This window comes from Lactuca virosa, chromosome 1 (genome assembly GCF_052849685.1).
Source record: "Lactuca virosa cultivar CGN04683 chromosome 1, Lactuca_virosa_CGN04683_v6, whole genome shotgun sequence".
Classification (NCBI taxonomy): Eukaryota; Viridiplantae; Streptophyta; class Magnoliopsida; order Asterales; family Asteraceae; genus Lactuca; species Lactuca virosa.
The window spans coordinates 116,111,119-116,183,207 of record NC_136426.1 but is presented as its reverse complement, the minus strand read 5'-3'; the positions used below and the strand labels follow the sequence as shown (position 1 = coordinate 116,183,207).

General features: G+C 37.1%; 2 protein-coding genes and 1 pseudogene across 2 annotated transcripts; 1 reads left to right on the top strand and 2 right to left on the bottom strand.

Annotated features, from left to right (window-relative positions):
• Positions 1-7,498: 7,498 nt before the first annotated feature.
• On the top strand, positions 7,499-8,011 carry LOC145119479 (uncharacterized). The gene has a single exon (XM_079055143.1). It carries the CDS (start codon positions 7,499-7,501, stop codon positions 8,009-8,011), a length of 513 nt encoding a protein of 170 aa, XP_078911269.1.
• Positions 8,012-48,222: 40,211 nt separating this feature from the next.
• Positions 48,223-50,293, bottom strand: LOC145119470 (transcription factor bHLH27-like; annotated as a pseudogene).
• Positions 50,294-50,425: 132 nt separating this feature from the next.
• LOC145119465 (epoxide hydrolase 2-like) lies at positions 50,426-53,686 on the bottom strand. Its single transcript, XM_079055127.1, has 5 exons — positions 53,643-53,686; positions 51,277-51,700; positions 50,854-51,095; positions 50,648-50,763; positions 50,426-50,472 (listed from the first exon to the last, which is right to left on the bottom strand). Exons 1-5 carry the CDS (start codon positions 53,684-53,686, stop codon positions 50,426-50,428), a joined length of 873 nt encoding a protein of 290 aa, XP_078911253.1.
• Between the last annotated feature and the right edge of the window lie 18,403 nt (positions 53,687-72,089).

Genomic DNA, 72,089 nt, shown 5'->3' with positions numbered 1-72,089 from the left:
GGGAAGGATCGATGTATTCCTTCAGACGGTAGAGCTTATTCATCAGACCAAACAGAGATTACAGACAACTCATTGTCAACAGAAGAGTTATGCTGACAGACGTCGATCCTAGTTGGAGTTCCAGGTCGACGATATGGTTTTACTAAAGGTATTACCCTGGAAGCGTGAATACGCTTCGGGAAAAGGGGCAAGTTGGGGACGCGATTAATCAGGTCGTTTCGAGTAATTGTCAGAGTAGGAAGGGTGGGTTATCGAGTGGATTTGCCTGAGGAGCTCAATCAAATTCACAACACCTTCCATGTTTCTCAGCTTCGGAAGTGTCTGGAGGATGATTCAGTAGTGGTTCCCTTGGATGATGTTCAAGTTGATGATCACCTGAATTATGTTGAGAGGCCAGTGGCGATTTTCGATAGGAATACAAATGCCTTGCGCAACAAGGTGGTCCCATTGGTCAAGGTTTAGTGGAAACATAGGAAGGGTTTCGAATGGACTTGGGAATCCGAGGCATAGATGCGAGAGCACTACCCAAAGTTATTCGCAGCAACAGATTTCGAGGACGAAGTCTAATTCAAGTGGGTGAGAATTGTAACACCTGGATTTCGAGGTAATTAAAATTCCAATTTTTGGAAAATCAAGAAGCATCGCAGGTCTATTTTAAGTCGCCACGACGTCGCAGTTGGCAATGACAAAACCCTATTTCTATTTTTTGCTCCCTATTTAAAACAATGATGAGGCTAGGGTTTGCTCACCCTCAGCCTCCATAAGCCTCTTTAAGATTTTGTAATCCCTAATCCCCTCCTCCGTTGTTTAAACCTTGTTTTGGTGCTCTTTGAAGCCATTAAAAAAAGGAAGAAGAATAAGTGAGCTTTGAATCTACAAGCAAGCCATCATCCTTTGTTATAGCAATCTTCTAGACCCTTGTAAGTGTCCAGGACTCGATTTTTATCATGATAGGTGGTTAGATCTTGAGTTTTGTCCCTAAATCTTCATGTACTTGATCATTGAGTAGTGAGATCTCATAAAGTTTGCAACTTTATGAATCTTTGGGTCATTTAGGGCCTTTGATACTTTAGATATGGATTTATATTAAGTTTTAGTATCTTGCATGGACGTTTTGGTCAAAAACCCTCATTTTGACCTAATAAGAGTCTAAGACATGCATTGGACATGCATTTCTAGAAAGTAAGGGGTCTTTATGTTGTTGTATGATGCTAGAAACATTTATGGAACTAGGGAACTAGTAGTCTTTAAGAGAAAGTGCTTAATGAGTTAAGCCAATTTATGTTTTGCCCTATTTAGACCAAGAAGTGAGATCTCTATCTCTTGGAGGGTCTAAAGGGATAAAGTTGGAACCTTTATCCACTTGGACCTTAGAATGGACCAGATCTGAGCTTTGGAGTCCTTATGATCAAAGAAAAAAACTTAATCTATTAAGCTGTTCGGAGCCTAGTGCCCCCGGTGTGGCCTAAGCTGACACGGCGTGGAAGTTGGGCTAAGACTCGTCTACTTTGTCATTTAGTGGCCACGGCGTGGCCAAGGATGGCTACGGCGTAGCGATTAGTTGGAGTTGACTTTAACGTTGACTGTTGACTGTTGACTTTAACCAAGTTTGAGCTTAGGTCATTTTGGATATATTGAGTAGTATATTGAGTCTTGGTCCCTTGGTGTTGTACATGTAACCCATATAGCCGGTAGTTGGAGCAACATTCAGTTCTGCTATCTTTCTATCATTTAGGTGAGCTTTCCTTACTGTACTTGTGGGTCGAAGGCATCAATGTCGGCCTACTGGATTATGTATCCTGGTATATTGGATTAATATTATGCTGGTTATGTATTAGACTGGTAGATCTGTATGATTATCTGTACTTTCCGGTTATTGAGTGATATTGTATATGTCGACATGTAATGGATTGTTTGATTGAGGCAGTCCTACTTTATGCTGAAGGAGAAGATACTCGGGGTGGTCCAGATAGGCTGAAGGCCTAAGAGGCAGTCCAGTAATGTCGAAGGCCTGGAGAGTGGTCTAGATAGGCTTTAGGCCTTGCGAGGCGGTATAGTCATGATGAAGTCTCATATATGCATGTTATTCTATGTATGGTTGTGTGTGGTACTTTGGGGGAACTCACTAAGCTTTGGACTACAGTTTGATTGTTATGGTTTCAGGTACTTCAGAGGATAGGGGCAAAACGAAGGCTTGATCGTGCACATCCTTCGAGATTTGATGATATTTGATTTTGGAAAAACTCTTATTTATGATTTTGACATTTGGTAACTATGTTTTGTAAACATTTATGGTTTTTGGATTGGTTTTGAAATTAAAAATTTTACCTTGATTTTTGGGGTGTTACAGAAGTATTGATGATTTTAGTGTCACCTAATCATTCTAGTGTAATGGAATTTACATATTATAAATGGAGTTTAAATCTTGAGTTTAGGCAAGTTATGAGGTGCAAAATTCACACTTATATAAAACAAGTTTGAACTCGGTTCGACTAAAATGGTGGGGTGAAGGGGAGTGCACCTTCTTGCTTGGTCTTAAGGGTTGCGCCCCTGTTGGGGTCGATGAGATCCATCCTTTTGGGATGCAGGCAGCACCCCGACCCGAAAATTAATTTTATTAAGGAAATTGTTGTGGAAAATATTATTTTGGAAAGTGTTTAACATGATATTTAAAGAGGATCCAAGATAAATCTCGATTTCAGAAACAACCATGATCCTCCAAAACCCTAACATGAAGACATCTTTTTTTCTTTTGATTTGCAAAGCACTATGTTATCCCTTTCTGACTACCCCTGAGGGAGCCACCATGTGATGGTTGTACGAGTTAATTTGAGAATCTATAAATAAAATATAACAAGAAATATATCCTATCTTCATCAACAACGATAGGAACCAAAAAACTTTTAGATTGTTATGAATTATATGTAAAAGGTTGAGGATTCAAGTTCCCTTTAGGAAGAAAGATGTAGATTTATGAGTGAGTAATGGGTACGTGTGTAAGCCGTTCTAAAAAAACAATGTCACAAACTACAAAATGATTTATGTATAAACCAAATCTTTCAAGTTAAATGCGATCTTCAACTCGGTTTGGTTTGCATTGACGCTTGAATCTCCATCGTTGACACTTTCATTTATTTTATAGTCTTTTCTGTCAGTAAAAGTTTGATCAAACTGTATTGGTTTTACAACACTTATTTTGATATGCTTTGTGTATTTATCTTATAGGAATACCTCCAAAAACCCCAATATATTATCTCCCAATGTTCAAAAATCCATTGTCTTATATTTTTTTTCATTAAACCACTTTATGATCCCATTTTGTCTAATATAATGCATCGTGGCCATTTTATATTCTGATTTTTATAGAGAGTTTTGAGATCAGCTTCCTATAAAGTTATTGTATTAGTTTAATTAACATTCGAATGAGAACATATTACTATATTATGGTTTTAATGAATCAATATTACTATAAAATGGTCATGAAATATTATTAATTTATACAAATCCACAACAGGTTTTAATAAATACAAATATAATATAATGATATTTTTTAGTATTATAAAGTAATAAGTGAGGGGTTTTTTAGGGTTCTCCTATTTCATATCCAATTTAAGGAATTGATGAAGGAAGAACAACTTCAAGATATGATATGAACAAGCGAATAATAAATATAATTCAAAATTATATTAAATTAAAAGTTGTAATTGTCTACATAGACTTATTTAAGACAAACTAATCGTTGCATCCTAAATATTTACAATAAAATTTTTGAATAACAAATTGTATTGAGTATTTAATGTTGGTGTCACGTGATATTTTCATATAATTGGAAGTTATACAACTGCCAAAGAGATGATGAAACTGTGATAATATAAGTTGATGACGCGGAATACATATTTGTATAATACGAGTTTGATCCAAACATGATGAAAGACGGGTGTTAAGGAGGTTGTGTGCCCATGAGTAGAGCCATTGGGATAAGAAGCTGATCATACTTGTTTCTGGACGATTGCTTCCAGTAAAAAAAATATCTAGAGGCGGTTGTAACTAATGCGTGACTACATATAACTTTAGTCATTTTCGTTATCCTTATCTACTTTATAGATGTCATGAGTATATTGATATGTGCATAATTAATTATATATTTCATGCATTTTCTTAATACTTTTTGCTACATTCATGCTCATTATGGAACAAAAGGTACTTAATATTTTTAAATTATGTTTTGTAGCAGCAAAGACATAATCGTGATTAAAAAGCAGCAAAATATGGAGCTGGAAGCGGGAAAAAGTATACTTGGTCAACTGAAGACAAATTTGCTTAAGGTGTCTGAAGCCCACGATGTGGAGGCTTTGGCCACGCCATGGGGAGAAGAAAATTTGCGATCAATCTGTCAGATTTGAGGAATACGCGTGAACAATGCCAGCCATGCCGTGGAGGCTTTGGCCACGGCCTGGGGATCAAATTTAAGGAAACTATAAATATAGGTCCAATCCTTCAACCCTACCTTATGCTTCAAGTTATTTTTGACTTTTGGGGGCCATAAACGTGCTGGAAGACAGAAGGAGATCAGATTTTGATTGAATTTCGATTTTTGAAGAGATTTAAGGCAATAAAACTTCTAAACCTTGTTTACTTTGTTTTTCACTATGATTTCCATTGTGAACTTCGATTTTAAGTGTTTGTTTCCAATAATCATGGGCTAAAAACCCTAACTTTTATTTAGAGTGGAGAATCATTATGACTATCTGTTAATTTATTGGATCTTGGATTGTTGCTAGTTGCTTATTTGTTATGATAGCTTGTTAAAGACCTTTTTGTGTTAATGATAACTACTTTTTCTGTTTATTGTTGAGTTTTTCTGAATCTGATGATCATTCTTATTTGGTAAACTTGAATCTTATGAATTTATGACCATAAAAGTTGTAAGACTAGTATGTTGATCATAAACCTAAGGTTAAATAGAAAAGTGGGTAAATTAATGTGGAAGCTAATATGTGATGATCATTCATGTGTTGAGTTGATGTTATTATCCATTAATGACAATCATTAGTTCAATTCTAGCATAACTTGAAATTAATACCAATATTCTTATTTATTTGTCCACCTGATCAATGTATGAATGAATTTTTTTTACTAAAGGATTATTCTTTTGATCATAAATTCTAATTAACTTAGCAATCGATAAGAAACAAACAACTTCATCCATTGCACTTTACAAGAAATCAACCATAGGAGTCATGCGAATCATATCTAAACGGAAGTCTCTTTAATCTTTTTTGGTGATAATTATTTTAAAGTAACCTAGACTTATAAACCAGAGAAAAACCCTTATTTAATTTCTTTTAAGATTAGGTAACTTTAGTAGATAAATTAGCTTTTAGTCATCTCCGTTCTCCTTGTGTTTGACACCCTACTTTCTTGCTATATTACTAATTGATTAGGCACACTGCCTAAAGCATTAGCTAGTTTAGATAGTTGGTTTATAAATTAAAAACTGGTATATAAATTGCGTATCAAGTTTTTGGCGCCGTTGCCGGGAACGGTTTCATTAATTAGTTGATTTTATTCTACTTATAGTTATCGATCCTTTTTGTGGAATTTATAGCATACAAAGTTAATTAATTCTTTTGTTTTTGATTTGATATTTTTTTATTTTTACAGCTCTCCATGCTGTGGTCACGCTTGGTCACGTCGTGGACATTATTGCATAGAAAGTTAATTTATTATTTCAGTTTAGTGATATATGACCTGAGGCTCTATGTTTCTAATTGTGCCAACGCTTGAAGACCCCGAATCTGCATTCCACAAAAAGAAAAACAAAAAGGTGGGAGAATCAAGTAATATGTTTCCAACCGAAAAGTTCGAAACCACTGAAAAGACTCTCGACAAAAAGAGGATTGGGTACGAGCCAGAAAACAGAAACCGAAGGCGATTTAGAAGATGATATCAAAAGCAAGAAAGAAGAGATGGTGGATATCACGTGAATGACTATGGAGGTATACAAGAAACAAGTGCGCAACGACCAAGGGCCAGGCCTTGCTCCACCATAAATCCCAGCTGAAACCAACTTTGAGCTCAAGGGACACATTCTAGAAATGCTCAAGGACATACCGTTTTTCGAAAAAGATCAAGAAGACTCGTTTAGGCACATCAATAAAGTCAAGGACATTGCAAATTACTTCAATGTTTCCAATGTCTCACGAGAAGCAGTGCTACTCAGAATGCTTCCAGTAACCTTCATAGGAGATGCAAAAAATCAGGCTAAAGTCTCTTGCACCTGGAGAAATTACAACTTGGACGAGTCTACGAGAAGTTTTCATTGAGCAGTTTAGCCCACCATCAAAAATAGCCAAGATAAAAAAGAAGATAGCAAACCTCCAACAAAATGATGGTGAGTCTTCGTTTGAAGCATGGTAGAGGTACAAAGGCATGCTATGGAATCGTCCCCAACACAATCTGAATGTGCAATAAGAAGTGTCTATCTTTTATGACGGGGTGAATGTTATAACAAGACAACTCCTTGATTCTCAAGGAACAATGACAAAGAAAGAACTGGCTAGTATTAAGGAGTTGACTGAAGAATTTGTAAAACATTCACGCGAGTATCATAACCCATGAGAAGATGTTACAATAGGAAGGGGAAGCTTGGATGGAGGCAAAGAGAACATAGTAGCGGTTATGGAAAAACTAGAGTCAATGGATCGAAGGATGACGAAGATGAATTAATTTATCCATAAAATTCGTGTAGGGTGTGATAATTGTAGCGAGCCTCACTTGACAAAGGAATGTGACCTTGACGAAAATGGCAACCGGAAGGTTCGTGCTTGTTACTCTAGTGGTGATAGGTATGATGAAGATTAGAGGAAACCGAAGAAGGAGTGGCTTCCATATGGTAAATCTAGAAAAGTAAAAGAAGAGAAGTACAAGCAGTAAAGTGTCGGGTTTTATCAAAAGTTGCAATCGGCTCCCGAAAAGAAGAATGATTTTAAAGCAATGCTTAATCAATTTGCATGCGCATCCGTGAACAGGCACGATGAAACTGATGTTGTTATCCGAAATCAGCAAACCTAGATTTGAAACATCGAGCAACAAATAGGACAACTATCGAGGCAATTCAATGAGCGCTTACCGGATACACTTCCAAGCAACATGGAAACCAATCCAAAACCTTACGTCAAGGCCGTAATGACAAGGAGTGGTAAAATTATCAATCCTTTAATTCATTTAACAAAAACTGATTCATCAAATGTGCAATAGCACGAAGAAGAGAACGTTCCAGAAAAAGCACCTGCCCAGCAGCCACGACATGGGGACGGGCCCACGCCGTGGCCATCAGAAGAAGAGAAAAAGTCGAATCTAGTAAAAAATCTATCAGCCACCTCTACAATATCCGAGCCGGCCAAAGCAAGACAAACAAACTGAGGACTACAAAAAGTTTCTTGAACACATCAAGACTTTACAAATCAATATTCCATTCATTGAAGTTGTTGCCCAAATGCCAAAATATGCCAAGTTTCTAAAACACATTCTCACCAACCGTAAGAAGATGAAGGAAGCTTCTAGTGTGATAATACACGAAAATTGCTTAGCAGTTATGCTCAATAAGCTGCCAAAGAATATGGGAGATCCAAGAAGCATGACATTACCTTGTCAATTCAAAAATCTTGCAACTACTCATGGTCTTGCCGATTCGGGAGTTGGTATGAATTTGATGTCGTACTCATTTTACAAGAAGTTGCATCTCCTGGAGCCAAGGCCAATACGCATGGCAATTCATCTACCCAACAAGACGGTGACACTCCCGAGAGGTATTTGTGAGGATCTTTTGGTTAAGATTGATAAGTTTGTGTTTCCTGCATATTTCGTAGTGCTTGACATGGAGGAGGACAATCAGGTTCCTATTATTCTTGGAAGACAGTTTCATAGCACCGTGCGGGCTCTTGTGGACATTAGAGAATCAAAGCTGACACTTCAAGTTGGAGAAGATGCAAGAATGGAAGGAGAATGAGCTAGAAGGTTAGTGTTGATAGAGTAATGAAGCACTCGACGATAAGTGATGACATCGTATTTTCGGTTAACACTTTTAACTCATTCATGGAAAAAGAGATGCAAGAATGGAAAGAGAATGAGCTAGAAGGTTACATGAATTTGAAGGAAGATGATTTTGATGCCGAACATGACCTTCAAGAATTGGAAAGGCTACCAGAGGAAATCGATTTTGAAGAAAAGAAGAAGCTCTCTGAAGAGGCCCCGCGACGTAGCATCAACAAAATTTTCGATCAGACGAGGAAAACAACAGCCACACGACGTGGCAATTTGCCCACGTCGTGGCCACTGAACATGGAAAAATATCGGTTCTAAAACCTTTACCCGATCATTTGGAGTATGACTTCCTAGAAGAATATGAATAAAAGCTTGTGATCGTAGCCTCAGATTTGAAGGCCAAAGTGAAGGAGAGCTTGGTGAGAGTGTTGAGAAAGCGTAAGAATACCATAGCGTTGATGATTTCCGATATCAAAGGAATAAGCCCTTCGTATTGCTCCACATAAGATAATTTTGGAAGAAAGGTCCAAGCCTGTAGTTCAGCCACAACATAGACTCAATCCGAACATGCAAGAAGTAGTGGAAAAGGAAGTAATGAAGTTATTGGATTCCGGAATTATTTAATTTATTTGGGATGGCCAACGGGTGAGTCTGGCTCATGTGGTTCCAAAGAAAGGAGGGATGAAGGTGGTAACAAATGAGAAGAAATAGCTCATTCCTACTAGAACGGTAACCGGTTGGCGAGTGTGCATCGATTATCGCAAGTTAAACGATGCCACTTTAATGGACCTTTTTTCTTTACCATTCATTGATCAAATGCTCGAACGATTATCCGACCACTTCTTCTATTTCTTTTTAGATGGCTTTTTAGGTTACTTCCAAATTTCGATTGATCCAAGAAACCAAAAGAAGACCACTTTTCAGATGTCCGAGTGAGACTTTTGCTTATCGACGAATGCCCTTTGGATTATGCAATGCGTCGACCACCTTTCAAAGATGCATGACCGCTTTCTTTCACAACATGGTGGAGAAGTTTTCATGGACGATTTTTTGGTTTTTGGTTATTCTTTCGATAATTGTCTTTCTAACCTTGATTTAATGGTTGCTAGGTGTGAAGAGACCAACATGGTCTTGAATTGGGAAAAATGTCATTTCATGGTCAAAGAAGGAATAGTTCTAGGACATAAGGTTTCCAAAGCGGGGATAGAGGTGGATCGAGCTACGATTGACACAATTTCAACCTTGCCACCTCCAACTAATGTTAAATGGGTGCACAGTTTTTTGGGTCATGCAGGATTTTACCGCCGATTTATAAAAGATTTTTCAAAAATTACCAGACCCTTAACTCAATTACTTTCAAAAATGACAAGACCCTTAAGGAAACATTAACTACCACCCCCATTAAGATAGCCCTAAATCGGAACCTTCCATTTGAGTTGATGTGTGATGCTAGTGACTTTGCATTAGGAAAGGTTTTAGGACAAAGGATTGAAAACCGCTTTCAACCAATTTATTATGCAATCAAAACACTCAACCCGACTCAAGAGAATTACACCACCACAGAAAAGGAATTACTAGCCGTAGTTTATGACTTTGATAAATTCCTTCATTACTTAATCTTGTCAAAAACAATTGTGTTTATTGACCACCCTGCCTTGAAATTTTTGTTTAGCAAACAGGATGCAAAGCCAATGTTGATACAATTGGTGTTACTTCCTCAAGAGTTTGACATTAAAATAAAAGACAAAAGGGATTGGAAAACATGGCGGCCGATCACCTATCAAGATTGGAGAACCCGAAACTCGAAGAGTTAAAAGGAGAGATTGATGACAACATTCTGGATGAGTACTTAATGATGATCGAGGGAGAATAGCCTTGGTTTGCGGACATCGTGAACTAACTTGCAAGAAATTACCTTCCAAAAGGTCTCTCTTACCAACAAAAGAAGAAATTCTTTTCCGAAATCAAGTATTATTTTTAGGACGATCCATATCTCCTTAGAACTTCTGCTGATGGGATCATTAGAAGATGGTTTTGGGGAATGAAGCTAGAGATATCTTATACCATTGTTATAGTGGACCAATTTGTGGACATCATAGAGCTCACTAAATGGGAAAGAAAGTGTTCGATGCGGGATTCTTGTCAAAGAATGCATATACCATATGCATTCTTATAATGGGATATTTTATACCATATGGAAGGATGCAACAACTTTTGTCAAAGAATGTGATTCGTATCAAAGATTGGGGAACATCTCTTCACACAATGAAATACCTCAAAACATCATTCAAGTTTGTGAGGTGTTTGATATTTGGGGAATTGACTTTATTGGACCATTTCCGGCTTCAAGAGGTAACACATACATACTAGCAGTGGTTGATTACATGTCGAAGTGGGCGGAAGCGCAAGCTTTACCCACTAATGGCATACATGTTGTCGTTAAATTAGTTAAAAAGTTATTACCTCATTTTGGCATGCCTAAAGCATTAATTAGTGATCGCGGAATCCATTTTTGCAATGAACAACTTGCAAAAGGTGTTACAAAAATATGGTGTTCACCATAGGTTTGCAACACCTTATCATCCTCAAACAAGTGGGCAAACTGAAATAAAAAATTAGGCACTTAAAAGAATTTTAGAAAGGTCATTAGGAAGTAATAAAAAGATATGGTCTGATAAGCTTGATGATGCATTTTGGGCGTTTCGAACAACTATTAAAACTCCAATTGGTACTATGCCTTATCGGCTAGTTTTTGGTAAATATTGTCATTTACTGGTCGAAATCAACACAAGGCATTTTGGGATTTGAAGAATTGTAACTTTGAATTATCTGAATTGCGTACTAACTGTTTGATGCAGATGAATGCCTTAGAGGAGTTGAGAAATGAAGTATATACTAACTCTTTGATTTATAAGGACAAAACAAAGAAATGGCATGATGCTAGGTTAAGAGCCAATATGAATTTTGTGAAACATCCCAAAAATCAGAGTAAAATTTTCATTTTTCAAAAACAACCCAATGACCATAGTTGTTTACAAATCATTGTTTCAAAAGTAATAATCAATAATCGGACTATCCCAAAATCCAAATAACACAAAATCCTAAGGATGTGCACGATCACGTCTTCACCTTGCCACGATCATCAGAAGTACCTGAAACATAAACTGAAACTATAAGCCAAATCTTAGTGAGTTCCCCCAAAGTACCACAACACAATAGAGAACATATACAATCATGCATGTTGGGTCCACTCAGTCATCAGATTGTGATACCCTCGGGTCCACAACCATCAGGCTGGATTATCCCCAGCCCAATCAGTCATCGGACTGGAATGCCAACATGTAATGGGTCCATTCAGTCATCAAACCAGAATACCCTTGGGTCCACAGCCATCGGGCTGGAATACCCCCGATCTGTTGGCTCACACACACAATAGTAAAGCCTCAACCCAAAACATACTATCTCGACATATGCAACAGATAAACATATAACCACCAAATAGATAATCATACAGATCTAACAAATCACTATAGCATAGCAACATCCAACCAGGATACATAATCTACCGGGCTGGCAGTGCTGCCTTCGACCCCCAAGTATAATGAGGAAACTTACCTCACAGACTGAATGAAAGCAGAAAAGAACACTGCTCAAATCACCACTCCAAATGTTGGTTATAACGGTCACCTATACAATAAAAGTGACCCAAGCTCAACCCACAACTCAAAATACCCAAAATACCCCTAAGTCAACCCTGGTCAAACTTCTGGTCAAAGGGTCAAAGTCAACAAGTCAAGAAAAGTCATGGAAGCCTCCTAACTGAGTACGCTCGGCGTACTCAGTACCTACGCCCAACGTAGTTCGCCATTGAACAGGTTACGGGGTGATGACCGAGTATGTGCAACGTACCATCCGGTACGCCCAACGTACTCCGTTAAACCACCAACTTTCTTTTAAGCTCTTAATTCACTAAGCTATCATGTCAAATGATCAGATCTAGTCCCAAAAGTTGCCCTAAGTCATAATGTTTCCAACTTTATGACTTAACATGTCCAGAAGGTGTCTAACAACAAAAAACCCAACTTATAAACCCATTAAGACATTCTAGCATGTGCATGGAAAGAAACTAAGAACCAAGATCACATTTTTATGGTTCTAACTACTCTAGAATGTCTGAAAGTACAACTGAAATTAATTAGAGTAACTTATACTCATAATACCAAGTTTATGGGACCAAAATGAACACGCATCCATGGTTAAACAAGATCTATGCATAGCTTCATCAAGATTAAAGCTTTTTACCTTCAGATGATGTCAAATGATGATGTGATTCTGGATCCAAAGTGCTCCACTCTTCTAAGATGGTTTCCTCTTCCTTCTTCCTCCTTCAATAACACCAAAATGCAAACTCAAGGTCAAGATTTCTCTAAAATGGATTAGGGTTTGCAAAGGGATCGAAATGGGGTTGGAGTGTAGTGACCCAATTATGATGACATGTATGGAATAGTAAAGATCAAAGTGAATCGAACAATCATGAGGAACACAAAGAGTAATTAAATTTGTTTAAGCTCCATTAGAACTAGTAAGTTATTACAAGTGGGTAAGTAATAATTCTCTCACTAGTCTAATCTCACATCAAATGGGTTCCATAATGGTTCTTACATAATTTGGAGTTCCAGGTTGGAGACCGTGTTCTGTTGAAGGTCTCGCCCTGGAAAGGCATGATACGCTTCGGAAAACGTAGAAAGCTAAATCCAAGATACATAGGACCCTTCGAGATCCTCGCTAGGATCGGTCCCATAGCCTACAAACTTCGTTTACCTTAAGAGCTTAGTAACATACATCCCGTCTTCCACGTCTCGAATCTTAAAAAGTGTTTATCCGAAAAAACCCTTATGATCCCTCTCGATGAGATTAAAATCAACGAAAAACTCAATTTTGTGGAAGAACCAATCGAAATCACGGATCGGGAGGTCAAACAAACAAAGCAAAGTCGCATCCCGATAGTGAAGGTTCGCTGGAATGCCAAGCGGGGACCTGAATTCACTTGGGAGCGCGAAGATCAACTGAAACAGAAATATCCACATCTCTTTCCGAGTCCATAAATTGTATTTTTAGGTTTGAATTTCGGGACGAAATTCCCTCTAACGGGGGGATGATGTGACAACCCGGAACTTTTATCCTGTACAATTGATATGTATATCAATATTAAACTCGATTTTATCACCTTTTAACGCCGTTTAAGGGTTTGATCAAGCGTTCTAAGCCTCGTACAATCAAAGTTTGGGTCCTAGGTCGTGTAATACCAAGTCATAGTTCAACATTCGGGCCATACACCCTCTCGGGAGGAGTGTACGGCCGTACACATGGGTGTGCGGCCGCACACCCACCCCTCAACCGTACACCCACCTCTATATATAGGAGGAGACCCCCTTCATTCACTCTTTTTCCCTTTTGGCTGCACACTACTTTCTCTCTCTAGAATCTTCACATAAGGACCCTCCAAAGGCTTCAAAAACGTAAGTATTCTATCATCTAGTTTGTTATACTTGAAATACTCTTAATCTAAGCCCTAAATCATCGAGTTTTCATCTTGTTCATCACCCTTTGAAGGTGTACGGCCGCACACCTTCATAAGGTGGCCGTACACACCTTAAAGACTCTCCAAGGTGAGAGTTTGGCCTCCATCTGCTAGTTGGACTTGGTATTAGCTTTGAAACACCTAAAAATCGACATTTTGGGCATGGATGAAGAGTGTACGGCCGCACACACTCTCTGTACGGCCGCGCACTCCTGTGTGCAACCGCACACACATCCTGGCCGCACACCTTGGCCACACACACACTCTTATGGCCATACACCTTCCTCGTTCGATCATTTATGGCTCCGACACTTAGTTTAAGCATTTCCAAGTCTTTAGGGTGGTTTCCCGTCATGTTTTGTCATGAAATACCTTAAATCTAATACATATATGTGTACTATATGTTAATAGGATCTGTTTGTGTACGAAACATCAGTTGAGCTACTCAGCACTCGTAACCGATCGTACACCCGAATCCTACGTTAAACTGTGACTTCATACCCCTACGCTTTTATAAGTTTTTATAACGTTTTCAGGGGGGAATACAAGCCAAACATAAAGGTTTTCACAACATAAAAACTGATGCAATTACAATGATTTCATGTTAAACATTTAGATACTTTATCCCTTTTGTAAAATGCGGAGCATAAGGGGCGTTTTCTAAACATAATTGCATAGTTTTCAGAACAGTACATGAACACAACTTACCAGTCAAACTATAATAGGTATAGTTTGGGGATTTCATTACCGGTTTTACAGAATCAAACTCCAAGCAAAGTCAAACATATAAACTATGACAGATTTAGTTTACCCATACAGATAACAAGAGTATCTTACTAAATAATTATTTTGTGTATAATTATTTATACTCTACAATGTATACAACGATTTCGAACTCGAGAACAACCAAACTACACGTAAACTAGTTAATACCGGATTGTGAGACTTATCTTCGTTATGCCCTTCGGGGTACCAATAAATCCTCTCCGTTAGTATAACCAGAGTCTCCTGGAGGGAGAGCATGGAATTTGTGAATAGATCTATTCGGGATTGACAATCCCACACCTGAACTGTTAGCTACAGTTAGGCGGACACGCCTGGGGTGACAAATTTTGTAATCGTACGATGCCTGAAGAAACGTCAAGGAGGTCACGGGTCATATTAGTATGGTTATACGACTCACAATAAGTATAAACTAACCTTTGTTTACGGGATTTCTTTCTTCAATAGTTTTATTTTAACTAATGAAACTACTTATCTACTTACTGGAGGGTATTCCAGGGAATTAACTCTTGGTTTTATTTGAATAATAAAACTACTTACATACTGGTAGTAGCCAGGGCTTACCAAACGAAACATACCTTACTTACTGGCGGTAGCCAGGGTTTTCAAACGAATCATACTTTTCATACAGTAATCAACAAACATGTTAGAAAATATTGGATTTTCTTGGGAAGCATGCATACTATTTCGAAATTCGATAACGAAGGTTTTCGTTACAATCGATATTTTCTATAATGAAAAGGAATCAATTTTACAAATTTAGTGACTAGTTTCCACTACAAAAACATGCTTATGAACTCACCAGCTGTATGCTGATATGTTTTCAAAATCGCTTGTATTCTCAGGGCAACTATAGACAGGTACTTATGCCAGCCTTTGGAGAAGACGGAGCATTTTGGAGTCTCGTCTTTATCTTTTGCTACTTTTGAATATACTGATATGTATAAACTATGTTTTCAAACAGATGTAAATAATTATGATGCAATGTAATAGTTGTGTTTACTTTGTTTACTATGATACAACTGTTGTGATACTACGTATGACGTCACCCGCCCCCGAACGTTTCCGCCGTCCATTCTGACGGTTCGGGGGTGTGACATTCATTATCAGCCTCCAAACTCTCTTTCACCTTATAACACCCTAGCCTTCACCCCTTGCTTGATTCTTGGCCATTTTGGGAGCATTTCTTGGTTTGAAGAAGAAGTAGAAGGTGAACTTTTGAAGAAGATTGCAAGGAATCATCATCATCATCACCTCACATTGTTCTCGGACCCTTGTAAGTGTCAAGCTTCCACCTTTATTGTTGTTTGTGGCTAGATCCAAATTTTTTCCAACTTTTCTCCTTGGTTGAGCAAGTTTGAATGAATGGAAACCATAAAATTGGAAACTTTATGGGTCATAAGGGTCTTTAGAGTGTCATGAAGTTCAAATCTAGTTAATGATTGGGTTTTGAACCTTTGCATGAAAGTTGGATGATTTTTTCCTCAATTTGGTCCCAAATGAGATCTAGACATGTATTGGACATACATGCCCATAAAGCATCGACTTTTAAGTGTGTTATGGAGTAATAAGACCTTTTGGAAACTTAGATCAATATGATTAATGGATTAAGGACTTAAATGGTTGGATTTTGACCCCGTTTTCCAGTTAAGCACTTTGGAGCTCACGGCGTGAGAGAATGCTGCTTATGTCTTGAGGTCAGCTCAGGTGATTTTCCTTGACTGAGTTGGCCAGGTTGGGTTAAGACAAGTTGGAATCGGACCGAGTGGACTCTCACGACATGACCAAGGTCTGGACATGATGTGAGGCTGGATAGTTTACATTAAGGGCTGTTGACTTTGACTTTTGTTGAATTCCATTGACCGTTGACTTTTTGACCAAGTTTGACTTTGGGTCAAACTTGAGGATTTTGGACAATTGCTTAAGATTTTATATGGTTGTGGTGTTAGTGGATTCGTGGATGCAAGCAGTATAGAAAAAGGGATCATATTTCAGTGTTTCAGAGTTCTTCGATTCAAGTGAGTTTTTCCTCATTGTACTTGTGGGTCGAAGGCACCAATGCTGGCCGACTAGGTTATATATCCTGGTATAGAGGATGTTGCTATGTTGTAGTGATAAGTTATATCTGTGTCCTGGTATGGTTATATGATTATATGTTTGTTTGATATATGTTATCTGTTATGTATATGTCGACATGGTATGGTTGGGTTGAGGAAACCCTACTCTGTGAGGAAGCCAACAAACCTGGGAGCAATCCAGACATAATTTGTGGGCCAGTAAGGAAAGATAGACTTATGTTGTGGGCTCGGGAGCAAGCCGTACATAAGCTGTGAGCTAGTAAGGTAAGCCAAACTTATGTTGTGGGCTCGGGAGCAAGCCAGACATGAGTTGTGGGCCGGAAGGCAAGCCAGACTCATGTTGTGGGCTTAGGGGTAGTCCAGTTTATTAGTTGTTGACCCAGTATGCATGTTGTTATATGTTGGTGTGGTGGTATTTAGTGGGAAACTCACTAAGCTTCGTGCAAGGCGAAGGCAAGATCACGCACATTCTTTGGATTTTATGTTATTTGATATTGGGATACTTTGATTTATGAACTTTACTTTTGGAACAATTTTTTTGTAAACAATTATTATGTTGGGGGCATTTTGGAAAAATGAAAATTTTACTTTGATTTTTGGGATGTTACAAGTTGGTAACAAAGCCCTGGTTTGAGTGAATTTGATGAGCATTCGTGTGAATCCAGTCTCAAGCTAAGGAACTGTAAAAGTTTTCAAAAATTGTTTCAAATTTTGTTTCAAAATTGTTTTCCAAATTGTTCTTAAAGGTAACCCAAGAAGGATGAGATGTGTACGATCAGCCAAAGCAAGAAAGTGTACCTTAAGATACCCACACTGTTATTTGCTTATGATGATCATAATAGAACTACATGCTAGTAGTAGACTAAGAATCTTCAGGAATTGCATGCTAGAATTGTCTGATGTATGATTCCTGATAGCCTAGGAGAATTTCTTGTATGCTAGATGAAATTGCTATCATTACTGTAGTTTCTTAGTGTGTGTATCATAGTTGTACATAACTAAGGTTTTATAGTTTAAGAATGTTTGATTTAGCCTTATTTCCTGTTCTTGTATGATAAAGGGGTTAGGGTAGAATCAAGTATTCGACTGTCTATGGGATCCAGCGTTATGTATAATTAACATGCATGAGTAGCTGTAGGGCTGGTGGAAGTATCATGAGTGAGTACAGTTTATAACTAGCCAGCATGAGGAATTATTAGCACTCTTGAGAGAGTAGATGCAGTATCTATGTTTATCCTAGATGTTTGGGCCTAGTGCTACGCTATTCAATAGGTATTGGGAGTATTATTATGATTAGGTGACTTAGAGGACTCAAGATGATTCTTGAGGAAATATGGATCGATGTCGAAGGTAGTATTGGGCCCATACTACTTGAAGCGCAGGAACCATACTCGAACTGAGGAAAATTTCAAGGATTCTAAGGAGCTAGTCAAGGAAGATATCATGTTTTGATACCATGATTCGTGGCAATATTTCTATATATGTCGATCTTATGGTTATGTTTGTTGGGATATGAGGATGGGCCTAGTGATTGTTTGGGCCTTAGTTTCCATGTCAGTTTGGGTTTTAATGGTACAGACCTAGGTGAGTTAGTTGATTTTGATTTCTCGAAGGAAAGAGAGAGTAGACATGTGATCTTCATAGTTGGGGTGTAGGCCTAGTACAAGGCTAGATGGTTGCAGTTTTTGGCGGCAGTATGGCAGTGTGGAAGTACGCAAGAGGATTTTTGGGGATTGGTTGCCTTGATAGGAGATCAAGGGTTTTTTTCTTTAGATATAGGCTGGTCAGGTACTAGATTGAAGGTTGGGGAATTGTGGACGAGGAAAGTGGTAATCCATTTGTTTCGGGATAGAAAATCGGTGCTATAAATGAACTATCAGAATTATTACTTGTACACCTACGCAGGGTTCTTAACGTTAGAAGTGGTTATGATTGGAAATTTCTAAGATCTTCATTTGAGGTTCAGAATCTCTTTGTGTTTGCTTGGTCCCAATCTGGAAGATCATCTTATGTGTGTTATACATTCCAAGAGTCAGGGATAGTTTTCATCTGGGTGAACTAGGTTGAGTTTTGGTCTGTTTGCAACGTCAGTTGGTGGTTGTTCGAACCCTAAGTGGGGGAGAGCTACAAATTCTGCTTAAGGAATCAGCGATTTGTTCGAGTTATGGTTTCAGAAGAATGGGTCATAGATATTTGTCGTTCAGGTATGCGAAACTTTGGTTCAGGATTTAGTCCAGATAGGGGCGCAGAGCAGGTCACTATAAGATATATATGCTCAGAAATTCATGAGTTGTCTTCACGGCATGGATTTGTAGACAAAAGCTTGTTACAGACAGTGGTTCCTTTTGGGAACGCTGATGTTTAGGTCATGAGGCATTTGGGTCGCTCAGGTTAAGTATCGATTGTTGAGGGATTTGTTAGCTCATTGCATAGATTGCTACCTAAAGTCTAGGATGAGCTGTTGTTGATTGGTAAATCAGTTTCCGAGTTTGGTATGTTGGTCCCTCATGGGCTTTGTCCTGTAGTGTATTGGATTGATGGATTAGTTGTTAATGCACTATCGATCATTGATCGTTTTCGTTCTTCATCAATAGTAGAGGTTCTTCGGTAGTTTAGAGTTGTATCAGTTGGAGTTCAATAGGTGCGCTAACGTATTGCTCAAATTTGTACATTGTACATTTTGGTTTCTGGGTATGGGTACCCTCAATGCTTTGGTGTGAAATTATTTTTCATATCAGGTTCGAGTTTGGCGTATTTCCTTGGTTATCGGAGGTTCAGATGTTGGGTCAACATTGGTTTGTTTAGTTTTTCAGGTTTGGATTTGTATCTGCGCAGAATCAGGTTTTGACATGTTGCGTCAGTAGGTTTGGTATCTGGATTGACCCATATTTATGTTTGGTTAGCATCAGGAGGGATGTTTATTGGGTTCCTGCAAGCCAGTGGATTGATGGTTGGGTATCTTTAGGACCTTATAGTGTTGGTCATGAGTCTTCAGGCCACTGATGAGATGACGGCAAGATCGGTTTGGTACTGTGAGCTTATCGTTTGGTGGTTAGAAGGTGTCACAATGTATCGTGAACGAGTGGCAATATGTTTCATATGGGCGGGACCCGATAGTCAATTTATTGAGACTCTTAGGTCTCAAGATCGTTAGACTTATTGGCATGTTTGGGATCGGTAGTCATTTGGAAGGCAAAGACACCGGGAGCATTTTATACATGGGCTGAGGTCCGGGAAGGGCATTCCCGACTCATGCTATGGGCTTGGAGGCAATCCATACTTATGTTAAGGACCTTGTAGTGGTATTCCAGACATAGGGTAAGGGCCCAGTAATCAAGATTGTTTATTTTCCCTGTGTGGTACTTTGGGTGTTAGTGCATTGTTGAAAGTCGGGAGACTCACTGACCATCTGATTTGGATCATGTGGGCAGTTAAAGGTTGTTGGGAGTAATAGTTGTGCGACAGAAGTCCCTTACGGAGTGGTGGTAATAGGAACCCCTTTTGAGTCCGCTCTATTTATTTGAAGTTTGTTTACCGATGTTAGGTATTGATTATGGAAACTCGAGTCATGAAGTCTGTTGTAAATGTCTCGAGTGATTTACTAGGTGGATGTGCACCTGAGATGATAAGGGATTTGGATGCAATGTGAAATTCTTGGATGGACCATCAGTATGCTCGTGAGAGCAGTAGGTTGGTGATGAATCGTCAGGAAAGCAAGTGTGTAAGTTTTTCGGCACAAATTTTCGAATTTGGGAATTGGGCGGATTTTGCGATTGATATATTTTGAGTATTCTTTCAGCATGTTTTGGTGGTGTTCCTAGTCAGGGACTAGGGGTAGGTTCGAAGAAATCATCAGCCTTAGGGTAAGGTTTATGAAGTGTAAGCTGATGAGTTCCCGGTTTCAGGAAGTATAATGATGGAGTTGGTTTGTGGTTGTAGTTTTGAGAGTTCTCGGTTGTGTGGTCTCACTCGAATATGGGTCTTACAGTTAGGGAGAGAAAGGTAGACGTTGCGATTGAGTATTATTCAAGTTATTGGGTTGATTTTTGGCAGTTGAGGATTTCTGTGTGGTCTCTCGAGTTTTCTTATAAGATGCATTGATTTCTAAGTGATTAAAAGAGAGTTTGTGGAATGTGTTGGCGTTGTTCGCGTTCCACTACAATGGTTATTTAGCTGAGACTCGTGTTGGGAGTCGCATTTTAAGTAGAGGGTTCAACATTAGTGCATAGTCAAAGGTTCTGTTTTCTAGTGGTATCAGCAAGATAATTTTGGGTCGGAAGGGTTCAGTATGGTTCAGGTTGTGAAGTGAAGTCATATTGACTATGTTTCGGGTTGGTTTCACATATTAGGAGTCAGACTAGGTATTGGATTTCTGTATTTCGGGCAGAGTACTGATGATAATTCTTCACTGGTTAAAGCTAGTGGGTCAAAGATTCATTATTAGTCAGGGCATGTGATTTTCACTAAGATTGGGTTTTGATTGTAGTATGGGAAGATAGTCGCCTGTATGAGTCGATTTTTTTAGTTCGGACGAGATTCTGGAAGGATGGTCCGAATAGTCTGGGGACTAGTAGGGAGCGATTTCGAGGACAAAATCTAATTTAAGTGGGGGAGAGTTGTAACACCCGTTTTCCAGGATGGATCGATTTAGGGTTTCAAGGAGTCAAAAGGTCGAATTTTAGAAGAATGGAGCCTCACGACGTGAGCTTTGAGCGGTCATGACATGAGATGGGTCATTATGGAAATTTTGTTCGGGAATAGTCTCACGATGTGAGAACTGATGCAGCCCAAGCCCATGATCATTTAGGGTTTCCTTCGTATATAAGTCCCTCTAAACCCATTTTAGGGTTCTTTATTAGCCTCCAAACCTCTTTCACCTCAGAAAACCCTAGCCTTCGCCACTTTCTTGATTCTTGGCCATCTTGGGAGCATTTCTTGATTTGAAGAAGAAGAAAATAAGAAGAAGAAGAAGGTGAAATTTGAAGAGCCTTGCAAGGAATCATCATCATCATCATCACCTTACATTGTTTTTGGACCCTTGTAAGTGTCAAGCTTCCACCTTTATTGTTGTTTGTGGCTGGATCCAAGTTTTGTACAGCTTTTCTCATTAGTTGAGCAAGTTTGAATGAATGGAAACCATAAAGTTGGAAACTTTATGGGTCATAAGGGTCTTTAGAGTGTCATGAAGTTCATATCTAGTGAATGATTGAGTTTTGAACCTTTTCATGAAAGTTGGATGATCTTTTCCTCAATTTTGGTCCCAAATGAGATCTAGACATGTACTGGACATACATGCCCATAAAACATCGACTTTTAAGTTTATTATTGAGTAATAAGACCTTCAGGAATGTTAGAGTAAAGGCTTAATGGATTAAGGACTTAAGTGGTTGGATTTTGACTTCAAACTATGCTCACAACGTAAGATATAGGGTCTCACGACGTGAGCGTTGAATGACCCTGTTTTTTGTTAAGATCTTTGGAGCTCACGACGTGAGAGAAGGCTGCTCACGTCGTGAGGTCAGCTTAGGTGATTTTCTTTGACTGAGTTGGCTTGTTTAGGTCGAGACGAGTTGGAATTGGACCGAGTGGACTCTCACGACATGGCCAAGGTTTGGTCACGACGTGAGGCTGGATAGTTGGCATTAAGGGCTGTTGACTTTGACTTTTATTGACTTCCATTGACCGTTGACTTTTTGACTAAGTTTTACTTTGGGTCAAACTTGGGGATTTTGGACTATTGATTAAGATTTTATCTGGTTCTGGTGTTAGTGGATTCGTAGGTGCAAGCAGTACAGAAAAAGGGATCATATCGCAGTGTTTCAGAGTTCTTTGATTCAGGTGAGTTTTTCCATACTCTACTTGTAGGTCGAAGGCACCAATGCCGACCCACTAGGTTATCTATCCTGGTATAGAGGATGTTCCTATGTTGTAGTGATCTGTTAGACCTGTGTCTTGATATATAGGATGTTGCTATACGGTAGTGATCTGTAGAGCTGCCTATTTGTTTGATTGGTTATATGATTATTTGTTTGCTGGATATATGTTATTTGTTATGTATATGTCAACATAGTATGGTTGGGTTGAGGCAATCCTACTCTGTGCGGAAGCCAACAAACCTGGGAGCAATCCAGACATAAGTTGTGCGCCAGTAAGGCAAGTTGTTTCAGGTACTTCAGATGAACACGGCAAGGCGAAGGCGAGATCACGCACATCCTTTGGATTTTATGTTATTAGATTCTGGGATACTTTGATTTATGAATTTTACTTTTGAAACAATGTTTTTGTAAACAATCATTGTCTTGGGGCCATTTTGGAAAAATGAAAATTTTACTTTGATTTTTGGGATGTTACACTACTGACGACAATCCTTGGCATAATGTCCCTCTTTTCCACACTTGTGGGATCCAGATGATGATCGGCAAGCACCCTCATGAACCTTTCCGCACTTGACACAAGTACGGTCCCTCTGCCCCCCAGATCTCGAATCAGTGGGCTTCAACCGCTTCATTGTTGGATGTGACTGAACAGTAGCCTGTCTCAACTCCCTCATATTATCTCCATCTTAATCTCCCGCCTCCTCGTGGCATCCTGAAGCTCACTGAGGCTACCATAACGCTGGATGTCACGAATTGTCGGATATCCGTCTTGAGCATGCTCAAGTACCTAGTCATCTGAGTCTGCTACGAAGCAGCAAACTCAGGGCAGAAAAGAACCTTCTCCGTGAACATCTTGGTGATCTCTGTCACCGTCTCAGTTGTCAGTCTCAGATCCAGGTACTCCTGAGCCAACTTCTCCCTCTCCACCAAGGGAACGTATCTCGCACGAAACATTTTCGAGAACTACTTACTAGAAACAGCAGCCCTCTGCTCAGGTGTGTACGAACCAGTGGCCAATCTCCATCAATCCTTCGCCTCAGACCGAAGAAGGTTCAGGGCGCACTTGATTTATGGTCATTCAGGGATAAACATGTGAAGAAACAACCCTTCACATCAGGAAACCACCTCATCACCACAATCGGGTCCTTGACCCCATCAAACTCTGGGGGGCGTCGTATTGTAGATGTCCTGATATTGGAAGGATCTCTCCCCTCGAATCCCCGTAGCAGCAACAACTGCCTCAGAAAGAGCAACACAATGATCATCAAAGAGCTCAATCATACCAGTCTAGATAGACCCAAACATCTCCGGCATAGAACTCCGGAGAGCAGCAGCCACCTATGTGGTGATGATATCCCGAATCTGATCATCAGTTAATCTTGGCCTACCTTGGCCACCAGCTCCAGATCCTGATCCTATCGTCTCCACCATTCTTAAAATAAACCAAGAAATATCAGAAAGACCACAATACACATTGATACAATCACATGAAGAGACCAAACCCCCAGGGTCTGTGACTTCCTTGCTACACGTACGGGTCTTATGCTTTTAGTAGTATAAGCCCATACTACCTTCCACACCTACTTGTAATTGTCTCATGGATTATCCCAACCACCCGAAAACAATACAACAAATAGGATACACATACATCCTAACTTCACCCTCTTAAGAGTGACTAATCCTTCCTCATCAGGCCAGTTGCTCACACACATACTCATCCATGAAACTTCCACCAACCATGCAGCCACTCGTGCATGCTAATCATACATAACGATGGATCCTATAGACAGTCGAATATTTGATTCTACCCTAAGCCCACAACCAAACAAGGAACATGAAATAAGGCTAAACCAAACATTCTTAGGCTATAAAATCTTAGTTATGTACAACTATGATGCATATACTAAGCAACTACAGTAATGATGTCAATTCCATCTAGCACATAGGAGGTCATCCTAGGCTATCATGCATCATATATTAGGCAATTCTATCATGCAATTCCTGAATATCCCTAGCCTACCACTAGCATGTAGTTCTATCATAATCATCAATAATAAATAATAGTGTGGTAACTTGGAGTATATTTTCTTGCTCCGGCTGATCGTACACATCACATCCTTCCTTGGTTACTTTTGAAAACAATTTTTAAAAACAATTTTCAAATTTTTTTGTAGTTCCTTAGTTTGAGTCTGGATTCACATGAATGTTCATCTAATTCTCCCAAACTAAGGCTCTGATATTAACTTGAACATCCCAAAAATCAAAGTAAAATTTTTATTTTTCAAAAACAACCCAATGACCATAATTGTTTACAAAATATTGTTTCAAAAGTGATAATCAATAATCAAAGTATCCTAAAATCCAAATCACACAAAATCCGAAGGATGTGCACGATCACGCCTTTACCTTACCACGATCATCAGAAGTACCTGAAACAATAAACTGAAAATGTAAGCCAAAGCTTAGTGAGTTCCCCCAAAGTACCACCACACAACAGAGAACATATACAATCATGCATGTTGGGTCTACTCAGTCATCGGACTGGAATACCCTTGGGTCCACAACTATATGGTTGGATTACCCCCAACCTAATCAGGCATCGGACTGGAATGCCAACGTGTAACGGGTCCATTCAGTCATCGGACCGGAGTACCCTCAGGTCCAAAACCATTGGGCTAGATTACCCCCGGTCTGTTGCCTCATGCACATAACAGTAAAGCCTCAACCTAAAACATACTATGTCGACATATGCAACAAATAAATATATAACCAAAAAATAGATAATCATACAGATCTAACAGATCAGTATACCATAGAAACATCCAACCAGGATACATAATCTACTGGGTCGACATTGGTGCCTTCGATCCCCAAGTATAGTGAGGAAACTCACCTGACAGACTAAACGAAAGCAGAAAAGAACACTACACAGATCACCACTCCAAATGCTGACTCTACCGGTCACCTATACAATAAAAGTGACCCAAGCTCAACCCATAACTCAAAATACCCAAAATACCCCTAAGTCAACCCTGGTCAAACTTCTGGTCAAATGGTCAATGTCAACAAGTCAAGAAAAGTCAAGGAAACCTCCTGACTGAGTACGCTCGGTGTACTCACTAACTACACCCAGCGTAGTTTGTCGTTGACCAGGTTACGGGGTGCTAACCGAGTACGCGCAACGTACCATCGGGTACGTCAACATACTCCGCTGAACCATCAACTTTCGTTTAATCTCTTAATTCATTAATCCATCATGTCAAATGCTCAGATCTAGTCCCAAAAGTCGTCCGAAGTCTTAAAGATTCCAACTTTATGACTTAACATGTCTAGAAGGTGTCCAACAGCAAAATCTCCAACTTATTAACCCATTAAGACATTATAGCATGTGCATGGAAAGAAACTAAGAGCCAATATTACATTTTTATGCTTATAACCACTCCAAAATGTCTGAAAGGACAACTTAAATAAATAAGAGTAAGCGATACTCATAATACCAAGCTTATGGGACCAAAATGAACACACATCCATGGCTAAATAAGATCTAAGCATAGCTTCATCTAGTTCAGAGCTTTTTACCTTCAAATGATGTCAAATGATGATGTGATTCTGGATTCGAAGTGCTCCACTATTCTAAGATGGTTTCCTCTTCCTTCTTCCTCCTTCAAGAACACCAAAATGAACACTCATGGTCAAGATTTCTCTCAAATTGATTAGGGTTTTCAAAGGGGTCGAAATGGGGTTGGAGGCTAATGAAAGAAAGGTTAATGAGGCTATAAAGGTGTTTAAATAGTGCACAAACCCTAAATATTAGGGTTTTGGTTCTAGACCGCGTACGACCAGCGTATGCTATGGGTACGCTCAGCATACGCAGGAAATCCCCAAAAATTACATAAATGCCATTAGGACCAATTTGAAAACAATTCCCATACCAAGGGTCAAAATGTAAAACCTCTGGAAATCGAGATTTTACAAATTGAGCGATATCAAAAGGTCCTACTTTTCAACTCAAGGATGAAGATATTTTTGGGCAAATTGAAGACACGTTGGTATGGACCATTCATGGTCAAGGAAGCCTTTCCACATGGAGCAATCGAGTTATACAAGGGAGATGGAACAACGTTTAAGGTGAATGGACATCGTGTGAAGCATTACAAAGAACGAATGCATAGGAAATACATGGAAGGAGATGACGTGGTTTTGGAAGAAACCGCTACAACGTAGAGCAGGAAGGAGTTTAGCTCAAGACTCCTCGAAAAGAATTTTATTCGTTTTAATTTTTGCATTTTGTTTTGAATTTTATTCCTCTTTTGTTTGTTTTTGCCAAGGATTTTCACTCTTTAGTTCTTGTAATTGATTGTTTCTGTGAGGGAAAGTAACAAACAAGTGTGCGGTGTGGTAGAGTTTTGAATGAAAAACAATTTTTTTCTTACTTACAGTAGCCACGGCGTGGAAGAGCTGTTCCCACACCGTAGGCTTCATAAAAAGCCTGTAAATCGAGAAATATTAAACGCCATGGCATGGTCCCTATTTTAACGCATTAAGTTTCTTTTAAACCCTAATCGGTCATTTGACTCATTTATTTACCACACGATCATTCATATGCCATCGCCTGCCCTCTACAGCCGATGTCACATTCTTCTTCATTTCTCTTTGATTTTTGTTTGATTCTTCAACCAATGTTAATAATTTTTTACTCTAAACTACTTAATATTGCATATAATCTGTTGTTGGTGCTTTAATTTAAAGATTATGACCGATTTCAACAAATAGAAGAAGTTAGGGTTTATAAGTTCGTTTACATTTTGCCCAAATTTCGACGTTTTTGTGGCTTGTTTTTGGTTTAGAGATCTCGAAATATAACCTGCATGAAACCATTTTAATGGAATTTAGTGATTATAGTAGATTGTGCTCGATTTTGAAAAGATATGTTCTGTTTGTTCATACGCCACATCGTGGGTAGCGTGCACACGACATGGGCACTAGTCATGGAGAAAAATCCTTTATTTTCTTGTTTATCTCATATTGTGGTTTGTTATTGGAAATGTTTTGCTGTTTTATTTTGAAGAAATGGGATCCACGAGGCAACCATCATATCGGGAGTTTCGTTGGTTCAACTTTCCTAATGTTGTGGCACCTAAGGTATATCAAGATTGGAAAAACAAGTTAACTTGGTTACATACAAAACACATTGAAATTCCACCTGTTTAAGATTGGAATTGGATTGAAGCTGCAAGGATCTTGAGAGAAATCGAGCCATATTTGACTAAATTGTTTTTGCAAGATGGAATCGGCCTTACATGCATAGGATGGAGGCTTTTGTTTAAGATCCATGAACCAATTTATGTGGATCTTTTCTTAGAATTTTTCTCCATGGTGTGTTTTAAGAGAAAGGATGATGTGAATAATCCTGAAAATTTTACATTTTTTCTCGGGGGCGAAGACGAAAACTTAATCTTATAAAGTTGGCTTTGGCGTATGGACTTGTATAACAGATCAGTGGCGACATATCCCGAGTTTGTTGTCTTTTTGGAGCATTGTCACAAGAGGTTTCCACTGGAAGTTAATGAATCTGGGTATTGGAGTGAAATAGAAAATGGGTCCTACACGGGAGGAACGACAAATGAAGCCAAAATCAGGAAGGCCGTGCATTGATTCATTCATAGGTTGATTACATTCTTCATCAACCGAAAGAAAGAGAGGGACCGAGTTTCTCAATTGGATGTATTTTTTATGTGGTGTATCATTACACCAAATATCTACTGTCACCTTCCTTACTGTATGGCAGATTTCTTGACTGAGAGGGCTAGGAAGAGTCAACCTGGGGCTCCCATTTATGGTGGGATGTTGGTTACCATATTAGCCAGATCCTTTGGGGTGTTTGTTGAGCCTGAAGCTGCATTTCTTACTAGGAAGGATGGCCGCCAAGTTCATACATTATTATTTAAGACAATTAAGATAGTCAAGAACATGAAGAACGATACTTACATGGTGCCACCGGATGATAAAGTTGTGGATCCACGTGGTCAGAGAAATGTAAGGTCGCGGGTTGAGGATCGAGCTCCTCGAGATGCACGTGTGGATGACGAGATACATATGGACCCGTATCATGTTATGTCGAGATAGTATGATGATGATCTTGGTCGGGGCATGAACTTTATTGGGTATTCGATTGAGACGATGACGTACCATCTACAGTTAGTTCCCTCGAGTGGAGCACCTCCCCACTACACTTACATACCTTCATGGGAGGAGCATTTGGCCGAGCATGCGGGAAGCATGGGTATGAGTGGAGTTGGTGATGGGGATGATGAGGAAGAAGAATGATTATACTTGTTTTATTTTTATGTTTGTTTGTGTTTCGTGTGCTTTAGACTATTTTTATTATTTTGGTGTGTTAGGATTTGCATAATGTAGGATAATGGTGATTTTTGTTTTATGTTTTCCTTTTATTACATGTTTTTGTTTTTGTTTCTCAGAAGTAATGCTGGAATTAAGTTCAATGGCTTGATTGGAGTGTACAATTTTGTTTCCCGAGAACATAACGAGAGCTTAAGTCAGGGGTTCGTTGTATGATCAAGAAGAGTTTTTGAGAGAACTTACAAGTCTAATCGACTTATTAACTGAAGAATGTGATCTAACACCAGACATGGAGGTATATTCCATCCCGACATTAACTCTCCTATTTTGAAATCAAAGAAAATAAGAGCTATACTTTTCTGCATAACCAGCAAACACGATGTCGCTATACGTGCCTACGATCTGGCCATAAATATTTCCTCGATTTCAGAACTACATGAATTGAAGCCCATGGCGTGGCTATGCTCTGTCACGTAGTGGGAAATATTAGATACACTCTTTTGTTCGTTCGTTTACCGCTATTTGAAGTCCATTTTCGCAGTGAATTTTAATAGTATTCCTACTAAAGTCCAGAAGTACCAATTTACAGCCATTATACAAGATGTCAACCATACAATGTTTAGTTTCAACCTCGCCACTTTTATCCCAGAGGAGTTTGTTCTATTTCTCTCTTTACTTTTATAATTCTTAATTATGTTAAGCATGCATTGAGGACATTGCTTGAATTAAGTGTGGGGTAGGGGGTTGAATATAGGAATATCAAGCATTCTGAAAAAAAAAAGTGAAAAATGACTAGGATTGAAAAATTTAGAGAGACTTGAAATAATGGTCTAAAAATTGGATCTAGTTAAAAATTGTTATTATATTGTTGTGTTGAGACCTAGGTTGCTAGTGTTGTGTGGGATGATCCGATGCGAGCCTGGATGTTTATTTGAGCCAACATATGTTATTATGAATTTGTGACTTCCCTGTCCTAGTGAAATCATGAGACAAAAACATAAACTTCCTTAGTTTGAGGGACATAATACATTTAGCATCGTGTACCAGAAATGTATCGAGGAGAGCTTAATTAGTCATTGCATTCTAGACTAATATCTCTAACCAGTAAGGGTTGAATATTAAGTTCCCTTGCTTAAGCACATATTTTTTCTTAGGTTTTTAGTTTTGTGTGAAAAAAGTGAGATAAAAAAAGAGAAATGTCGAGTGAACAAAGCTTATAAAGTTTGAAGAATAAAGTGAAAATAACCATGAAGTCAATTGAGTATTTTATTTTTATTGTAATTTTTCTTTTCTAGGTTATTTTTCTATATGTATGCTTGAGAGCTTAATCAAAAATTACCTTGAGGTTAAGAAATATTTATGGAGATATATTCGAAGGGATGCTTAAAATGAATGTTGTTCAAAATAAGTGAGGAAGTGTTTATGAGGATCGTAAGTATTTAGGATTGGGGAAGTTCTTAGGAAAAATTAGACACAAATATATGCATTGCGGTCTTGATGTAATGGATGGGCTCAAAATGGATTGTTTTGTGCGATGTTGGTGGCTAGGGTTTTGATGTGATGGTATGATGATAATAAAAATCAGTTTTGCTTGGGTGCAAGCAAAAGTCAAGTGTGGGGTATTTTCATATGTGCATAATTAGTTATATATTTCATGCATTTTCTTAATACTTTTTGCTACATTCATGCTCATTATGGAACAAAATGTACTTTATATTTTAAAATTTTGTTTTGTAGCAGCAAACACATAATCGGGATTAAAAGGAATAAAAATGCGGAGCTGGAAGCAGGAAAAAGTGGAGCTGGTTAACCGAAGACAAAATTGCTTAAGGAGTCTGAAGCCCGTCGCATGGAGGCTTCTGCCACACCATGGGGAGAAGAAAATTCGCGACCAATCTGTTTGAAAGAACCTCTTTCTAAACTTTCGTATTTCTGAAAGACCCAAACTTTCATATTTCACAATATTGTTACTCCAAAACATGCTACATGCATATTTATAAACAATATTTTACATTGATAATTTGATTACAAAAGACTGGATACAAACCGACTAAGTTTTAGTATATTACATAACTACCCAGGATATTTAAGCTTTTATACAAACGTAAACCCAAGTACAGAAATAATAGTATAAACTATTCTAAATCTTCCAACAGTATATGACTATACTGGATTCTCATTACCTGCAATTGTTAAACACTGAGAGGGGTAAGCGGTGACGCTTAGTGAGTTCAATAATAGATACAATATAACGTTATGTCATATATATATATATATAATTTAATATGGCAGAAGCAAAGGCGTACAAGGAACAACAAAGGCATATGTGAAATGCGACAAGCTTTCCATATCAATCGATGATTTGATTCAGTGATATACAATCAATGAGACATAACAATTTCAATACTTGATATATATCAATAATACTTTGGCACAAATGGCACAGAAGACCATAAACATCAAAAAGACCATAAACCATTTGGGTTTACGGCCGTAAACCCAAGGAGAAGTGGTCCAAGGACCGTAAACTCCACAAAGGAGTGAAATGGTGCCCTAATCACTTCCAAAGGCTTAGATATGAAGTAGGAATGCTTCTTATGACCTTTTAGGCTTCAAAACTCAACATGGTAAAAGTACCTTCATTGATACAGAAATGCAAACCTTCAAAGCATTCGGGTCTTGGTAGAAGACTACTTTTTTTACTAGTAGGAAATATGGGATTTTCTAGGGTTTTCACACTTATACTAAATGTTTCATTAAACATTTACAAGTCTTTCATAACAGCTTTTCAAATCAATGACACTAAAATACTTATGAATTCACCAGCTTTATGCTGATCTACGCTTTCAAAATAACTTGTATTCTCAGGTCACCAGTAGACAGGTACGATGACCAGGTTTTGAGAAGACGGAGCACAGACAAGACTCGTCTTTTATTTTGATTACATATTTTGGTGTCTTATTCCTATGAAAGAACACTCATGTATTAAAACTTTACTTTTAATGCAATGGATGATGTTGTTGCTTGTTTACTACTTTGCACTGTTATGATACTTTACATGACGTCCTCCACCCCTGAACGTTTCCGCCGTTCTTGGTTTTGGGGTGTGACAGATTGGTATCAGAGCATTGTTTATAGTGAATTGAGTATATCAACCCATAAAAGATATACAGACTATAAATACAATGGGATTAAAATACTCTGACCAAGAGTTTATACTTTTAAATAATAAAATATTTAACTAAGTATACATGCCTGCATTCATACTAAATATCAGTGTCACAACGACAAAAACAAAAGTATTACGATTGTTGAATATCACAGGTAAGCTCGGGGATGTATGGTCAGTCCTGGGAGTGGCATAGCCTGATCAACTATGCTGCTCCGAGGAGTGATTAGCATATGCCCAAGAATGGTTGTGATATGGCAACAAGTCTAAAAACTTACCAACATTACCACAATGAAATACCATAGGGGTATTTGGTGTTACTATAATTACTTATCTGAGAACTAAAAGGTCTTTATCAGTAGGTCAATAGTTGCTGAGTGGATACACTAAGGTTATATGCACCTAGGACGTCATAGACTTAGAATCTGTGAATCTTTGCTTTACTTCTTGTTCCTTGTTTGGTTGTGGGCTTAGAGTTAGGGTCACTTATTCGAAGGTCTATCTTGTCCTGAGTACATATAACTGGTATGCACTAAACAAGTATTGAAGTAACTGATAAAGATCATCTTATAATTATCTTAGTTAGTACGTCTATTAATTTCTTCTTATATCCCTTTTCTCGCGTAGATATCATGGCTGGATTCCATCCCCACGGCGACCCGTACTACCCTAACCACGGCAATGCTGGATGGCTCGGAGAAGAGCCAGAGAATGATCACCCAATTCCTTTGGATGATCACGAAGTTGAAGGCTTTTCTGATAGTTCTGACTCAGAACCAGAAGTCAACAATCTACCCCCAGCTGCTCATGACCCAAACCCTCGCCCAGCATTTCAAGGACCCACACCTCTGTGGGCCACAAACTTGAATAGATGGAGTCAGGAACAGAGTCAACCCATCCCCTACAATGGAGACAGAAGCTTCTACAACCTCACTGAGGGAGGTTCAGCTTACAGGGTCCTACCCATCATGGTTCGTAGGATTTCCCGGAACACCGAACAGGGTCGAGCCGCTATCGACCGAGTCATGGAGATTGACGCCAACTCTGGCGTTAACACAGTCCGCATTCGCCAACTAGAGTCTGCTCATGAAAGGACTCTGGTCCACAATGCAGCTCTGCAGAGAGAACTTACTGGAACCCAAGCTGAAGTCAGGGAACTTCGAGCTCAGCAAGTAAGATCTGACAGGCGTGTGAGGGACATAGAACGCCTTCTGTCGGAATCAAGAACTCACTCTAGTAGTTCTCGTCGCCGATAGAATCTCATCGACTTCTCTTTTGGATATAACCTAGTTATGTAAAACTCTGGTCTAATTTCCTATCTTTGTAAATCTTAGACCTGTTAGGTCTTGATTAGGTCGTAGTCCTGTCAAAATTTTCCCATCTTGGTTGATGTAAGGCCTCCTACTAGGCCATTTTTCCCGAACTTGTTACATCTGTAATTCCAGTAATATTGACAGGTACCTAATCTCATGGGTATTATTATCCGAATGTTATCATCTGTTAGTTCTAGATTTACATTCAATCTTGCTGTTGGGCTATGAAGAGTTAGTCCGTGAGTCATTTTCATTAACTTTCCTATTAAATTCTTATCAATATCTTCATCTTTCTAAACTTATAGTTAAAAGATGCCTCCTCGCAGAAATCCGAGGCGTAACAATAATAACGAAACACCGATACCACCACCTCCACCACCTCCTCAGTTCGACGTTGCTATGTTCCAAGCAGCTGTCACGGCGGCCGTAGCGGCTGCCATGTCACACATCAATACTCCTGTCCCTAGCGGATCAGGAACTGGTGCACCTATTTCTAACCATGGCGAGAGTCATGGGCACCCCCGAGAATGCACTTACAAAGATTTCACGAATGCCAAACCCAGAAATTTCAATGGAACTGGAGGGGTTATGATCTTAAGGCAGTGGATCGAAAAGACAGAAGCAGTCTTTGAAATTTGTGCCTGCCCAGAGAACAATAAGGTCAAGTTTGCCACTTGTTCCTTTTCTGACAGGGCTTTAACTTAGTGGAATGGCCACGTTAAGTCACTGACCCTAATAGTGGCAAATTCGATAAGCTGGGAGAACTTGAAGGCCATGCTGATGAGAGAGTACTGTCCACGAGGGGAAATTCAAAAATTTGAGCAGGAACTATGGGGTCTTGTAATGGTTGGTTCTGACATATCAACCTATACTAATAGATTCTGTGATCTGGCAATTCTTTGCCCTGATATGGTTGCTCTAGAGAGCAAGAAAATAGAGAGATATATTTGGGGACTGTCGCCCCAGATCCAGTCAAGTGTGTTAGCATCAAGGCCTGTTACTTTTGACAGCGCTAAAGAGCTGGCACAATCTCTTATAGATCACGGAAACTACCAGAACCCAACGATTTCTACACCCGAGCAACAAAAGGGAAACAACAACAACAACAAGAAAAAGGGGTGGAACAAGACGAAAAGCGGGACTTCGCAAGAATCCTCAAAGAGACAACAACTAGTTACAATCAATGCTGCCACGGTAACTCCTGTTGTCCTTGCTAATCCCTTACCAGCTAAGCCTTATGTCGGTAATCTTCCGAAGTGCAACAAATGCACCTTCCATCACAACGGACCTTGCCGGGAAATGCAGTGCACTAACTGCAACAGAAGGGGGCATACTGCCCATTTCTGCAAGACTCCAGCAAGGCCGAGCGCTCAAGTTCCTAACACCGGTGTGGGCCAAGCTTGCTACGGTTGTGGCGAAGTGGGCCACTATAAGAGGAACTGCCCTAAGGCAGGGATAGTTGGCGGAGTAGGAAGAGTTCTGGCCATAAGCCACGAGGAAGCGGTTGTTGACCCCACAGTGGTCACTAGTACGTTTCTCCTCGATAACTCTTATGCATGCATACTTTTCGACAGTGGAGCGGAGAAAAGCTTCGTAAACCAAAAATTTGCACACTTGCTTAAACAAAAACCACGTGCACTAGATGAATCATTCACTGTAGAAATGGCAAACAGGAAAACGGAAAGTACTAACTGCATATACGTAGGTTGTACTCTAACTTTAGATGGTCATACTTTCAAAATAGACCTCATGCCGGTCCCAATTAAAAGTTTCGACGTCATAATCGGCATGGATTGGTTAAGTCATCGTCGCGCCGACATCATGTGCTTTGAGAAAGCAGATCGTCTTAACTTCCCTAACAGCGAAACCTTAGTTATCTACGGCGACAAACCTAGTACAAACCTTCGCATCATTTCGTGTATCCAAGCTCAGAAGTGCTTGAGAAAGGAATATCATGCATTCCTCGAACACATCGTCGATGTGAGCCAAGAAACGAAAGACATTCAGAACATTCTAGTAGTACGCGACTTTCCCGACATTTTTCCAGAAGAACTCCCAGGATTACCTCCGCAACGTCAAGTCGAGTTTAGAATCGACTTAGTTCCAGGGGCTACTCCCGTAGCCAAATCGCCCTATCGTCTAGCACCTGCAGAGATGCAAGAACTGTCCTGTCAACTTAACGAACTGCTCAGCAAGGGCTTTATAAGACCAAGCTTCTCACCCTGGGGAGCTCCAGTCTTGTTCGTCAAGAAGAAAGACGGATCGTTTCGTATGTGCATCGACTACAGGTTCAGATAAGATGTATCTGGATCTTAAAAAGCTATACTGGTGGCCTAACATGAAAGCAAAGATTGCTACCTTCGTAAGTAAATGCCTTACTTGCGCCAAGGTCTAGGTCGAATACCAGAAACCCTCCAGTTTTCTACAACAACCAGAGATACCGGAATGGAAGTGGGAGCGGATCACTATGGACTTCATAACCAAGTTGCCCAAGACAACGGGTGGACTTGATACCATATGGGTCATCGTCGACAGATTGACCAAGTCCGCACACTTCCTGCCTATCAAAGAAACAGACAAGATGGAGAAGCTTACAAGAACCTACATTAGGGAGATTGTACGACTGCACGGTGTTCCCATATCCATTATCTCGGACAGAGATAGTAGATTCACTTCGAGGTTCTGGCAGTCGCTACAAAGTTCCCTACGAACAAGGCTGGACATGAGTACAGCCTACCATCCATAGACCGACGGAAAAAGTGAGAGAACTATCCAAACCTTGGAAGATATGTTGCGAGCCTGTGTGATCGACTTTGGGAAGGCATGGGATACTCATTTACCCCTTGTCGAATTTTCCTACAACAACAGTTATCACACGAGCATAAAAGCTACTCCATTCGAGGCCATCTATGGCCGAAAGTGCAGATCCCCTCTGTGCTGGGCTGAGGTGGGTGATACCCAGTTAGCTAAAGGACGAGTTCCTGAAAGCACTCTCACACGTCCGAAGATCATTCGGGAAACAACAGAGAAGATCGTTCAGATTCGTGAACGATTGAAATCCTCTAGAGACCGACAGAAAAGCTACGCTGATAAGCGAAGGAAACCGTTGGAATTCCAGGTGGGCGACCGTGTTCTATTGAAGGTCTCACCCTGGAAGGGATTGATACGCTTCGGAAAGCGTGGAAAGCTAAATCCAAGGTACATAGGGCCTTTCGAGATTCTCGCAAGAATCGGCCCTGTAGCTTACAAACTTAACTTACCACGCGAACTCAGTAACGTACATTCTACTTTCCACGTCTCGAACTTGAAAAAGTGTCTGTCCGACGAGACTCTTGTAATCTCACTCGACGAGATCGAGATCAACGAGAGCCTCAACTTCGTGGAAGAACCAGTAGAGATCATGGACCGGGAGGTCAAGCAAATGAAACAAATCCGTATCCCGATAGTGAAGGTTCGCTGGAACCCCAAGCGAGGACCTGAATTCACTTGGGAGCGAGAGGATCAGATGAAACTGAAATATCCTCGTCTTTTTACTTAGTTATTTGTAACTACTTATTTGCTTAAACTCTAATTTCGGGACGAAATTCCTTCTAACGGGGGGATGATGTGACAACCCGAAATTTCTATTCTGTAGAACCATTCACTTCAATAGAAGTCAGAACAGTTTCTGGTAACTTTCAAGCTTTTTGGAGTAAGTTTAAGTGTTTAGAAGTTAGTACTTCAGGAGATAACAGGAGAGAGGATGCCCTAGGGTTTATTGTGCAACAATAATGTCCCAAAACTCCAAGAGTTTGGAGTTTACGGCCTAAACAAAGGTGTTTACGGCCGTAAACCCTAAAAGGGGGTATAAATATGACACTTAGTCATTATTTACCACTTTTTCACATTTTCAAGATCCAAACTCAAATCCTCTCAAGTATCATCCAACTTTTCTTCTTGATCTTCAACTTTGTAAGTGTTTCTATCCCTAAAAAGTTGATATCTTACTTAATCTAGTGATCTTACATGATTCCATCCGTGAAATCATTCCAAAAGTGTAGATCTTCAAGTTTCACCAAGAACACACACTAGTGTTCTTGGACTTTTAGCACCTTTTCAAGCTTCTACCTAGTAAGTACTCTTACCCTAGTGTATTATAAGACTTGTTACACTTCTAATCATCAAGAAAACACCCAAGAAACACAAGATCAAAGGTGTTTACGGTCCAAGATGTTCTTGGACCGTAAACCCTAATAAAGGGGCCAAAATGTGCCCTAGTCCCTTACCAAGCCTTGGATACTAGTCTAGATCATATCCTTAAAGTGCTTAGGACTTGAAACATCAAAAAGACCATAAACCATTTGGGTTTACGGCCGTAAACCCAAGGAGAAGTGGTCCAAGGACCGTAAACTCCACAAAGGAGTGAAATGGTGCCCTAATCACTTCCAAAGGCTTAGATATGAAGTAGGAATGCTTCTTATGACCTTTTAGGATTCAAAACTCAACATGGTAAAAGTACCATGAGTTTACGGCCGTAAACTCATGGGTTTACGACTGTAAACTCAATAAGAGTTGGTCACAAAACCGTAAACTCCAAAGGAGTTTACCCTTGAACCCTAAACTCAATTACAAGGTCCTACCACCCTTAGATGCAATCCTTAGGACTTATAGCACTTAAATCAAGTGTTTTACATGTCTTAGGATGTCTTAAACTTGGTTAATTAGTTGTTTTATGACTAATTGGTTACATATATGTGTTATTATATGTTAACTAGGATCATTGTGTGTGTACAAGTCTTCACTTGACACTTAGCATCCTACATCATCCGTTCATCCAAACCACTCACTACAGGTGAGTTCATACCCCTTAATCAATCCTTTTAAATGATTTTAAATGCTTTCATGGGGGGAATACAAGTAGAAAACAGGAAGTTATAGAATCAATCATATGTGATTTATAACTGTGTTTTCAACCAACTGATTTCACATACTTCAAAATGTGTTAAATACAATGGTTTTCAGTTATTTTATTCTTTGTTATCAAATGAACTACTTTTGAATCGTTTTATAAACTGACATCAAGTCATTATTACTTATTGTTCAAAAGTCTTAAATGTATTACAAAACCTCTTCAAACTTATTGTTAAAAATCATATCTATACACTTATGTTTCATACATATATGTATTGATATGAGAGCTTTCATTCTTTCTTCAGTTCCAACACTCTTGTGTAGCAAGGGTGTATAAACCTACTTGGACATTCAATCTACATTCCAATAAACTATTATAGGTATAGTTTAGGAGATACAAAATATTATTCCTAGTACAAGGAATTACACAAGAGTCAGTTCATTCATGAGTCTATACGAATATACTAAATACTATATGAAGAGATACTATTACTTGTTATACAGAGAGAAATATTATAAACTATACAGAGAGAGATACTATATATACTATACGGGACTGACCATCCTACACCTGGCTGCTAGCCACAGCGGGACCTGTTCATCGACGGATGTTCTCGGTTGTACTGTTCGGCGAGTTTCCACGCCGTGATTATCCTAAGGCAAAAGGATACGATTTCAATGATTATATAATTTTCCCTATTACTTTTATTTTGTGACACATTCACATAAACGATGAGGTAGACTATATATTTATAATAATAGTTGCACATGGGAAAAACCTTCATTGATACAGAAATGCAAACCTTCAAAGCATTCGGGTCTTGGTAGAAGACTACTTTTTTTTTACTAGTAGGAAATATGGGATTTTCTAGGGTTTTCACACTTATACTAAATGTTTCATTAAACATTTACAAGTCTTTCATAACAGCTTTTCAAATCAATGACACTAAAATACTTATGAATTCACCAGCTTTATGCTGATCTACGCTTTCAAAATAACTTGTATTTTCAGGTCACCAGTAGACAGGTACGATGACCAGGTTTTGAGAAGACGGAGCACAGACAAGACTCGTCTTTTATTTTAATTACATATTTTGGTGTCTTATTCCTATGAAAGAACACTCATGTATTAAAGCTTTACTTTTAATGCAATGGATGATGTTGTTGCTTGTTTACTACTTTGCACTGTTATGATACTTTACATGACGTCCTCCACCCCTGAACGTTTCCGCCGTTCTTGGTTTTGGGGTGTGACACATAACATACAATTGTTCTTATATATTGAACTCACCGTGAAATAACCGGGGGTTAAAGTATTAATTTGGGCAGCACTTCGACTCTAAATATGACTTTCTGTGATGAAACCAGAGATTTTATTTGAAAACCGGCCTTACTCGGGCAGAGTTTCGGCTAGAAAATATGATTTTCTCAGGAACTTCGAAGTGTCGGGACTTGCTTCGGGTGTTGGGGATGATATCGGAGCTTCGGGGGGTTAAAAGTAAGTAAAAAGGAGAGTAAAGGGTGAAAGAGATTGAAAAATGGCAACCATAACCGGGCAATCTCGCATGCCTTTTATAGCTGGTCGAAGCCTCGGAGTACGCTGGGCGTACGCGGCATGACAGCTGCTCGGTTCCCGGGTCTCGGACGTGTCATCAACTACGATAGGTGGCATCTGCGCGAAGAGAGGGGCGATGTGGCTGATCCGAGGCCCTGCATGCGAACGCTGGGCGTAACCCTCTACGCGGGGCGTTCTCCTTCGGATAAGTCTCGAATTTTTCATTTATTTTTATTTAAAAACTTCAAAAATTCATATCTTTTGCATACGAGCTCCGTTTTTGACGTTCTGTATATCCACGCGTAGGTGAAATTATTCTCTACAACTTTCGTTTAGACTCCGTTGGCTATTTTTGAATTTATTTTTAATATTATATTTTTAACGGGCCAGGACAGGAAAAGTCCGTTAAAAATTCATAACTTCTTCATCCGATGTCCGTTTTCGTCTGTCTTTTTACCGTTGTACTACTATTGACGAAACCTTTGATTCTCGTTTAGGTTGCATTGGCTAAAAATCACTTGATCTTTATTTCAAGTTTTTAGCTGTCTACTTCTATTCCGAAACTTAGAAAAATCATAACTTCCTCATACGAAGTCAGATTTGGACGTTCTTTTTATGAAAATTATCGGTTTAACAAATACTACGACTTTCGTTTAGATCACTAAATCTAAAAAGTAGTTTATTGAAAACTCACTTTTTACGTCATACGACGTCGTGCCAGTTCTGTCGCGAAACTTCAAATAGTCATAACTTCTTCGTTATAACTCGGATTTCGATGAGGTTTTCGCCTAAATGTTTCTAACGAGATTCTTTACAACTTTCATTAACATAATTTTACTTATTTTCAAATTTTATATTTTCGTTAAATTTCAATATTTGACTTTTGATTGGAATCTCATAAGACTTCCAATATTTTCCGAGCGATTCTAAACGTAGTTTTACTTCATTTCTAGTAAAAACTATCTATTATAACTCAACGCTCAAATTCATATAATATTTCATTATATTATTTACCTTTAAAATTAAATAACACGATAACTGAACGTGTATGTTACAAATACCTCCTCCTTTTGAGGATTTCGTCCCCGAAATCACGTCGATATAAATAACTGGGGATATTTTGCTCTTATCTCATTCTTATATTTTTCCCAATTTTAATTTGGGCCTCGATGGTGTTTCCACTTGACGTGCACCAACTCCAAGACATATGCACAAAGCATATCTTCTACTGTTTGGATTGTTCTCTCCGTCTGACCATCTGTCTGGGGATGATTAGTTGTGCTAAAAGCAACACGAGATCCCAATTCATGTTGCATACTCGCCCAAAAATGAGAAGTGAAGCGAGTATTACGATCAGAAAAAATCTTCAGTGGTACACATCATTTACAGTTTTCTTCTCCTCTTTGAGATGTCAACTGTATAGACCAGATAGATAGAACACCCCTTCGATATAAATTTATGAGTTATTTTTAAGAAAGAATTTATCTTTATGATTTTTAAGTCTTTGCTCACTGTAGACATAAATAGGATCCTTCCCTTCGATAGGGTTGCGTTCCATCTTTTCGTAACACCAGAGTTCTGCGTGGTTCTTTAACAACCAATCCATGCCGAGAATAATATCAAAGTTGGGTAAGGAGATAGGAATCAGATTGGCAAGAAAATTATAGCCTTCAATTTCTATGACACAATCTCTATAGATTTTATCAACAAATAATGATATACTTCCCTCAGTATCTACGTGAAATGATTGGGCGAATGAATAACAAGCAAATTGGAAAGAATGCGCAAATTCATGAGACACAAAAGAATCTGAGGCACCAGAATCAAATAAGATGTGAGTAGGTCTAGATTTGACAAGAAATGTACTCGTCACAACATTCGGGTCCTCGCGTGCCTCCTCTGTGGTAACCTGGAATGCACGGCCCTTAGCTTTTGGCACCTCCTCCTTTTTAGTTGGAGTATTCTTTGGTTGTTGGACGGAAGCTTGACTTCCCGCCATTTGACTAGTAAGAGTAGGGCAAATACACTTCTTGTGGCCAATAATACCACATGCATAGCAAGTAACATCCTTCCTTGGGCAAACTGGCTTTATGTGACCCGCTTCTCCACATCCATAGCAGACCATATATTCCTTTTCTATTCTGCATTGGCCCGAATGATTCTTTCCACAAATGCGACATGATGGCGATTTAATAGAAAAAGATTGTGATCTATCGCGACCACGAACGGCGCTCTGAGATTGCTCTCTTGTATTAGAATAAGATCGAACAGATAGAGCTGGTGGAACAGAGGAAACAAGAAAAGTTTGATCGATACGTGGATGCTTTGGAACAGAAAGAGTGGCACCACGTATCTCTAAGTCATGCTCGCGCTTTCGAGCATACTCAACAGCTTTGTCAAAGGACAAAACATCCCGATTGGCTACAAAATCGTGGATTTCATGCCGTAGTCCCTCCATGAATAACTGAATTTTCTCGTCTTCAGTTGAAACATACTTTGCAGCAAACCGTGCTTTTTGATTGAACTGAGTTTCATACTCATTCACAGTCATTCCTCCTGTTTAAGCTCAAGAAACTCTTTCTCCGATCTTCTCCTCATGTATAGAGGACAATATTTTCCTAGCAAACGAGTTTTGAACATTTCCCAGGATAAATTCTCCTGGTCATACCCGTTAAGAGCTTCATATGTTGCCTCCCACCAGACCAAGGCTTCTCCGATGAGCATTGCAGAAGCATAATTAGCCTTGTCTTCATTATCCACATGAGAGATATGAAATACTTTCTCTGTGTTCTGAATCCAAGTTAGAACAACTATGGGATTAAGGACACCAGAAAACTCAGTAGCACCACTACTCTTGAAATCTTTGAATGAGGGACGTTTCACCTCTCCTTTTGAAAATTCTCCAGTGGCTTTCTCTTTTCCTTTATCATTATTCTTCTTGTGTTCTTCGAGAGTCTGCCAAATAATACCAGTAAGTTTACCCAAGAGTCGCTCCTCACGAGGGGATACTGGAGTATTTACTTCACCAGGTTTAGGATCTCCACCCACTTCTGGTGTATGGCTACCTTCCTGTTCAGCCATTCTTCTGAAAATTAAGGGCAACATAATATTTTAGAATATTAGGATTTATTATTACCAAATACTTTACTTAAGTCTTTCCCATGGTTTGTATCCATATACTCCTAAAGAATCTGTTCATATATTGAACTTCTGAAGGTTTAAGTCTAAATACCAATTCGTGGAATTTAGTTCACTTAAACCACCGCTCTGATACCAAGATTGAAAGAACCTCTTTCTAAACTTTCGTATTTCTGAAAGACCAAAAATTTCATACTTCACAATAATGTTACTACAAAACATGCTACATGCATATTTATAAACAATATTTTACATTGATAATTTGATTACAAAAGACTGGATACAAACCGACTAAGTTTTAGTATATTACATAACTACCCAGAATATTTAAGCATTTATACAAACGTAAACCCAAGTACAGAAATAATAGTATAAACTATTCTAAATCTTCCAACAGTATATGACTATACTGGATTCTCATTGCCTGCAATTGTTAAACACTGAGAGGGGTAAGCGGTGACGCTTAGTGAGTTCAATAATAGATACAGTATAACGTTATGCCATATATATATACTTTAATATGGCAGAAGCAAAGGGGTACAAGGAACAATAAAGGTATATGTGAAATGCGAGAAGCTTTCCATATCAATCGATGATTTGATTCAATGATATACAATCAATGAGACATAACAATTTCAATACTTGATATACATCAATAACATTTTGGCACAAATGGCACAGAAGACATACGATTTCTGATTAAACATTTTGGTAGATTTCAGGCTTTTAGCCCTATCTAACCTTCTGCCAATGCCATAGAATAGAAGTCATTCTCTTACGAGACATGCTCTACATGGCCAGAGGCTACATACCAGTACCACCATGAATCTAAGTCCTTTCACTGATCACATGGTCAAAGGTACAACTTTGCTACCATAATAGCGGAAATAATAACACGAGATGATAACACGGAAAAGCACATAGCACATATAACACATAACATACAATTGTTCCTATATATTGAACTCACCGTGAAATAACCGGGGGTTAAAGTATTAATTTGGGCAGCACTTCGACTCTAAATATGACTTTCTGTGACGAAATCCGAGATTTTAGTTGAAAACCGGCCTTACTCGGGCAGAGTTTCGGCTAGAAAATATGATTTTCTCAAGAACTTCGAAGTGTCGGGACTTGCTTCGGGTGTTGGGGATGATATCGGGGCTTCGGGGGGGTTAAAAGTAAGTAAAAAGGAGAGTAAAGGGTGAAAGAGATTGAAAAATGGCAACCATAACCGGGCAATCTCGCATGCCTTTTATAGCTGGTCGAAGCCTCGGAGTACGCTGGGCATACGCGGCATGGCAGCTGCTCGGTTCCCGGGTCTCGGACGTGTCATCAACTACGATAGGTGGCATCTGCGCGAAGAGAGGGGCGACGTGGCTGATCCGAGGCCCTGCATGCGAACGTTGGGCGTAACCCTCTACGCGGGGCGTTCTCCTTCGGATAAGTCTCGAATTTTTCATTTATTTTTATTTAAAAACTTCAAAAATTCATATATTTTGCATACGAGCTCTGTTTTTGACATTCTTTATATCCATGCGTAGGTGAAATTATGCTCTACAACTTTCGTTTAGACTCCGTTGGCTAATTTTGACTTTATTTTTAATATTATATTTTTAACGGGACGGGACAGGAAAAGTCCGTTAAAAATTCATAACTTCTTCATCCGATGTTCGTTTTCGTCTGTCTTTTTACCGTTGTACTACTATTGACGAGACGTTTGATTCTCATTTAGGTTGCGTCGGCTAAAAATCACTCGATCTTTATTTCGAGTTTTTAGCTGTCTACTGTTATTCCGAATCTTAAAAAAATCATAACTTCCTCATACGAAGTCAGATTTGGACGTTCTTTTTATGAAAATTTTCGGTTTAACGAATACTACGACTTTCGTTTAGATCACTAAAGCTAAAAAGTAGTTTATTGAAAACTCACTTTTTACGTCATATGGCGTCGTGCTTTGTCGCGAAACTTCAAATAGTCATAACTTCTTCGTTATAACTCGGATTTCGATGAGGTTTTCGCCTAAATATTTTCTAACGGGATTCTTTACAAATTTCATTAACATAAATTTACTTATTTTCAAATTTTATATTTTCGTTAAATTTCAATATTTGACTTTTGATTGGAATCTCATAAGACTTCCAATATTTTCCGAGCGATTCTAAACATAGTTTTACTTCATTTCTAGTAAAAACTATCGGTTAGAACTCAACGCTCAAATTCATATAATATTTCATTATATTATTCACTTTTAAAATTATATAACACGATAACTGAACGTGTATGTTACACTGTCAGACTTAAGGAACACACGTGAATAATGCCTGCCACACTGTGGAGGCTATGGCCACGGCTTGGGGATCCGATTTAAGGAAACTATAAATATACATCCAATCATTCAACCCTACCTTATGCTTCAAGTTATTTTCGACTTTTGGAGGCCAGAAATGTATTGGAAGACGGAAGGAGATCAGGTTCTGATTGAAGTTCAGTTTTTGAAGAGATTTAAGGAAATAATTCTTCTAAACCTTGTTTACTTTATTCTTCATTATGACTATGTGTTGATTTAGGGGTCGTTTGATAGTTGTTAACTAGGTAAGAGCTGACTGGGTTGGAAGCTGACTGAGTTTGCTTCTGACTGAAACTTCTTGTTTGATTTTGCATATGACTGACCGTACAAAACGACTATATTACCCTCAAATAACATTTTTTTACTATAATTTCCCTATGATTTGTCATTAAATTTATTATTGATCATGCTATATACAACATCACCAAGAATTTACTACACAAGATTGATGTTACAATTGTTCATGAGAAATTATCATTTCATATATTTATGTAGATAATGTTACAATTGCTAATGCACAACATACAATTAGTTCCTTGATTCATGATATATCCTTAAGTCTTCATGACCACAACACATTATGAATGTTTCCCATGAATACAAAATATTTGGCATATGTGTTCTTGTAACAAACCAATTCGGTTATGATGATTTCAAAGACCCTTTGGCTAATTAGTTAATGCACAACAGGTCCTTAAATATGGAACTCACGAGTTGGACTCTTGTAACCAAAATGATTCCAACAGTATGCACTAGTCTCCATTACTTGATGGCTTCACTTATTGGATTACATGATCATATCCATGAAATTTTCAACAGAACAACTGTTATGATGGCTTCACTTATTGGATTACATACTCATATCCATGAAAATTTCAAATCTGAAACAAAATCATATGAACCTTGAAGTTATAAAAAAGGCCCATTTAACTGCTAAAAAGTCTAATCCAATTAGAAATTACCTCAGTCGTTGGATGAAGCAACAAAAATATACACTGATAGAAGAAATTCGCAATTACCTCAATCATCCTTTCTCTCGGTCTTACCTTCGCTTTTCTTCACGATTTGATGGTTGAGTTTGGATTTCGTGTGTTTGATTTCATTCTGCTTCTCATCAATCGTCACTCAAGTGCTCGTTGTTCATTTATGATGGAACCAATGGTGGATTGCATCTCCATAATTTTGTTATCCATCTCTATTTTCTAAGTGCGAAGGGAGTTAAATCGATTGAAGATTTCTTAACACTCACTTTCAAAAACGATTTCATTGCTCGATTTAATATCAAAATCGATTCCATGAATTGATTAAAGAAGAAGAGGACCAGTGGTGGTGGAAGAAGTTATGCGTGAATTGAAGGAGAAGGAGAAACAAGAAGTCACGTCGTTTAGGGGCAAGGAGAAGAAGAAAGACAAATACGTGAAACCGGTGGAAAGGACCGAGTCAGCTACTTTTTCTTTGAGGACCGAATCAGATATTGTGGACTGAATCAGATGTGCAAAGAATCCTAATCAAACCAGCTGACCCAGACCGAGTTAGAAAAAAAGGTCTGACTGGACCGAGTCAGGCCACAATCAAACACCCCCTTATTGGATCTTGGATTGGTTCTAGTTGCTTATTTGTTATGATAGCTTGTTAAAGACCCTTTTGTGTTAATGATAACTACTTTTTCTGTTTATTGCTGAGTTTTTCTGAATTAGATGATCATTCTTATTTAGTAAATTAATGTGGAAGCTAATATGTGATGATCATTCATGTGTTGAATTGATGTTATTATTTATTAATATCAATCATTAGTTCAACTCTAACATAACTCGTGATTAATACTAGTAATCTTATTTATTTGTCCACCTAATCAATGCATGAATGAATTAGTTTTACTAAAGGATTATTCTTTTGATTATAAAGTCTAATCAACTTAGGAATCGGTAAGCAACAAACAATTTAATCCATTATACTTTCCAAGAAATCAGTCATATGAGTAGTGTGAATCATATCTAAACGAAAGTCACTTTAATATCTTGTTTTAAACCTTAATTTTAATTGTTTTTTGTTAGTTTAATCATTTTTGGTGATAACTGTTTTAAATTAAGCTGGACTTGTAAAACCAGAGAAAAACCCTTATTTAATTGTTTTTTTAATTAGTTAACTTTTGTAGATAAATTAGCCTTTAATTATTCTCGTTCCCCTTGTGTTCGACACCTACTTTCTTACTATATGATTAATTGATTATGTGTAATGCCTAATGAATTTTAGCTAGTTTAGATAGTTGGTTTATAAACTAAAAACTGTATATAAATTACTTATATTATATTTATATATATATATATATATATATATATATATATATATATATATATATATATATATATATATATAGGCCTAGGTTATTCTATTCAAAATAATTATTGTGTTATTGTATGCATAAATGTGGGCCAATCAAATTTACTTATTTTAAGAAAGTGATTAATATATATTATTGAATTAAATATAATTGAAAATATCATCTTAATTAATTACAAGAGTAATTTAGTCAATTAATATATATTTAATAAAGGAAAATTGCATTTTTTAAGGGATCATAGATTCTATTAATTTTAAAAATCCGATTTTACGTATTATAATTTTTTTAATTCGGACATTCTGACAAATATGTTTATGAGTATATTCAAAAATAAAAATATTCTTGAACCATAAATAATAAAAATATTCTTGAACCTATTTCTTGATCATGAATTTAAAAACTTCTTGTAGAATAACAAATCCTTGAATAATCAATTGAAGAATAAAAACAAAAAACACATTATTTCTTATAGAATACGGATAACAATTGTTAAAAATTACATTTATTGTTAAGGAATAAAACTAAAAAACAATCAAAACGGGAAAAGAAAACATCAAAATCTAACAACGACTAATACATTCTAAAAGAATAATGTGGTCCGTTTCAATTTTGTGGTCTGTTCTTCAAGCATCAACATCTGTGATTCCAACAGAATTGGAATTCGTCTTTCCATTCCAATAGAATTGGAATTCGTGATTACATTCCAATAGAATTGGAATCTCACCAATATCATCCATTGAATCATCTACATAAACACTCTTCCATTCTCTATTCTTTTCTGCATCGATTCACAATCAATATTTAATACAAAAGAAAAATCACCCCTGCATTCCTTCTCTTCTTCGTTTTCAGTCAAGAACACACCACCGAAGTGTATGTTTTCTAGTGCAAACCTGAATGAAGAGTGTCTTGAAAAGGGTCTCAGGAAAAGCAGTGATGTTGGCAGTGACAACATTGAGCTTCAAAGATTCAAAAACCTCACAAATCTTGACCATCGTGTCTCTTCTTTTCCTGCATTTCAAACTCACCAATGCTATCTTCTCTCCCACGTATGACACTTTTAACTGTTAATTAACAGTTTAACACAATCATCAATTTGAGATAAAATCATGAGAGTACGTAAAAACAGTTCAAGACTTTGACTTACTTCAATAATTTCAATCGGAAAGGCCCTTGAATCACTTGTATCTGGAGATTGCTGAATCCTTTTCTTCTTTGATTTTTCCGTTGACATGAACACTGTGTCCTGATCAAAATCGTAAACCCCAGATTCTGATTTTTGAGACTCTAGTATCATTATCTCCTCTTGAATAATCCTCCCTTGGAGGCCGCCGACGACTGAGTTCCGTCCGGCGAACTTGAATCACAATAGCCGGAAAATGTTTCCTCCAATCCGCCCCAACTGTATTTCAGAAATTGCAGAAGAAAACGATGGATTCAGGTTTAAACGACAAAGAGAAAAGGAGAAGATCATATGATTAGTTAATTAGTATGATTACCTATCGAATTCTTCGGTTTGGAGAAACATATTGGTCTCCCAATAGTTTTTATACTCACCTGCGCCGCTGCTTCGTTGCTCCTTGTCGAGAGCTCCGTTTCTAGGGTTTGTAATTCGAGAGCAGCTTGAGCTTCGTCGTCCGACTCCGATCCGGAATCGAAACTTGATGCAGATTGGAATAAAGGGGAAATGACGGCTGGAGGGACAAGGGTGGGGGTGTCGATTTGTTCAATTTAGGGTTTTTAGAAATCGGTTTTTAGATAAAGAGGGGAAGGAGATTTAAACTGGAGAGATACCATGATTATAGGGATTATTTTTGGAAGTTATTAAACAAATGACTAAATTACCCTTATTTATTTATTTAATTATTTAATTTTTTATTTAATTTTGATTGGCCCACATTTATGCATACGATAACACAATACTTAGTTTAAACAAATGAACATAGCTCTCTCTCTCTCTCTCTATATATATATATATATATATATATATATATATATATATATATATATATATATAGGGTTAGGTTATTTTGTTTCTAATAACTATTGTGTGCCAGAATGCACAGATCTGAACCATTGGATGGAATATAATCAAAGGTCATGATCTGAGGGTCTATGATAATAGAATAGGATAACATGTACCATATAATCACACAAATTTGAGCATAAGGGCATTTTAGTCAATTAACCTATATTAAAAAAGGAAATTTTTGGAATTTTAGGGATAATTAATTCCTTTATTTTTAAAAATCTGAATACTTTAAATTAATTTAAAATTAAAAATCCGATTTTATTCTGTCAGAATGATAGAATTTTAACCATAAACTAGTAAATATATTTTTCGATTTTATTCTGTCAGAATGACAGAATGTCAACCATAAACTAGTAAATATATTCTGAAAGAATACACAAAATCGATTCTTGAACTAATAATATACCAAATAATTACATTGTATGATTGTGATTCATTGAATAATAACAAACATTATGAAAGAATAACAAGTATAATTCTTAAAAAATAACAACATTCTTAAACAATGAGTGTGATCATTCTTTAATTCATTCTTCAAGTCTTTCCCATCAGGTCTTCAAGCCATTCTTCAAGCCATTTCTATCAGAAATTCATTGCCAAGTAATTTGTAGTGATACACTTGTGTTTGCATTCTGATATGAAAAAAAATAAAGAATAAAATTCGAGTTCATTCTTAGAGAACAATCATTGTAAAAGAATAAAATTAATGCTTCCCTGCCTTTTTTGGTTGTCTAGGTCTGATCAATTTGCAGGATTACATGTGAAGAATATTTCCCTTCTTCATTCTGAAAGAATAGTAGCCTTCTTCAAACTAAAGCCCTCTTTATTCTAAAAGAATATTGCCCTCATTCTGAAAGAATTTTCAGGTTAACATTCATTTGGTAAAGCAAACAAGTTATATTACTGTAGGTGAAAATCAAAAATTATAAAGTTTGAAACCATTTAAAGCTAAAGTTTGCAAACCTTTAAGTATTACTCAATTAACTAAAATATTAAAAAAAAAAAGAGCATGGAAGGGATTTGCTGCCATATCAGCCAAGTTGATGATGATATTCACATGCAAACAAATAATAAATCATCACAAATCAAGGAATGTGAATGGAATGGAATGGAAATATAGAATGGAGTGAGTCATTACCTTGAGAAGGTGCAGTAACATAATAAGCAAGACCACCAACTGGAACAGATTGACCAGAGTATTCAGATTCCTTCCATTTTCCCAACATATTAAACAAGAAATTCCCACTGTACTTTCTGTGCAACAACTGAAAAGGAACAACAACAATAATTTAAGTAATTATTCAATTCAACAAGTAAAAAAATAAAAAATAGATAAAAGTTTACAGGTCAAAACATCGGTAGTAGTTTATTCCTCCTGTGAAACCAGTTTGCTCGAACTTTTTGGTGTAATAATCAACATCTTCTTCGGATAACCATGATGGCAAGATGACAGGAGTATCATACAAAGCTCCAAAGGGCTTATCTTTAGGGAAATAAAATGGATCAGGATCACGATGTGTCAAGAATTTCTCAAAAACCTTCTTGGTTCCAAGACTCACAAACACAGCTTCTATTTCCCCTGGTTCCTACAACAAAGTTAAACGGGGGAAGAAAAAATCAACCCTTTTGTGTCAATTTATATATATTATACCATGGAAAATACTAAATGAAAGCTATTTTAAATATTCTTCGTGCTTGGGTTCATGAATTATACACCAAGATATAGTTCTTAAAATTTCGGTAAGAGTCTTACAGCAGAAATGTTACCTGAAATCGGCAAATGTAGTGATCATCTCCGTATGCAACACGAAAAATATCTACAATTTTCTGGTGAGGGTTTCTTGGGGCAAAGTGAACGCTCAAATTGACCAAGGCTTTAACTTTGTCAGGTCTAAACAAACAAAGGCTCCAAGCAATCATGGCGCCCCAGTCATGCCCAACCACAAACACCTTATCTACACCAAGAGCGGCGATGAGTGCGACCATGTCGCCGACAACGTGAAGTGTAGTGAACTTGGTAGGATCGTCAATAGGTGCTCCGGTGGTGTCTCCGTAGCCACGGGGGTCAGGGGCGACTGCTCGGTACCCGTGGGCGGCGAGGTAGAGGATCTGATGGAACCAGGAGTACCAGAGCTCAGGGAAGCCGTGGAGTAGCAGTACAATTGGGACCTGACCCATCTCTGCATTCCTTCTCTCTCTTTTCTTTCTACAATTGTAACCGCCATACACATATCATTCGTTTCGTCAATCGATTTAGGGCTTGAATATGGAACAAATAGAGAATACAGAGAGAAATGGTGAAATCGATCTACAGGGGTGGAGGGAAGCGGTGAAATCGATTTAGGGCTAATGTTCTATATTTATCTTTGCTTCTTGCGTGATATAAGGAATTGTTGTTGATCTACCATAATTAACTATGAAAAAGCAGCGATGTGGTCTCCTGGGTTCGACGTGCCGAAGGGAAGAACGGGATGGGGTAGGGCAGCAACATCGTCGCGGTAGGAAAGAGGTCGAGGGATCAGAGGGGGTTGTCGCCGACTGGTTTTGCTCCGGGGAAACACCCACTTCGCTAGGTTTTGCTCTCGGTGGTTGAAAGGTGCGTGGACGGGGGCTGCTACGGCAGCTCCCCTGTTCTTTTTCTCTCTTTTTTTCTTGATCTAGCAATAGCTCCATTGAAATATCAGTGTAACAGATGAGCATGGGGTTTGCTTTAGCAGCCTCGTTTTTTTTTTTTTTGGGGATAGGAATCAATGTAGGATAAAGATGGATGTTTGGATTTGTATTTGACAGAAATTGATAGAGAGGAACAGAAGAACAATGAAAATTCCTTTTTCTTTGTTTGTTTTGACACAAACTAATGAAGGAATGGATATTTGGTGTTGATGTTTTACAGTGAATTGATGGGTGTTTCTTGATCATCCATATCTCACAAAAAGTTTTTATCCTTGTATATATTATTTTAGAATGGAGTGTTGATTTTATTTGAGTTTAATCTTTTATTGAGTGTTCAGGAGGTAGAATGGCTACAATGGAAGGACCAATAGGAGAAACAGAATTTGAGTGTGATTTTGGTCATAGTGAAACTTGGAATAATTCTATGCTTTAGCTGTTATATTTTACTTGATTAGCTGCTACATTTTTTTTTATTTTTTTTATTGTTTGAACAGAAATCATTGGGAGGAATTGGTGTTTGATTTTGATTTTTGACAGGAAAATATAGAGGGAAGATGGGACATCGAATGGGTTATTCTACGGGATGAAGATGAACAATGACCACCAATCTTCCAAAAAGAATAGATTATTCTAGCAGAATAATAGTATATTCTGGTAGAATGATCTATATATTTGTATTTCTTTGTTATTAATAAGTGTAACATTCTCATAGAATAGTATATAATTTTTTTTCTTTTCTAAGAATGTAATGAAATTTTTTTTAACTTGTATCTAAAATTTTATTATTCTTCAAGAAGTTCATTAAATCAAAATATATATTATATCAGAATGTGTATTCTTGTATGGTTCAATAATTTTTGTTATTTTTCTATATATTGATAAACATATTCCGTCAGAATTTCCGAATTAGGAGAATTATTATCCATACAATCAGATTTTTAAAATTAATAGAATCTATTTTCCCTTAAAATATGCAATTTTCCTTAAAATATGCAAATTTCCTTTATTAAATCTATATTAACTGACTAAAATACACTTCTAGTTAAATTAGATGGTATTTTTCAATTATATTTAATTCAATAATATGTAATAACCACTTTCTTAAAATAAGTAAAATGATTGGCCCACAATCATTCATACAATAACACAATAATTAGTTAGAATAGAATAACCTAGGTCTATATATATATATATATATATATATATATATATATATATATATATATATATATATATATATATATATATATATATATATATATATATATAAGACTCCAGTTTCGACACTCACGAAATTAAGACCAATTTAAATATGATTCTGGTTTTTGCTTTCTTTCTTATGCATACATAAGGTAAGTGCTTTATTTTTTAATATCCAGCTAAAATATATGTGGATCTCGGGCATATAGTGCAATTGGTTTTCAACGAAAGTGAAATCATGATCATACAAGTATCCACACAAATCCATCATCGACACTAAATATTTAACATCAATTTCTGACATCCATTTCAACTTATATTTTGATTAAACATAAAGAATGAAAATCTTATAAGTAGGAGACATTATAATCATACTATTTGTGCAATACTCTAAAAAGAGGCTTGATTGTTCTCTTTATTCCAATCTTATGCGACTTAGAGATATTTTTGTTGTTAGAATTAGATGATTTTTAGGGCATAAATGGATGTAAAATAGACGTGAAAGTATTATTTTGTCATGTACATAAAAAACTAAAATTGGGCCAAGTGATTGTCCTTGACAAGCAGGACAATTATCTACGTACTATAAAATCGCGTAAACAACAAATGTCACGTGCTTGTGATGACGCCTCACGTGGGTTCAATATGATCGTAGGGTAGTACTGTACAGCGTACTACCAAAAGAAGCGTTAAAAATATTTTATTTAATTTTGTTGTAAAGCAAATTTAGATATCATACGAAAAAAATTAATTTTATTCATACAAATTATACAAAATAAATCTAAACCAGGGCCGGTCCAAACGTATATGGGGCCCGGGGCGAAAAGAAAAAAAATGACCCCTTACAGACAAATATAATGGAGATTCAAAAAAATATCATTTATTCTTCACTATAAACACGTTCAATTAGCAATAACAAGCAAGTCAAATTGTTTATCTTTTGGCTTAGTTTGAGTATGAACCAAATTTATGCTTTAAAAATCATTTAGGTAATATTTTTTTTTATATATATATACACTACATAGCCAAGAAATTTTGGGCCCCCAAGAGGCGTGGGCCCTGAGCGGTCGTCCGGGTTGCCCACTGTCTGGACCGGCCCTAATCTAAACTGTTTAAGTAAATTAGAAAGATGCCTAACAGATTGAATGATTTAAAGGTCATTCAAAGTTATTCAAGTACTTACGAATTTAAAACTTATTAATTTAAAAATATTTTTGTTATAGTCGTATCTATAATTTATTAGAATTAGATTAAAATAGATACAAATTAAATTGATACAACTTCAAAAGTTAATTAGATACGACATAATGTGGAAAATTGGTGAAATCTTTTACAAGGTCAAGGAATAAATTGTGCCAAGAATTCAAATCCGAACATAAACCATAATACATAAAAAATAATATATATATATATATATATATATATATATATATATATATATATATATATATATATATATATATATATATATATAAAGAAGGTTATTTGGAAAACAAAAAAACCCTAAAAATCATAAAAATGCATAAAAAAATACCTAGACATTACAAAACTTTTTTTTGAATTTTTTTTATCAAAAAATCGTAGCCTTTTTGACAATTTCGCTGAAAAAAAAAATAAAAAATCAAATTTTTTTTTTTTTTTTGTAAAAAAAAAAATTTCAAAAAAATTTTCAGCGATTTTTTGATAAAAAAATTCAAAAAAAAGTTTTGTGATCTCTAAGTATTTTTTTATGCATTTTTATGATTTTTAGGGTTTTTTTGTTAGGTTTAAGTTCTATGGAAAACAAAAAACCCTAAAAATCAAAAAAATGCATAAAAAAAACTTAGAGATCACAAATCTTTTTTTGATTTTTTATTATGAAAATCCGCAACTTTTTATAGATTTTTGCTGAAAATTATTTAAAAAAAACATTTGATATATATATATATATATATATATATATATATATATATATATATATATATATATATATATATATATATATATATATATATATATATATATATATATATATATATATATATATATAGGGTGAGATTCAATAGAGAACCACCAAGGAACCAATATTTTTTTCAATTTTTAGAACTTATTTTTTATCAAAAAAAAAAACTAAAAATACAGAAATTCATAACTTTTTATCATTTTTCCAATGATATCAAATTCGATAAAAAAAATTCTTCAAATTCACAATGTGAATCTTTGAAGATTCACAATGTGAATCTAAATTCATACGGTGAATCCTAAAAATATATTTAACATTCACAATGTTAAGTTATGAATTTAGATATTTTTAGTTTTTTTTTTTCGATAATAATAAACTCTAGAACTTAAAAAAAGATTTGGTTCCTTGAAGAACTAATAATTATAGTTTTCTATTAAACTTTTTTTTTTCTCTCTCTCTCTCTCTCTCTCTCTATATATATATATATATATATATATATATATATATATATATATATATATATATATATATATATATATATATAATTTCACATCTAATATAATAAATGAAGATAATTTTGTCAAATGTCAATCTTTAATGAGTTTTGGCACTTGTCATTTTATGATATTTTTTAAATAAATAATATACACATGTAAATTTATGATTTTTTTTCAATTTTGAAAATTAAAAGTTACATAATACTTATACTTATATATGTAAAGTATCAAATGTAACAAAAATTATACTAAATTGCAATTAATATGTTTCTTAATTCTTTATTTCAAAATTTTATTTTAAAAAATATTTATTATTTATATTTTAATATTTTATTTTTTTAATCAACTCGTGTAATATACGGATTTTACACCTAGTTTATTAATGAAATGTTAAAAAAAAGTTAAATATGAAACCAGGAATGAAAACAATACATAAATAACTTGCTCTTTGTGGGTACACTATTATTAGATAACCCAAGTCGATAACGTGGTTTATCGGTTTTAAATGTATTATAATTAGATCCACCCAAGTCGATCACGTTTCTTATAAGCTAACTAGATTTTTTAACATTTGTTAATACACTATTATTAGTATCCATTAAAATCCAATTGTATAATCCATAAAATATCAGTGATAGCTGTATCATGAGGATGTAAAGGGATATGCTTGTATATAAATATTGATCACCGTTTATATAACATAGATATATACTTCTTCATACATGGCGAAAGATCTAGATCTAAAACCAAAGATGCTGCATTTACCTGCATTTGCACCTGCACCTTTCAACTTTTTTCCTCCACCTTCATCTTCGATCGCCACCTACCACCATTAGCACCACCACCGTCCACCAGTCGACCGCCATCACATAATCATATGTTGTGAGTGGAATTAGAGAAGAAGGGTGTAGGGCAAGTGCAGGCTAATGCAATTTTTGGGTTCATGTAATCATATGAGTATCTTTTGTCTACAAAACTGTATCAGTATGATGATTTTCATGGTACCTGCTTAATGTTGACACTTTACCGGATTAGCAGTTAAGCGTCTCTCTCTCTCTCTCTCTCTCTCTCTCTCTCTCTCTCTCTCTCTCTCTCTCTCTCTCTCTCTCTCTCTCTCTCTCTCTCTCTCTCTCTGGGTGAGCATGGTGCGGTTTTCATGCCAAACCAAACCGCAAGGTACCCTTTCTGTAGGGTAAAAACCGATAGGTGCAGTTTTTGTTTTGGTTCGGCTTTGCGGGTTACATGCGGTTTCGGTTCCATTCGGTGCGGTTTCAGTTTTTAACCAAAAAAATGTGTTAGTTCGGTTTTGTGGTTAAACAATGCTACGGTTTAAATGTAGAATTTTGTGGACTTTATTTTATTTTCATATGTTTGTTACAAATCATCACCTTTTTGTCCAATTTAAATGTATTTAATATGTCTATGAAATAGTTTTATGTTATTTGGTAAATTCCGATCCAAATATATATATTTATGATATTTGGATTTTGAGACTTGCATTATATGTTGCCTTGCAAATGATTTGGTTTTATAATCTCAAACTGCATTGTTGAGTCAATTATTATTGTTTATATATAAAGATGCGTCTTTTAATTTGAATTGCATTATGCTTGTCATAAGCAAAATAAAAATGTTAATGATATGCAATAGATACAAATGCTCAAACTGTAAAGCAAACTAGCAAAGCATAGTGCTTATACAGTGGAGAAGAACAGATGATTTTTAACAAAATATTTATTTATTAAATTGATATATATATATATATATATATATATATATATATATATATATATATATATATATATATATATATATATAATAGATTAAATATTGCAGTTTTTCGGTTTTTATGGTACGGTTTGACAGTATAAAACCGTACCGCAATGAAAATTGCGGTTTTTCTAAAATTTAAAATCGCACCATCGGTTTTTATATTCGGTTTCGGTTTTTCGGTCTCAATTTTTCGGTTATTTTACGGTTTTCGGTTTGCGGTTTGGTTTTTGGTCACCTCTCTCTCTCTCTCTCTCTCTCTCTCTCTCTCTCTCTCTCTCTCTCTCTCTCTCTCTCTCTCTCATACATCAATACAAGTTTTTTTTGTAAAAGAGACATACACAATACAAGTTGAGAGTTAACACAATGAAAAGTATAATGGTTGGTTTTTTTTTCCATGGGTTCTGTTTGATTCAGTTTCTTCATTATTGATCCTCAATCTTTTTGCTAGTATTCTAGTTTTCCATTTTCAAAACGTTAAATCTCATATTCTCATGTACAGTTACTAGAAATAGCCTAAAGTTTTGAAAAGATAAAATTGCAAGATGTGGAACTATGTTGCATGTGTACTTTAGTAGATTAACATATACAATGAATTTTATGTATTCATGAAAATGTGAGCCTTGGAGTCTTCTTTTACATATAATTAACTTTTGTTACTATATATTTGGAACTTGTAATTCAGCCCGCGTTTTGCTGCGGGTTTTTACGTGTTTTTGTTGCGTATTAGGAATGTGAATTAATTCAGTCAGTATAACATATTACAGATTCTTGCATTGTCATACATATAACATAACTTTCCCGGTCGCACGTTAAGTCGATGACAATGTATTTGGGGAAGAAGTAAAGGTTGAAAAAAAAGTGTGCGGTCACTTCAATTTAGATAAAAAAAACCACGAAAACATACATAAAATTTATGTCGAAACGTAAATAAACTTCAATTTATGCCAACACATACATAAAAAATGATGTAAGCAATATGTTTTTTTTTGTATTTTTAGCTATAGTAATTTTCACTCACATATCGAAAGTTATATATTAAAGGTCGAGATTGTTAGAGCAGTGGCATAAAAGTATCGAAATAAAGATTCAATCGAAATAAATATGTATGAACGAGACAGGCGAAAATAAAATTTTAAATTTTATATTGTTTGGTGTAACACACAAAAATTGGTAAAACATAAATAAGAAAATTAATAATAACATCGTTATTTAATACAAACACATTATATCATGTTTGATAGTAAAAACATATAAAATATGTAAGTCAAAACCATAATAAATACCATACAAATTTATAACGTCCATATAAATAAGGAATACAATATAATGTAAATTTATTACTATTAATTACACAAACATATTAGATAATGGTGTAAATAATAAAAACATATAAATTTTGTAACTTACTAACATAATAAATATTGTAAAAACATATAACATTTAAATAAAAAGCAATAGTAATAAAAGCAAAAGGTAATAATAAAATATGGCAAGATTAAAAACGAAAATTTAAAATATAGTAAAGAATTAAAATTATAACTTATAAAATATTTGATAATTAACCTTAAAATTATAAGGGATTAAAACTGCTAGTTAAAAATTTGTTGAGGTGAAAAATTGTAAATATAATAATCTACTATGTTTAGATTCAACATCTTTATTTCCAGTAGCATTCTTATTTTACATAGTATATTATATGCTAGTAAATTTGTCATTTGACTTGTTTGTAGCCAACTAAAGATTGGAAATAAGCTAGGTAAACAACTAATAAAACGTACAATAAGATACGGGTTTCATATTTATTATGATTACAACAAAACGATATTGGCATGAAGTACTAATCATATACACAAAATGATAAAATGCACCAACAATAAAGATATCAGAGTGTGGCGTCATGTGATTACAACAACCTCAATTGATGAATAGCCACGTTCATGCTCCCTTAAGAAATTCCAAGTTCATTTGCAATTGGGACAAATGAAGGGACTTTTTTGAATGAAAAATAAATTATCTATTGAATTTCTATAAGGTGTAATACAGGACGAAACACATATACGTATGAAGGTCCTAAGGTGTAATACAGGACGAAACACATATACGTATGAAGGTCCTATGGTGACATAACAATTAGGGAAAATGACTTATATGGGTAACTATGTTTCAAAATCGTTCAAAAAATATCATTCAAGTTTTGTGTGTCCAAAAAACACCATCCAAGTAAAACATTTGTACAAAAAAACACCAACGAAGTACATTTTTTGTTCAAATTAGACCTTTGGTAACCGGCAATTACCGGTAAAAAATAAGTAAAGGAAAAAAAACAATAGGAAAATGACTCAAAGAGGTAACTATGTTTCAAAATCGTTCAAAAAACACCATTCAAGTTTGGTATGTTCAAAAAACACCATCCAAGTAAACTTTTTGTACAAAAAACACCAACAAACTATATGTTTTGTTCAAATATTACCCACCGGTAACTGGTTCTTATAGGTTAAATGATAACTTGGCTTAGCTATTATGACATGGCATAATAATGATTGACAAAACAATAAATGATATATTCCTCCTTTAAAAACCGATTTAGGGTTTCTTCATGAACGAATGACTTATTCTTCTCTTATGATTGCTCGTCTTCTTCTAAAGTGATGATCTCGAACTCAAGTCTAAAACCCTAATTCTTAACTTAAGGCAAAAAGGGCTCCTTTACCCCTGCCTCAATGGACCTCCCTCCCCCTAAGGCCCAAATCCATAAAAAGCCCAAAAAGGCATCCAAGCCCAACTACAAGGCATCTAAGGCCTAATATGGCCCAAGAACCCCCAACATGGCCTTAGCCAAAAAAATGACCTGCTACAATCAGGTGGGCCCAAGACCTAACTTAAACAAGTCTGTGCATAGTCCCATCATATCCGGATGTCGAGCCAGTACACCCGGCGTACTCCTAGCGTACGCCCAACGTACTCGGCTAGGGTCAAGAACCACCAATCTTCCGAAGGCCATACTTCTTCATTCTAAGTGTGATTTCGTCATTCTTTATATCTACGGGAGCTAATTTAGGCATCAGACAGCCATACCGAGGGTTATAGCCTTCGGAAGATTGGCGGTTCTTGAGCCTAGCCGAGTACGATGGGCGTACGTAGGAGTACGTCGGGCGTACTTGCATGAAATCCAGATCGCAGAGGCTTCAACATATGTTGGGCGTATGAATGGACTTGTTTAAGTTAGGCATCGGGCCCACCTGATTGTAGCAGGTCATTTTTTGGGCTTAAGGCCATGTTGGGGGTTCTTAGGCCATATTAGGCCTTAGATGCCTTGTAGTTGGGCTTGGATGTCTTTTTGGGCTTTTTATGGATTTGGGCCTTAGGGGGAGGGAGGCCCATTGAGGCAGGGGTAAAGGAGCCATTTTTGCCTTAAGTTAAGAGTTAGGGTTTTGGACTTGAGTTCGAGATCATCACTTTAGAAGAAGAAGAAGAGCAATCATAGGAGAAGAAGAAGTCATTCGTTCATGAAGAAACCCTAAATCGGTTTTTAAAGGAGGAATATATCATTTATTGTTTTGCCAATCATTATTATGTCATGTCATAATAGTTAAGCCAAGTTATCATTTAACCTGTAAGAACCAATTACCGGTGGGTAATATTTGAACAAAACATATAGTTTGTTGGTGTTTTTTGTACAAAAAGTTTACTTGGATGGTGTTTTTTGAATATACCAAACTTGGATGGTGTTTTTTGAACGATTTTGAAACATAGTTACCTCTTTGAGTCATTTCCTATTGTTTTTTTTCCTTTACTTATTTTTTACCGGCAATTGCCGGTCACCAAAGGTCAAATTTGAACAAAGAATGTACTTCGTTGGTGTTTTTTTATACAAATGCTTTACTCGGATGGTGTTTTTTGGACACACCAAACTTGAGTGGTATTTTTTGAATGATTTTGAAACATAGTTACCCATATAAGTCATTTTCCCTAACAATGACTACAAGGGATTGGGATGTGGGGAATCGGTGATGAATTGATTGGTTAAAAGTAAACATGTGAATGTCAGGATGTATTACATATGCTATTGGTGAAAGTAATACTGGTGATCAGGTAGTGAAACGTGGAACAAACACCAGATAATTCTGGGTATTGGTAGTTTTACGGCAATGGTTTTGCAGCCATTGTTTTGACACATTAATAGGACAATAATTATATACATAAAAAATTATCTCAAGTTCAGATACAAATGTTAAAATTAGACAAAACTATTGTAATATAGAAAGGATCGATTGGAGCCAAAAGCTTTTGATATTGATTTGATGACTTAGAGGATATATATATTTCTTTATAACAGCAAACTAATCTACTCCTAACTATCACCGTCCATGTTTCCAGCGAGACTTGAACCCATAACCTCTTAAATGAAATAGTCATTTTTTACCGTTTGATCATTTGGTAAACTGTACTAATTACTCTAATGACAGATATACATCACTAATTATAGCTACATATTATAAATATATACAAAAAGCAACTATCAAGTCCTCTCACATGATTACTGTAGCTAATAGTACATGTTATCATTTCAGCCAACTTTTGTTTGAAGTAAGTCTAGATGGTCATCGATGGTTGACAACTCACACACCGAATCAATATTATTTTAGCTTTGCTATTTCGGCTAGCTAGTGTGGATATTTATATTAAAACATAAAATGATGATGAGTAGATAAATGGATCCTTCATTTCTATATCGGATATTGCATTTGGATACATAAAACGTTTTTGAAGCGATGGACATAAAACTTGTAAACAAACACCAAGTAATAAAAAGGAAAACAAATTAAAGACCCTATCTTACTTCTTGATTAACTAAGGTCTCGTTTGATAGTTGCTGACTGAGAAAGTGCTGACTGGGAAAGGTCTGTCTGGGTAAGAAATCCTGACTGAGTAAGAAATCCTGTTGTTTGATTGTACATCTGACTGAATGTGCTGAGTGATGAAAAATGACCATTTTACCCTGCTGTTATATATAGTGATAGATTAAGTTGCTGAATAATTATAAAAACATACATATTTGTCATACAAAATGTAAATTACACACAAATAAAAATGTCATACAAAATGTAAATTAAACATAAATCATTTAATATTCAAATAAAAACATAATGAAATTTAAAATAACATAATAATTTAATGTAAAGTAGGTGAAAGTAGTCGATTTGCAATCTGATCACGCAAAACACGCATATATTCAACGGCTTCTGGACCCCATTCTATGCCTTGTATGTTTTCTCTATCAATTCCCCCACCTTGGACGTCAGGAGTAACCATAGTGTCCTCCTCAACATTTCTAAACAAGTCATCTTCTATATTGTATTTCCTTATAAAATTATGGACCGCGACACAAGCAATGACTATGTCTCTTTGCACTGTAAAAGGATAAGGAGCCATTTGTTTTAAGATTGGGAATCTCGCCTTCAATGCACCATAAGCACGCTCAATAACATTTCTAAGTTGTGCATGAGCATAATTGAACCTTTCTTCTCTAGTTAAAGGTCTGCCTCTTCGAAAATCGGCTAACCAATACCTAATATTCCGGTATGGAGCCATAAACCTACGAGTGTTTGTATATGCGGCATCACAAAGGTAATATTTATCTGCAAATGAATGTGACACATATTATATAATGACACATATTATATAAAGAAGATAGATAATAAAAATTATATAAAGATTACAAACTTGGTGGAGGAAATGGAAATCCAGAAGTCGAATTGAATGCAACTTCTTTCAAAACTCTAGAATCATGTGCTATACCCTCCCATCCAGCCCAAACAAAGGTGGATATCATATCAAAATCACAAATTCCTATTACATTTTGAAAACATTCTCATTTTCCTCTTCCTCTATAACGAGTTTGTTGATCAACGGGTACAATCGCATGTACAAGAGTTCCATCTAATGCACCTATTGCTCCGGAAAAAATATTTTTTAACCGTCTATGTCGTTCCGAGTTATGTCTTGTTGGATTAGGAATTTATCATAAAATTTATCATGATCAAAAACAATTTTAAATATAAAACAATTATATATATCATGATCAAAAACAATTTTAAATATAAAACAATTATTTTGTACGAATAAAAGCATAAAATCTATGGAATTGTGATATGTCTATTATCTATTATAACAGTGCATAGGATTCGTAATGAGATTGGTAATGCTATGAAGCTAGACAATCATGTTGATGCCATAAAACAACAAACTCCCAATTATAAATGAATTGAAATAGGCATGTTAATTATGATCTTTGTACACCTTCTCAAGCTCAAGTATTTCAAAGACAATATCTTTTTTCTTTTAATTTACCAAAAAACACAAAAACAAGGCAAATAATATGTATCTACTGGTAAATAAAAGCTCCATCAAACAGCAATGCCACTACCTTGTAGTGGTAGTAATAAACAACGCAGAAAGAAAAAAAAAAGAGGATGTAATATTCCAGCAAATAACACTTCAAAATTCAAAAAAAAATTCGTCCATGTATATATAGTGTTGATTACCTCCTGAAATAAGTGGTTTGTAATCTATTATAGATATGGAATCGTCTATACACTATGAAATCAATTAATTTGTAAACAAATCTGGACCCACTTAAATCAATGAAATTGATTAAAAATAATGGTGTATATGGAACATATCTAGTGAATCGATGCTTTATATGAAGGGATATACACAATCAATTGCATAAATGATAAGATTTTTTTTTCAATTGCACCGGTCGATTGATCCCGAACCCAAAATCAGCGTTCCCAAACCCCAAATCGGATTCTGAATTTATAGATTATACATAAAAGGAGAATATTCTTACCTGTTTTTGATGAATTGAAGCGGTTGAATGACAAGAAATCGAAAAACTAATCGGAGATGGAGAGCTCTTGTTGGCCGGCGAGATGGTAGCTACACGGTGGCGAGATGGCAGCGACCGAGGTGATGGCAGCGACTTGCAAGATGGAAGCGAGCTGGAGGAGCAGCGTCGCTGCGAGCTGGAGTGTCGGCGCTTCTTTTTGTTTAGGTCACGAGAATGGTAACGATGGAAGAAAGAATACAAGGGCAGGATTGTCTTTATTCCCAGTCAGCATATGTTACAAAGTTGATCGGGTAAGATTATTGAGCCAAATATCTTTCCGAGAAAGCACACCATCAAACATCTAAGGTCTAAACCGAGTCAGCCCAATTTGCTGACTCAAACCCAGTCAGATGGGTATCAAACGGACCCTAAGAGTTTCACCAAAACAAACAAAAATAAGAAACACACCAAACAAATAAAAATTGTTTAAACAAGCCAATACAAATAAAAATTTAAAGGATAATCAATCTTCATCTTCCTCATCGCCTCCTCCTCCCTATCCGCTACCGCCGGTTCTGCTATGCCTTGTGCGCCACCTCTCTTCCCAATTTCTAATACGGGGGTATTCGGGAGCATTATCCATCCGGGGAATGTTCATGTGGTGCATCATGTGAGCAAGGGCCATGTGATGATAATTTAAACTATGCCCTATATCATCTTGATACGCCCTCAATTCCATATTATAAGGATCCATTGGTAGCTCATCATAGGCGGTTCTTCGTGCATATGTGTGACATCCCCAATTTCACGGCCAGAAAAGACCGATTTGTTTATGCTTTGTTTTATAAATCAGAGTAATCGTTTAAAGAAAACGGTTGCGGAATTTGTTCCCAAAACAAGATATGATAATAACTTATCAAAACATTTCTCAAAGAGAATGTATTTTTATTTAATAATAAAACATCGGGATGTCATGTTCCGATACAGACACATAAGCATAAACATATCATACATTCATTTACACTAGTGATTTACATCTCTTATAATCTCTCAGTGAAATGGGTCTTTGCATCGATACATGTGATACAAAGAAAACTGAGTGGGTCAGGCTTGGGAGCCTGGTGAGCATATAGGCTTTTCAACCCACAATAATATATTTATTATATTTAATCATCAAACAATCAACCCAATTACCCATCCCCATTATCTCCATTTATCTTAAGGATCTACCCTAAGAATCATCTATCCTTCATTCTTAAGGATTGACCTGAGGTATAGGCACGAAGTCACATCGTCGCCAGGGTTTACTCAATAGGCGCTAACTCCATAGTCACCAAGGTTTATACAATAGGCGCTAACTCCATAGTCACCAAGGTTTATACAATAGGCGCTAACTCCATAGTCACCAACTATCCCATCTACCCATGTTCTACCCAACATTTTCGTAGATATAAATACTTACGTAGTTTAAATCATTTAACACCTGTATAAAACATCAATTCCACGCCCATCTCAAATAGACAAACAATATATAACACATAGCACGTATTTCATGGCAAACACTTCATATATATGTGTTAGAAGAAAGTAACTACACACTCACACAAAACATATACTTAATACATTCAAACAATACTTGTATTGAAATCGTGTTAGTGAAAGGGACTTTACACTCACTTGATAATACGATTATCGGACAGCACTACGGCTCTCCAAGTAGTAACTCTTCGGTGAAACCGGGATATCTTCACACACCGGGTTTCTCGCGGACAGAGCTTCGGCTTGGAAACTCTTTTCTTCTCGGGATCTTCAGGCTTCGGGACTCGCTTCGGGTCTCGGGATGATACCGGGGCTTCGGGGGTACTTCAAGACAGCTAGAGAGGGTATCGGGAGTGAGAGAGTGAAGGAATTAGCAACCAAAACCCGACTGCCCTTCGATTCTATTTATAGGGCTGATTTTTCGATTTTCACGTCGTGAACAATGTTTTCACGTCGTGGGCTTGAACGTCATTGCATGCGTCATCGTCCACTTGCTCTGTCAGGCTCCAGAAGGTGTCAGAAGACATGCCACGTCGTGACCACTGATTTCACGTCGTGGTCTCTGACAGTTTTGGGGTTTCGCACCCCGAACTTCAGAAATTCATAACTTTCGCATACGAACTCCGTTTTCGACGTTCTTTATATCGACACATAGGTAAAAACAAGATCTACAACTTTCATTTGGACTTCATTGGCTAATTTTGAATTTATTTTTATTATATTATTTTTATATTATTTTTAGTAGGCCAAGACAGGAAAACTCCGCTAGAAATTCATAACTCCTTCATCTGACGTCCGTTTTCGTCTGTCTTTTTACCGTTGCACTACTAATAACGAGATCTTCGATTCTCGTTTAGATTGTTTTGGCTAAAAACCGCTCGATCTCAAATCGAGTATTCGGGCTCCATACTGCTAAGTCGAAACTTCGGAAAATCATAACTTCCTCATACGAAGTCAGATTTGGGCGTTCTTTTTACGCACGCTCTCGGTTTAACGTATTCTACGACTTTCATTTAGATCTCTAAGGCCAAATATCCCTCTAACGTAAATTCGCTATTTACGTCGCGTTGTGTCGTGCCGGTTCTGTCGCGAAACTTCGACAGGTCATAACTTCTTCGTTATAACTCGGATTTCGGCGTTCTTTATATGTACGGAATCCTTGTAACATATACTACAACTTAGTTAAGATTAATCCTTCTAGATAATCTTCCATCAAAAAGTCATTTTTTATGCTTATCGTCTCTAAATTGGCTAGCCCTGATCTATGGGCGTTACAATTATTACCCCCTTAGGATGATTACGTCCCGGAATCATCAACGAAATAGGGCTTGCAAAATGATTCCAATCTTCTGACTTAAGTCAGATGTTACATCGAACTTGGTCCTCTAGACCATGTAACCAACTCATCGTAGTCGGACTCAATTTAATATGACTACTAGGGTCAGAATAACCATCATCCTACTAGCTATTACCGAAACAAGGGTAATGACATATTTGAATAAAACGAGACCAATCACTAGCTTCTTGGTAACCTTGTGACTTTCCCTGATCCAAGTGTGAGTCCTGTGCTTCCGGTAGTATAGATCTCTACTACCATTCACACCTACTCATACTCGCCCCAAGTATTGTCTCGCAGTCAACCAAGTCACCATACATAAATCATATAATCATTCAACACATCAGATAACAAAACCAGGGTTTATATTATTTCTTGAAACTATTACACAAAAGTTCAAGTTCACCCTATACTATGCCTCTAACAAGCTATACTTCCTGATACAGACTTTATATATTAATATGAAGTCTTCATCTTTTAATCCTCCCATCGTTTTCTGCTTCGTCGAGGAGCATGTGGAATGCCCTCGGCTGTGGCGGTGTGTCTTTCTTTGGGCAGTCTTTAGAAATATGCCCTTCTTCGTTACATCTGTAGCACACCTTCTTGATAGGTGCACACTTGTTGGCGTAATGCCCTGTCTTCCCACATTTGTAGCAAGTCATCTCCTCACTACATTTCCCGAAGTGTTTCTTTTTACACTTCTCACACCACTTAGCTTCATCTCTTCCCCCAGATTTCGAGAATTTGCTTTCTTTGTTGATCACTGAAGATCCTTCATGTTTCCTTTTCTCTCCAACTTCAGCTCTTTCCAGACCTTTTTCCCTTATTTGGGTCTCAACATTCTTGGCTGCCCAGATGGCGGCTTTCAGAGTGGTTGCTTGCTTGACTATCGGACCAAAGTCCGCTGGTAATCCATTGGCAAACTTGTTGACCTTGGAAAGTTCAGTTGGAATTAGGTATGGAATAAGCTTCATCTTCTCCGTAAAGCTTGTAGCGTATTCAGTGACGCTTAATTTTCCCTTCTTTAGATTCTGGAACTCATTGTTGATTTCCAGAAGATCCTGCTCAGAGCAGTATTGCATTTTCAGTTGCACCATAAACTCTTCCCAAGACATCTTGCTAGCTTCCCCCTTGGGCATCGAACCGGCCAGTAACTTCCACCAGCTCAGTACTCCAGATTTTAACAGAGGAATTGCAAGAGCGGTCTTCTGTCTGTTGCTACACTCGCAACTTTCAAACATTGTCTCCATCTCGGAGATCCAGTCCATGACTTGCACCGGTGTCGGGCTCCCAGAAAAACACGGTGGTTTGGATGCCATGAAATCCTTGTACTTGCATCCACGTCCGTCATTTCCTCCATCCTGGTTGTTTCGGCGAACTATTGGTGGGTTGGCTTGACCAACGGTCCCACTATAGTTCCCTCCTTCCGAATGCCCTCCATTTACTTCGGGCTCTTCCACTTGAATTGGCAGTTCTTCACGATTCTGTCGAAGCAACCGCCTGGTCTCCTCCATTTGACGATCCAACATCGCCTGCATCATTGCTTGTACACCAGCCATCGTCATTGGCTCAGGTGCTGCAGCTACAACAGGTATTTGCTCAATCACTGGTGGTTGATTCCTGTTCTCATTTGCGTTTCCAACTCCGCTTCTAGTTCTTGCTATTCTTGATCTATACACCGCATAAGGTGAATTTAGATCTCTATTTCGATAGACGTTCAAATCATCCTTATCACTCTGAAACGTTTACATGCTAGTTCTAATATCTTAGTCATACGCTTAGAATCCTGAACACATAAGGTTTCCAGATCCGGTTGGCAACAAACCATAGATCCGAACAAATAATATCATATATGGCAACATATAACATTTAGCACATAAAATCATTTTAGGCAACTTTCCTAAAATAAACTAGTGCTCGTGTCTAAAATGTAACAGACACTCATCTCACAATCTTCACTTAGCATTCTAAGTTTAAGTCTAGAAATCCTACAATTTCCTAGTTCGCTTAAACTAATGCTCTGATACCAACTGCGACATCCCCAATTTCACGGCCAGAAAAGACCGATTTGTTTATGCTTTGTTTTATAAATCAGAGTAATCGTTTAAAGAAAACGGTTGCGGAATTTGTTCCCAAAACAAGATATGATAATAACTTATCAAAACATTTCTCAAAGAGAATGTATTTTTATTTAATAATAAAACATCGGGATGTCATGTTCCGATACAGACACATAAGCATAAACATATCATACATTCATTTACACTAGTGATTTACATCTCTTATAATCTCTCAGTGAAATGGGTCTTCGCATCGATACCTGTGATACAAAGAAAACTGAGTGGGTCAGGCTTGGGAGCCTGGTGAGCATATAGGCTTTTCAACCCATAATAATATATTTATTATATTTAATCATCAAACAATCAACCCAATTACCCATCCCCATTATCTCCATTTATCTTAAGGATCTACCCTAAGAATCACCTATCATTCATTCTTAAGGATTGACCTGAGGTATAGGCACGAAGTCACATCGTCGCCAGGGTTTACTCAATAGGCGCTAACTCCATAGTCACCAAGGTTTATACAATAGGTGCTAACTCCATAGTCACCAAGGTTTATACAATAGGCGCTAACTCCATAGTCACCAAGGTTTATACAATAGGCGCTAACTCCATAGTCACCAAGGTTTATACAATAGGCGCTAACTCCATAGTCACCAACTATCCCATCTACCCATGTTCTACCCAACATTTTCGTAGATATAAATACTTACGTAGTTTAAATCATTTAACACCTGTATAAAATATCAATTCCACGCCCATCTCAAATAGACAAACAATATATAACACATAGCACGTATTTCATGGCAAACACTTCATATATATGTGTTAGAAGAAAGTAACTACACACTCACACAAAACATATACTTAATACATTCAAACAATACTTGTATTAAAATCGTGTTTGTGAAAGGGACTTTACACTCACTTGATAATACGATTATCGGACAGCACTACGGCTCTCCAAGTAGTAACTCTTCGGTGAAACCGGCATATCTTCACACACCGGGCTTCTCGCGGACAAAGCTTCAGGTCGGAAACTCTTTTCTTCTCGGGATCTTCAGGCTTCGGGACTCGCTTCGGATCTCGGGATGATACCGGGGCTTCGGGGGTACTTCAAGACAGCTAGAGAAGGTATCGGGAGTGAGAGAGTGAAGGAATTAACAACCAAAACCCGACTGCCCTTCGATTCTATTTATAGGGCTGATTTTTCGATTTTCACGTCGTGAATAGTGTTTTCACGTCGTGGGCTTGAACGTCATTGCATGCGTCATCGTCCACTTGCTCTGTCAGGCTCCAGAAGGCGTCAGAAGACATGCCACGTCGTGACCACTGATTTCACGTCGTGGTCTCTGACAGTTTTGGGGTTTCGCGCCCCGAACTTTAGAAATTCATAACTTTCGCATACGAACTCCGTTTTCGACGTTCTTTATATCGACGCGTAGGTAAAAACAAGATCTATAACTTTCATTTAGACTTCATCGGCTAATTTTGATTTATTTTTATTATATTATTTTTATATTATTTTTATATTATTTTTAGTAGGCTGAGACAGGAAAACTCCGCTAGAAATTCATAACTCCTTCATCTGACATCCGTTTTCGTCTGTCTTTTTACCGTTGCACTACTAATAACGAGATCTTCGATTCTCATTTAGATTGTTTCGGCTAAAAACCGCCCGATCTCAAATCGAGTATTCGGGCTGCATACTGCTAAGTCGAAACTTCGGAAAATCATAACTTCCTCATACGAAGTCAGATTTGGGCGTTCTTTTTACGCACGCTCTCGGTTTAACGTATTCTACGACTTTCATTTAGATCTCTAAGGCCAAATATCGCTCTAACATAAATTCACTATTTACGTCGCGCTGTGTTGTGCCGGTTCTGTCGCGAAACTTCGACAGGTCATAACTTCTTCGTTATAACTTGGATTTCGGCGTTCTTTATATGTACGGAATCCTTGTAACATATACTACAACTTAGTTAAGATTAATCCTTCTAGATAATATTCCATCAAAAAGTCATTTTTGATGCTTATCGTCTCTAAATTGACTAGCCCTGATCTACGGGCGTTACAATATGCCATTGTCTTGGTCTTACCCATTCTACCCGGTTGCTCGGGTGCCACCACTTCGTCCTCATCGGGAATGGCAAAATTTCCCCCACCATAATCCTCAACTATCATTGCCCTCTTATAAAGAATAGGATTAAATGGAGGTGTTGGCATCATAGTGAAAACATTCCTGGCTCCCCTTTCCAAAATACCATATGATCTCGCCAATTTACTCACAAACATACCTCCACAAATTCTTGACGTTTTTCTATCTATCACCCCACCCTCACCCAAGTATTTCGCCAAACAATATGAGATGTTGCAGAAAGTATTTGGCATAATGATGCACCACATGTAGAATACGTCAAGACTTGGTACCTTATCATCGTCCTTCCGCATATCGATGGAACTAGAGATGAGTCGGTGGATTAGGCGGTGAATTGGCGACCTAATGCTTCCCTCTTGAGCCGCGGATGGAATGTAAACATTATTCGCAATTGTCGTCCACCAATTTGCCCCATTCATTCCATCCGGGAAAACCTTGTGACAATTATCCAAGATAGTCCCAAAAGTTGCAGTCATGACCACCGATTGGTCATATAAGCCCATTCTCCATCCTAGCTCAACCATGCTACATTCCCGATACTCACCACGAAGACAAAAAGTCAACGCG

What these genes read in the sequence shown, in the direction of transcription:
- LOC145119479 (XM_079055143.1), top strand. Translation starts at nt 7,499, where the DNA reads ATGCCAAAATATGCCAAGTTTCTAAAACACATTCTCACCAACCGTAAG.
- LOC145119465 (XM_079055127.1), bottom strand. Translation starts at nt 53,686, where the DNA reads ATGTCAGAAATTGATGTTAAATATTTAGTGTCGATGATGGATTT. An exon ending in ACTACATTTGCCGATTTCAG is followed by an intron (nt 51,096 to 51,276) that starts GTAACATTTCTG and finishes ACTTTGTTGTAG; the next exon opens with GAACCAGGGGAAATAGAAGC. An exon ending in TACTACCGATGTTTTGACCT is followed by an intron (nt 50,764 to 50,853) that starts GTAAACTTTTAT and finishes GTTGTTGCACAG; the next exon opens with AAAGTACAGTGGGAATTTCT.